Source organism: Rhinolophus ferrumequinum, chromosome 5 (assembly GCF_004115265.2).
Source record: "Rhinolophus ferrumequinum isolate MPI-CBG mRhiFer1 chromosome 5, mRhiFer1_v1.p, whole genome shotgun sequence".
In the NCBI taxonomy this organism is placed as follows: Eukaryota; Metazoa; Chordata; class Mammalia; order Chiroptera; family Rhinolophidae; genus Rhinolophus; species Rhinolophus ferrumequinum.
In genome coordinates, this window is record NC_046288.1 from 30814135 (window position 1) to 30886223 (window position 72089).

The window sequence follows — 72089 nt, forward strand, 5'->3', positions numbered from 1 at the left end:
TGACCCCTCCTACACCTGCTAGTCTTGACAAGACCACATAGAGATGATGGGGCATCTTTTAATCTACCTTTCTTCTTGCATCAGAGCCCTTAAATGAATACATAATATTTGAAAGAGAGGGAGGCCGAGTTTGTGTGGGAACTGTCCAAGAAGGCAAGGGAGGAGGATCCCTAGGAACTAACCTATAAGTCACTACCTATATTCACAAAATTGTAAAAACATACCAATAATAAGAAGCCCGTGCTTATTCTTAGTTTTCTTGGCAGATTTCTCTAAAGTTTGGGTATAGTTCAGGCCAAAGACCAATGACTGGATGGGTATTAATGTTTTTTGAGTTTATTTGCTTTTTAAAAAAATATTTTTATTTTTTCTATTACAGTTGACATTCAGTATTACGTTACCCTCTTTCTCCAAAAATAAGACCTAGCCGGACCATCAGCTCTAATGTGTCTTTTGGAGCAAAAATTAATATAAGACCCAGTCTTATATTATATTATATAAGACGTGGTCTTATAATAAAATAAAACTGGGTCTTATTTTAATTTTTGCTCCAAAGGGACGCATTGGAGCTGATAGTCTGGCTAGGTCTTATTCTCGGGGAAACAGGGTAGTTTCAGGTATATAGCACAATGGATAGACACTTGTATAACCTGTAAATTGATCCTCCCAATAAAGTTAGTACCCTCCTGATACCATACTTAGTTATTCCAATATTAGCTATATTCTCTATGTTGTACTGTACAGCTCCATGACTATTTTGTAACTGCCAATTTATACTTCTTAACTCTTTTACCTTTTTCACCAGAACCCTAAAACCTCTCCCATCTGGCAACCATCAGTATGTTCTCGGTTTCTATGCGTTTGTTTCTATTTTGTTCTTTAAATTCCACATATAAGTGAAATCATATGGTATTTGCCTTTCTCTATCTGACTTATTTCACTTAGCATAATACTGTCTAGGTTCACCCATGTTGTTTCAAAAGATTTCATTTTTAATGACCTAGTAGTATTCCACTGTATATGTGTACCACTTCTTTATTCAAGAGTCTACTAAAGGATATTTAGGTTACTTACATATCTTGGCTATTGTAAATAATGCTGCAATGAACATAAGGGTGCATATATCTTTTTGAATTCGTGTTTTGGATTTCTTTGGAAAAATACCCAGAAGTGAAATTGCTGGGTCATAAGGTTGTTCTATATTTAATTTTTTGAGGAAACTCCATATTGTTTTCCATAATGGCTGTACCAATTTGCAATGCCACCAACAGGACATGAGGGTTCCCTTTACTCCACATACTTGCCAACACTTGTTGTTTATTGATGTATTGATGATAGCCATTCTGACAGGTGTGAGGTAATATCTCACTGTGGTTTTAATTTGCATTTCTCTGATAATTAGTGACGTTGAGCATCTTTTCATATGTCTATTGGCCATCTGTGTATCTTCTTTTGAGAAATGTCTATTTAGGTCTTCTATCTATTTTTTAAATTGGATTGTTTGTCTTTTCAATGTTAAGTTGTATGAGTTCTTTATATATTTTGGATATTAACTTCTAATTGTATATATCACTGGCAAATATCTTCTCCCATTCAGTAGTTTGTCTTTTTGTTTTGTTGATTATTTCCTTTGCTGTGCAAAGCTTTTTAGTTTTCTATAGTCTCATTTGCTTTTTTTTTCTTTTGTTTCCCTTGGCAGAGGAGGTATATCCAAAAAATATATATTACTAGGAGTAATGTCAGAGAGTTTGCTTCTAGGACTTTTATGATTTCAGGTCTTACATTTAAGTTTTAATCCATTTTGAGTTTATTTTTATCAATTATATAAGAACGTGGTCTAATTTCATTTTTTTTGCATGTATCTATCCCATTTTTCCCAACACTATTTATTGATGAAACTGTCTTTACCCCATTGTATATTGTTGCCTCTTTTGTCATGGATTATTTGGGATAGGTCTTACTGTTCTTGACTGAATCCCTTATGTATCAAAAACTCTGGTTGTAATTACAGGACTACATCTTTTTGGTAGGAGGTTAAATTATCCTAGAGAAATATAGCAGAAATAATCTGTTAAAAGAAGAGACTGATAAAGACCTATTGACAAGAGTCTAGAGGCTGTTAAATGACCAAAGGTTTATCAATACCTCTAAGACTGTGGCCTAACTATTAAAGGCTATTGGATGGATATTTGGAATACAGAGAAGAGAGGAAAGGGAAGGGAAGGGAAAGGAAATGAATGGAAGAGAAGTGATACTATATATGTTAATTCCTTTAATATCCGCCATAATGCAGGGAGAAACAGAAACTTCTTTATTTTTTTTGATTAGTTTCAGGTGTACAAAACAATGTAATAGAAATTTACATCCCTCACAAAGTGATAATCCTCTCGCCTCCAATCTACTACCCCTCTGACATCATCATATACAGCTGTTACAATTCCATTGACTCTATTCCCTATGCTGTACTCCACATCCTGTGACCACATATATATTGAATTATAGTTGACACTCATCATTATTCAGCTTCAGCTTCAGTTGTACACCACTGTGGTCAGGCATCTACACCATCCATGAACTTCTTATGTGCTGATGCTGAAAAAGCTATTTCTGAGAAGAGTTGAGAGAGGAGCATAAAGCTGATTCTGGCAGATTAAGTTCACCAGAAAACATGAGAACAGATACTACATGCAGCTAAATGCTTCTGTGGAGACTTAGAATAACCAAGAATTCCTAGTGACCATCCGATCACCCTAACTTCCAGTGGCAGTAATTAGACTTTGGAAGAAGCAGGAGAGGGAAGTGGTAGTAGAGGCTTATAACAGGGACAAAAGGAGAAGACCACAGTCATTCCTGTGACCTCAGCTCACTCCGTGGTCATAGGCACTGATGTCATGTCAACATGTTGAAGTCATGCCTTCCGTATTAAAAGCTTTGGGGTTGTGGATAACCAGGATTTCTTCCCTAAGTAGAGTCTACATATCCTCAATCCTTGAAAGACAAAGATCCCAGTGACATGCTTGTGTCTGTGCTACCACCATGAGGCAACTTAGTTACCCACCAGAGGAACCACTGTTTGGATCTAAAACATGGTCTCTCAGGACCAGTCACAATAAGGCCCTAGGGATAGATGTAGTAAAGAAATATAGTCTCTTAACGAGACAAACTGGATTCTGAAGTTCTAAAGTCTATTCTCTAACTGATAAGTCTCTATCAGTTAGAGAATAAACTGAGGGTAGAAGGAAGGACAATTTTAAACACCTTTTTCTGATTATCATCTGCTCCTCCTATGGCTTAATATTCTGGGAGAAAAGTTTTGGCCCTTATACAAAGTCAGTGATCAATAATGCCTGTGGAATAAACACACTGATAAATTAATTAACAAAAATAGGCCTTTGTTGTTTGAGTCCTGGGGCTTTTTTAACCTAGAGTACATTATAAAGAGGTTGAGATTCTCTGAAGAGATTGTAACATTAAAGAAATGGATGAACATGGCTGCTATATTGCATGGGGATCCAACATCAACTATAGTAGTAGTGACATTGACAGAACTATTTTCATCATCTTTAAGATTCTGGAACATAATTACGAAAGTAATCTAGTAAAATTGAATCAACTTGACTACTATAAACTAGAGGTGGGGAGGAAAGAAAATAATTGATTATTTCCTTTTTCTCTTGAGTATCTTTTTAGAAAACCCTATGAATTGAATTCAAATAGCTTTTTGAATTTTTTTTTCCAGTTACAGTTGACGTTCAATATTATTTTATATAAACCTCAGGTTTAGAGCATAGTGGTGAGACGTTTATATAATTTATGCAGTGATCCCCCGATTAGTCTAGTATCCACCTGGCACTATACATAGAGACTGTTTTCTGTGCTGTACTTTACATCCCCATGACTATTTCGTAACTACCAATTTTTATTTCTTAATCCTTTCACCCTTTTCACCCAGCTCCTCCCTTCTGGCAATCAACCCTCCTCCCTTCTGGCAAGCGTCAGTTTGCTCTCTGTATCTATGAGTCTGTTTCTGTCTTGTTTGTTCATTTATTTTGTTATTTAGATTCCCCATAAATGAAATCACATGGTATTTGTCTTTCTCTGTCTGACTTATTTCACTTAGCATAATACCCTCTAGGTCTATCCATATCGTCGCAAATGGTAAGGTTTTTTATGGCCGAGGATATGGAGAAAAGGAAACCCTCTTGCATATTGGTGTAATTGCACATTGGTGCAGCCACTATGGAAAACAGTATGGAGCTTCCTCAGTAAATTAATAGAACTACCTTATGACCCAGCAATTCCACTTCTGGGTATTTACTTGAAGAAATCAAAAACATTAATTCAGAAAGATATATGCTCCCTATGTTCATTGCAGCACTATTTACAATAGCAAAGGTATGGAAGAAACTCAATTGCCCACAGTCAATGATTGGAAATATATGTGATGCATATATACAAATAGCTTTTAATTGAGGAAAGCTTCGTTATCTGCAGATAGTAGAATACATCGAATAGGAATTCGTGGCTCGGGTTATTGTATTTTGATACATGAAATGAATGTTGGCTATTTCCAAGTTAAACAAGACATCAAAATGTTACATGACCATGGAATTGTTAGAATAAATCTTGGATAATTGATTTACTAGAGATTAGTGATCTAATCATAGCTTTATATAAACTATCTGTTGTAGACTTTTTGGCTGACAGTTGAGCAGAGAATTTTTATAGGATATCGAATGCAAATGCCTCACCAATTGAAAAAGAAATCTGGAACAAAAGCATATGAATGTCTGTTGAATATGATATTCTTAATTGCCTATTTAACGTTGGTCAAAGAGCTGTTCCCCATGCCAGGCAAGATGAATTTTTTGGCTTGCTACAAAATTGGTAGTTATAATTGGCATGCTAGTACCTGGTACCAACAGATAACTAGTAATAGCAATGGGGTTTCTCATGCATTTAAATAGATGCCTCAGGAGACGTTGTTAGAAACCCCTGATTTCATCATTTAATGAAGATGGTCTGTAGTGAGACCTACTTAAAGGAAGGAGGGTAACTCCAGCAGTGGCTAATGGCAATGGTGGTGGATATATCTTGTTTCAGCTGCAGCAGTTCTCATGAATGCATTTACTGCCCACCATCGCAAGTGTATGTCAGTGATGCAAATTGTGGTATCTATCATCATCATTGGGAGAGGCGTCTGTTGTCTGCACCAGCCTGGTTCTGCTGATTTTGGATATTGTTCTTGATGTGCATCTTCTGAAACTGGATCTCTGGCACTGCTGAAAATTCTGTGAATCTCCCAGTATTTTATTCATACATTTATTTTGTGTTTAAATTGTTATTTGTAACTAATGAAATCATTGTCTTTAACAAGATATTAGCATCACATGAGAACGTGCATGGATTCTATTTGAGTATATCTCTGGAAAGGGCCAGTTTTGTGAAGTTTTTATACACAATATGGAGCAGATTCTAGCCCAGTAGGGAGTGAACAGCAACAAGAAGTGGTAGCTGATATCACCCCCTAACCACATCCCACCAAATATAGCATAAAGATTCTCTTTGGGAAGCAATGTGGCAGAGTGAAAAGATCTTGGGCCTTGGAATCAGAAACTCTACCATTTATGAGACCTGTAACAAGTTCATTAACCTCTCTGGAATTTTTTTGTTCTTGTATGTCTACAAAGCATAATAGTATTTGTTTTGTTATAAGAATGATAGAAAATCAACATAAAAGTACTTAGCCAGATTCTGGAGAAGTTGAGAAGGGATTGAGAATCCAAAAAGAAGGAAAGGACTGGAACATGAGGACAAATACTCAGAGACTGGAAACCACTCAATATTGGAGTCCTCAAGGCACTGTTCTGGGCCATGATTTGTTTCTAGCTCTCTCACTAGGTGGATTCCATAAGTAATTCTCAGTGCTGATGTCTCTCATGTAATAGCTACAGCACAGACTACTTCCTTGAGTTCATATACAACTTCCTTGACATTTCTACTTGGATATTTCACAAACATTTAAACTTATATGTGTAAACAAGAATTCTTAATTCCACTACCATCTACACGTGTTCCTTCCCCAGTTTTTTACATCTCAGCAAATGGCATTGCTGTACTCTCAGTTGTTTCCATCAAACAACTAGGAATAATTCTTCAATTTTTCATTGCCTGCAGCCAACCCATCAGCACATCCTGAAGGCTGCATCTATAAAGTTTATTCATCATCTTCCAATATCTCTACATCTCCATTTGCTATCATCCTAGTCCACCCATCATATTTCTCATCTAGAAAAGGGGTTGAAAAACTTTTTTCTGTAAAGGACCAGAGAGTAAATATTTCCACTTTGCAGCTTATGGGATCCCTGTCACAATTATTCAATACTGCCACTGTAGCATGAGAGCAGCCATAGATAATTTTTGTTGGCTGTGTTTCAATAAAACTTTATTTGCAAAAACTAGTGGCAGGCCCATAGATAATAGTTTGCCTACTCTTCACCTAAACTGTTAGACTTGCCTTCTGACTTGTGTTTCTGTTTCCAAATTGTACACTACTACAATTCCATGCAGAAGTCAAAGGTTTTTTTTAAAACATAAAACAGATCATCTTTCCTTGCAACTTAAAATCCCTGAAAAAGTTTCCATTACAAGTAAATAAAATATGAACTCTATGCCATGGCCTAGAAATTTCTGTATGACCTGGCTCTTGTGTGTCATGTGATGCTGAGCAGGGGCAGTGGGCGGCAACTCCCAGTCGGGCACGTGATTATGAGGATAGACAACAGACAATCTACTGCGTACTGTGTTGCCAGTGCTTTTTGGATATTGTATTTTGTGTTGCACGTCCGATTATGTCTACAAAATACCCATCTTTATCTCCTGCTTCTGGTGAAAAGAAGAAGAGGAAGTCAATTATGCTTGAGATGAAAACCAGGATCCCAATTGTCAGCTAAAGTAAGTGCTCTGAGCACATTTAAGGTGGGCTAGGCTAAGCTATGATGTGCAGTAGCTTAGGTGTGTTGAATGCATTTTTGACTTACAGTATTTTAAACTTACAATGGGTGTATCATACATTGAGGAAAATCTATAAGTTTCAGCCATCATCAGCCTTCTTTTAGTTATTAAAACACAATAAGCTCTTTCCTCCTTCTGCCCTTATGGTTCTTATTGCTTGGAGACCTCTTCTCTAGGCTCTTTACAGGGCTGTGTCATTTTTATGCTTCTCTTCAATGACCATTATTCTAATGTAAGCATTCCCAGCCCATGTGACTTTTTATCAAATTATGAAATTATTCTGCTTCCTTCATAGCACCTATCTCAATCTCTACCTTGTTTCTTTGTCTGTTTTATTTTTATCTCTCCCACTAGATTATAAATTCATGATCCTGTTCATCACTGAATCTTGAGCTCCTAACACAATGGACACTGACAAAACAAGGCACAGATACAGAAATCTGAAGACAGGGAGACATAAACTGAGTAAATTTCTACCAGAGAGAGAAATAGAAAAAAAAAAAATAATAAATAAATAAATAAATAAAAAAAAATAAACACTTGAAGAGACCAGATCAGAGAAAGTTCAAACTATTGCTGAAGGGAATAAGAGAAAGAGATGATCAAGAAAAAATAAAAGCCTTTATGTGACACCGAGTCAGCAAGAAGAATTTGGACAACATGTGGAGCTGTAATCTGAATAACCATATGATTTTTAAAAATCTGCTTGGCACATATGGTAGCCATTATTACTATTATTATTATTATAGATTTTTTGGAAGAAAATATGTTATTATTATGAAGCTCTATAAAGGGATGTGCTGAACCCTTGATGAGAGAAAGAGGTCAGAAAGGCCACTCTAAGCCCTAGTCAGCTAGTCTTTTTTTTATTGTTTAATGTTTTATAAAAGCACTTCTCAAACATAGTGTGCACAAGAATCTTGTGGCGAGCTTGTTAAAACATAGATTCTTAGCAACCCCTCACTCCCAATTCTGATTTAATAGTTCTAGGGAAGGGCCCAAGAATTTCTTTTATTTTTTTTCCACTGGGATATACATCACATGCCATATAATTCACCTTTTTAAAGAGTATAATTCAGTGGTTTTTAGTACGTTCATAAAGTTGTGCAACCACCACCACCAATTCCAGAATATTTTCATCATCACCAAAAGGAGCTCCATGCCTGTTAGCAGTCCCTCTTATTTTTTCCTTTTGCATAGGCCCTGGAAACCACTAATGTTTCTGTCCCTATGGATTTGCCTATTCTGGACATTTTGTATAAATGGAATCATACAATATGTAGCTTTTTGTGTCTGGCGTCTTTCACTTAGCATGTTTCCCAAGTTCATCCACATTGAAGCAGAAATTGGTGTTTTTATGGCTGAATAATATTCCAATGTACAGATATACTACATTTTGTGTATCTATTTGTAAGTTGGTGGACATTTAGGTTGTTTCTATATTTTCACTGTTATGAATAATACTGCTATAAATATTCATGGACAATTTTGTATGTGGGCATATATTTTGAATTATCTTGGTTATATACCTAAGAGTGAGACTGTTGGGTCAGATAGTTACTGTATATTTAACATTTTAAGGAACTGTTAAACTCTTTTACAAAGGTGCTGCACTATTTATATTCCTACAAGCAATATATAAGGATTCCACTTTCTCCACATTCTTACAACACTCCATTGAGGGCGTAAAGTGGTATCTCATTATGGTTTTTTATTTGCATTTTTCTAAAGCAGTAATGATGTTGATCATTTTTTCATGTGCTTATTGGGCACTGTATATCTTCTTTGAAGAAATGTATATTATAATACTTTAACCCATTTTTTACTGGATTATTTGTCCTTTTATGATTGAGTTAGAATTATTCATATATTCTGGATACCAGATGCTTATCTAATATTTGATTTGCAAATATTTTCTTGTCTTTTTACTTTGTCTGTGCTTTCTTCTAACAGTTACATAATTTTAGCTCTTATGTTTAGTCTTTGATTCATTCTGAGTTAATTTTTATATATGATGTGAAGTAAAGGTCCAGTATCATTCTTTTGCACTTGCATATCCAGCTGTTTGCCACCATTTGTGGAGAAGATTATTCTTTCCCCCATTTAATTGTCTTGGCACCTTTGTTGAAAATCAATTGACCATAAATGTATGGGTTTATTTGGACTCTCAATTCTATCGCATTGATGTGTTTGTCTATCTTCATGCCAGTAGTACATAGCCTTAATTGCTGTGACTTTGTAGTTTTGAAAATCAGGAAGTATGAGTCGTCTAACTTGATTTTCTTATTCAAGATTATTTTGGCTATTCTGTGTCTCTTGTATTTCTACATAAATTTCAAGATTAGCTTGTCAATTAAATAGAGGGTTTTTTTTAACTCTTTAATTTGTAGATGTTCCTTGATGTATGATAAAACCATTGTAAGTTTAAAATATTGTAAGTAAAAAATGCACTTAACCTACTGAACATCATAGCTTGTAGCCTAGCCAAACTTAAATGTGCATAGTGGATGGATGCTTCTGTTTAGACTATTAAGGTTTTAATGCATATGTGATAAGGATCCTGGGCTCTCATTGGCTGATCCTAAACAATTCCTTTAGTTTAAATACTAATTGTAATTTTGAGGCTCTAGAAATATATCAGGATGACGTAGACTGAAAGTTTACAGATTTTTTTAAAATGTATCAGCTCAACATGACAGAATTTCTTGCTCTGAGAAAAGAAACAACAAATGCATTCTGGGAGAATATGTCCACTATGTCAAGTATGAACTGACAACAACTTCCTGTCTTACTAGTGTCTTTAATGGAGCTGAGCTAAACACAATTAGACAAAGGTATTTGGTAATCTTACTGATTGTTAAATTTAGTATGTATGTACTGTAAATCACATACGGCAAAAAGGATGCCAAAGAACTTTTTCAATAAAAGAATATTCTCAAAGAAATTCGCAATGAAAGAATTTGAGCCCAAACAGGACAGGAAAGGACTGGAGAAAAAGTACTTGAGAAAAATAAAAACTTAGTCATTTTAGAAAAGAATAAAATTTTAGGTAGATGAAACACAACTAATTTTGCCTGCAGAAGTATTACCTTTTAGTCTAACAATATTATGTTGCTGTTTAATAATCCAGGAAGGCAAAGCAATCTAAAACTGGTATGAGTCCAAATTTGATTGGTTGATTGATTGATTGATCCCAAATGGCAGAAGACATCCAATGCAAATGTGAGATATACCCATTGAATATAAACCAAGGAGATTTAATTAGATCTTGTTAAATATGTTACACAACATAGTCAAATTGGAAGGATTATTTGAATCAGGTATGTAATTTGGGGACAGGTTTATGCAATGGGATATTCTGAAACATTAACTACTGCCTTTGCCTCCAGTCTTCTCACATCAGCAGAGTCAGAGCCACACGAGACCTAACCTAAAACCATCCATCCCCATTCAAATGAGCATTACATATTATCTTTGTTGAAAAAGTGTATGATTTCTTCTGGTTGCCACCATTGAAGACCTACCCTTAGAATCATTCAGCATGTCATTCATTGAACATCAAGAAATAATTACGACTGCCTATCCATCTAAATTTTGCTCAGCCTCTTTATAAAATATGCCATATAGACAACCCATTTTTCAAGGTCCTATCTATGTGTAACAGGTTAGTATATATGTGCTTGTAGTGGTGTCAGCACTCTTCTGGCTTGGGATGAGGGGAGAAATCCAGCTGGTTTCTATTTGTTTCCACTGTAGTATATGTTCAGGCTTTCCTTTTTACGCTACCATTGACCCTTTAGGAGGATTTCACTTTCTATTTTGAGAAGATTGTATGTACTCATATAACAAAATTTTCTTGCCAGTGACAGACTAAAATTAACAAATTTTAAGGCAAGGAAATAATACATTCCTCCTAGAAGCTAGGGTACAGTCTTGAGAAACAAAAAAGGCTACACTGGACCAAAAAAGAAATAGTTAATGTTTAGGTACACCCCAGATGAATGAATGAAATTAACTTTCTGACCCCATAAAGTTACTCTGTTTCAAGACTCTCCCTGAAACCTAATTTTATATAACTTTACTAAGACACAGTAATATTACCAGTAATATTTTACACTATTTAGCTTTCTACTCTTTATAAAAAGTTTTCCTACTCTTTCTTTCCTGGCTATGATGGAGAAATTTACCTTTCTGCCAAAAACAGTTAAAAACTAAACAAAATTTATTAGGTAATGGCTTTCAGGTATTGCACAATAGGCAGTGGAAAACCTTAATCATTGGTGTTGTCATTGTAGTGGATTTTTGTCATTCTAATAGGCATGTAAGATATCCCATTGTTGTTTTAATTTGCATTTTCCTGAAGACATATGATGTGGAGCACTTTTTCATATGCTTATTTGCCATCTGTACATCTATGCTGAGGTGTCTGTTTTATTCTTTGTCCTATTTTTTAATCAGGTTATTTATGTTCTTATTGAGTTTTAAACATTCTTTGTATATTTTGGAGTAGCAGTCCTTTATCAGATATGTCTTTTGCAAATATTTTCTCGCAGTCTGTGGCTTGACTTTTCATTCTCTTGGCAATGTCTTTTACAGTACAGAACTCTTTTTTTTAATTTTTAATGTTTTTTATTTAAAATATAGCTAACATACAATATTATGTTAGTTTCAGGGGCACACCATAGTTATTCAACATTTATATGCCTAAGGAGGTAATCACCGTGGTAAGTCCAGCAACCATCTGACACTGTACCATGCTATCACAGTATTACTGACTATATTCCCTATGCTGTACATTACATCCCCATGACTTATTTGTTTCATACCTGGAAATTTGAACCTCTTATTCCCCTTCACCTTTCACCCTCTTTTTTTTTCAATTACAGTTGACATTAAATATTATTTTATATTAATTTTAGGTGTGCAGCACAGTGTTTAGACATTTATATAAGTTAAGAAGTGACCTCCCCCAACTAGCCTACTCCCCACGTGGTACTATACATTGTATTACCATATCATTCACCTATATTCCCTATGCTTTACATCACCATGACAATTTTGTAACTATTAATACGTACTTCTTAATCCCTTCAACCTTTTTCACTCTACCCTCAACCCCCTCCCATTTATCACCCCAACAGATCTTGCACCCATCTGACATCATACATAGTTATTACAATATTGTTGACTATATTCCTTATGCTATACCCTACATCCCCATGACTACTTTTTAACAACCAATTTGTACTTCTTAATCCCTTCCCCTTTTTTTACTCACACCACAAAACCCCTCCCATCTGGCAACCATCAAAATGTTTTCTATATCTTTGACTTTGTTTCTGTTTTGTTGATTTTATTCGTTAGATTCCACATGTAAGCAAAATTACATTGCATTTGTCTTTGTCTGACACTCCACTCAGCACAATATCCTCCAGGTCCATCCATGCCTCAGCAGATCGCAAGAACACATTCCCTTCCTTGGCTGAGCAATATTCCATCGTATACATGCACCACCTGCTCTTTATCCATTTTTCCATCAATGGACACCCAGGCTGCCTCCACATCTTGGCCATTGTAAACAATATAGCAATAAACATATGGATGCACACATCCCCTTGAAGTAGTATTTTGGATTTCTTCAGATAATACCCAGAAGTGGGATTACTGGGTCCTTCTTTGCCTCTTGTTATAGCCTTTGTTTTAAAGTCTATTTTGTCTGGTATAAGTATTTCTACCCCAGCTTTTTTTTTTCGTTACTGTTTTCATGAAATATCTTTGTTCACCTTCTACTTTTCATCTGTGTATGTTTTTCAATCCAAAGTGAGTCTCTTGTAGGCAGCATATGTAAGTGTTTTGTTTTCTTATTTGGCCCTCCTATATCTTTTGAATGGGTCATTTAATCCATTTACATTGAAAGTGAATGTTGATAGATATGTAGCTACTGCCGTTTTATTATAATAATTTTGGTCTTTTTTTTTCTCCATCTTAAAGAAGTCCCTCTAATCTTCCTTGTGATACTGGTTTGGTGATGAAGAACTCCTTTAGCTTTTTACTGTCTGGGATGCTCTTTATCTGTCCTTCAATTTTAAATGATAGCTTTGCTGGGTAGAGTAGTCTTGGATGTAGGTCCTAACTTTTCATTATATTGAATATTTCCTGCCAATCCCTTCAGGCCTGCAAAGTTTCTGTTGAGAAATCAACTGACAATCTTATGGGAGCTCTCTCATAAGTTACTAGTTGCCTTTCTCTTGCTGCTTTTAAGATTCTCTCTTTCTCTTTAACCTTTACCATTTTATTTATAATGTGTCTTGGTGTGGGCCTGTTTGGGTTCATCTTGTTTGGGAGTTTCCATGCTTCCTGGACTTGCATACCTATTTCCTGCACCAGGTTAGGAAAGTTTTCACTCATTATTACATTATTTCTTCAAATAGGTTCTCAATCCCTTGCTTCCTCTCTTCTCCTTCTGGTGCCCCTATCATGTGAATGTTACACTTGAGTTGTCCCAGAGGGCTCTTTTTTTGGGGGGGATTCTTTTTTCTTTTTGCTGATTGGGTGTTTTTTGCTACTTTGTTTTCCAAATTGTTGATTTTATCTTCTGCTTCAGCTAGTCTGCTGGTGATTCCTTCTAGTGCATTCTTCATTTTAGTTATTGTATTGTTCACTTCTGACTGGTTCTTTTTTATGGTTTCAATATCTTTTTTTTATGCTTTCTAGCTCTTTGTTGATGTTCTTATTAAGTTCCTTGGGCATCCTTATAACAATTGTTTTGAACTCTGTATCTGGTAGGTTGCTTGCCTTCATTTTATTTAGTTGTTTTTCTGAAGTTTTCTCTTGTTTTTTTCATTTGGGACATATTTCTTTATTCCCTCATTTTGGGTGCCTCTCTGTGTTTGTTCCTATGTATTTGGTCTTGGCCAGGTGGCCTTATATTGTAGGTGCCCTGTGAGTTCCTGGCACAGTCTCCCTGGTCACCTGCTCTGTATGCTCCAGGAGTTTCCCTTGTGTGGATCATGTGTGTCCTCCTATTATAGTTGAGTCTTGATTGCTATTGGCACATCAGTATGTAGGATTGACCCTCAGGCTGATTGGCTGTGGAGTTTGGCCACATCCACTGCTTACAGGCTACTGTGTGGTGGGGCGTGCCACACTGAATAGGATTGGTGTGCCTGCTGAGACCACCTTTGTGTGTGCCACTTGTGGGGCTAATTGGGCAGTGCTCTGCTGTGGTCTAAAGCCAACCTCCAAATATATTATTTTGGGGGCCTCTTGGGAGAGGCTGTGATGCATGTCCATGTCACCCACTGCCTGTGACTGGCCAGGGACTCCATGGTAGGAGCTACAGTGATCTGCAGTTGTTTGCTGTCTGTGATAAACCCGGAGGTGCATGTGAGAGGACTCGCTGTGAACTGAGAACGGCTGCCATGTATATTGGGCCTGGGGTAGCTCTGCAAAAAGCCAGGACACCCAGAAGCCTGCTGCCACCTGCTGGCTCCCCTAAGGTTCAGCCACTGATAAAACCTTGTGTGGTACACAAGTTGAGTGAGGCAGTGTCTCAGGGAGTCACTAGAATGGGAAGAGTTGTGGTCACCAGGTTAATGTAGATTCTGGGTTGGTGCCAGTGCTAAGCCTGAAGTTACTCAGCAAAAGTCTCAGAGCACACTGAGGCCAGTGGCTGCCTGCCTGAGGCCTGCAGACTCTTGATAGTTTTTCAAGAAAGAGTGTAATGTGGACAGGGCTGAATGGTGGCCCCAATGCCTCTGTCATTGGGCCAGTTGCGTGGGACAGGGTCTCAGAGGAACTCACCAGACCAATTCAGATTCAGATTTGGCCATGGGTGTGGTGGGAGTTATCAACACAGGAAAGTTGGTGCCTGCCTACATGCAGCATGGAAGAACCCACACAGGGAAAACAGCAACTGTCCTCCAGCTCTTGCCCTGAGACCACACACCTCAGTCTTCTCCCTGTATGCCTCCAATGTCCCCTGAGTCACTGTCCCTCTGCTGGAGCCCAGGGTGAGTGGCTGCGAGTGAGTGAGTCTGTGTGGGGGCTATTAAAGAGGACGTTTGAGTTTCCCACAGCTTTCTGTCTCACCCAGATGGTCAGAATCCTCACTGTTTTTCACAGCCAGATGTTGTGGGGGCTCCTCTTCCTGGCACCAGTACTCTGGGCTGGGGGGCCTGGTGTGGGGCTGGGATCCTTGCTCCTCCAGCAGGAATCCTCCACGGCCGAGATATCCTTCCTGATTCTCAATCGCCACGCAGAGGTTTGGAGCCAGCCTGTTTCAAATCTCCATCCCTCCTACAAGTCTTGACATGGCTTCTTTTTATATCCTTAGTTATAAATCTTCTGTTGAGCTAGACTTCAGATGGTTCTCCAGGTTGACTGTTCTATAATTTAGTTGTAATCTTAATGTGTTCACAGAAGAAAGCAGGCACAGTGTTTATTTACTCTGCCATCTTAGATCTCTCTCTCTCTGCAGTACAGAAATTTTAATAAAGTTCAGCCTATAAATTATTTCCTTTATGGATTGTACTGCCTCAACTTAAATTATGATTTCATTTTCAAACCATCATGGAAAGCTAATTGGATATACTTCATATATAGTTCTCATAACTTTCATTTATTACAAAGAATGAACTTTTGCAAAATCACACTGTGAGAGATACCAGCTTTGGTCTACCTCTAGTACATTAGTCAACAAGATTTTTCCCTTTTCTATGACACAATCCTTGGTCATAGCTTTTACCAATCTGGTTTGCAAATTTAAACCAGGGAAAAATAAAAGCTGTACCCAAGGAACATTTTGTTCCAAAGAAAATTACTTCTAGTCTAATTTACTAGTGCTGATTTTATTCAAAACCAAAATTATTCAAAGTAAAACATGTTATTGAAACAGTTTGGTTAATTTATTCTCCAGAGGAAGCCATGTTTTAAAATTCCAACTGGTTAGCAAGGTAGTCATGGTCCAACGTTAGCCAGAATTTCTAGGATTTTGTGGCTTTTAGTTTAGCATTACAACACCTCTTATGTCAGTGGGCCCAGTTTACTAATTCCCAATTCTTGTGGAAATAATATTTCAAAAATGCATAAAAGTAGTTATTCAGTGGGAATTCATGATCAGATTTATGAAAAAAATTCATGGCAAGAAATCAACACTAAAACTATAACCTATTCTTATTTTTTTCTTTCCATCTTTGTTTAGTTAATGTTATTGCTGTTTGAATTAGTTCATTCAGGCTGCTATAACGAAATACCATAGACCAAGTGGCTTATAAGCAACAGAAATTTATATCTCACAGTTCTGGACACGGGGAAGTCCAATATCAAGGGGCTGGCAGATTAAGTGTCCCGTGAGAGCCTGCTTCCTAGTTCATAGGTGGTGCCTTCCCACTGTGCCTTCACATGCTAAAAGGGGTGGGGGAGCTCTGTGGGGCCTTTTTTATAAAGGCACTAATACCATTTGTGAGACATTTGCCTTCATGATCTAATTATCTCCCAGAGGATTTATCTGCCAACTAGGGATTAGGGGTTAGGGTTTCACATTAGGGGTTAGAGTTTCAACAAGTAAATTTTTTTTTTTAGGTGAGACACAAAGGATCATACCATAGCATTATTGTTATTGTTGTTGTTTTTGGTGTTGTTTATGTGTACATCGTGTGTGTTTGGCCTTTAAGTACATGGACATTGGCTTGGATATTTGTCAAATGTTAAGTGTGCTATTTGTGCAACAGCAGACTATAGTAACAAGAGTGGTAAACAAAGGATTTTAATTATCTAGAAAGTATATAAATCACACAGATGGAAACACATCACAATTTTTCCTACAAAAACAACAATCGATGAGGTCTTAATATATATGCAGAAGTGGATAGTATCCTTTAAAAAATGGTATGAAGGTTAATGGTGGTCAAAAACAGTATAGTAAATGTCCATTACAAAGCATAGTCTTAGAAGTCAGATTTCCATAAAGGACCCCTGCAGTATCAGACAAAGGACTTCCCAAAAATGTTATTCAAAATAGCTAACCCTTAAAATAATTTTGTTTTTGTTTTGTTTTTCGCTTAGCTCAGACCAAATTTCTGAAGACAGCAATGAGTGCTTCCTATTTCTGAGAAGCCCAAGACTTTTGGAAACATTTAAAACTTTAGTCCTCATCTTTTTTTTTTTTTTTTTTTTTTTTCCCCCTATATATCATCTCTTCTCAACAAGAACTTTTTGCAGGCTTGCATAGCTGAACAAGAGTTAGCTAGCTACCCCCTACCCAGGAAGTGACAAGGAAAAACCCATCTATGGTTACTCGGAGCCTACCTCAGTTTGTACTCAATCAAGTTTCATCCATTGACTTCATTTTGAAGCAGACTTATTCTGAAATGAGCAGAAAGACAAACAGATAATGGACAAAAGTAGGGAATATGTTCCTGACACGTCACAGTAAAGCTGGGCAATTTTGAAGCAAAATTACTACCTAATGATGCTGTTTCTTTATTTGACTGCCAAGTCCAGTGTTGAAGGAAATAGACTGCATTGATATTACAAAGTTAACCCAAGAGTAACTGGCTTTGTGTGTGTGTGTGTGTGTGTGTGTGTGCGCGCGCGCATATAAGCAAGTAACTCTATCCTCCATTTAAACTCCTATTGACTGATAAACTCGTGTATTGATATTCTTGATAACCTGATAATGATATGTCTACATCTTTAATTACTGTAATCATGTAGCGTTTCTTAAAGGTAATATAAAGAGTAGTGGATATAAAGATAAATAGAAACTTAGAAAAATATTTGAAAAGGCAGAGATCATATATTGAACACATAATTAAAGGTCTTTTATTTGTTAGAGGAGATCAGTTTAGCATAACATTTCCACACTGTTAACATTCAACACAGTATAACTTAATTGGAATTTCCCCTTGTCATTTATCTTCACCAATCTCGAAATCATAGAACGTATGTAATTTGGTTGATACTTTAGTTGTATAATTTTCTTTGTTTTAATATCAAATATCCTGCTGGTTTCTGAACATTCTTTTGACTAGTTCAGATTCTAAAGACTTAAAATATCATTTAAACTGGTCCTAAGAATAATCAAGAAACAATTTCCAACAGAAGAAAGACAATTCAAAATAGAGGAGTTGAAATTATTATTGACAGTAAACAGCCCTATTCTTTCCTCCTTAACTTTAAGATCTGCTTGTAGTTTAAAGAACACTGCAGAATAAAAAGTTATCATTATCTATTAGCAAATGTTTATAGACTGTTTGCCATTAAACTTAAAACTTACCGGAGGTTATGTGAGAAGTATAAGACGTTACCACTGACTTTAAAGAGTTTATAGTTGACTTGAGGGAAACAAAAGCAAATTAAGTAATAACTGAACTCTGTCTCATGAGATAGTTATTGCAAGTACATTCCTGTTCCAAGACCAAAGGCAGAAGGAATACATTTCAACTGACTTTGTCAGAATAAACCCTTTCAGAGATAGGACTTTGCACTGGTCTTGAAGAGAAGGATTTAAGAAGCAGGTGATAGTTTCAGGCTGGTTAAGCTGGAAGTCTCTCAGATTTGACATCATTGTGGCCTCAAAGGCTAATAGATAGACTGAGGATTTCAACAGCTTAAAGTATGGCTGTTGGGCAATACAAGTAAAGTGGTTAACCAGATGTGGAGAGCCATGGGGCGTTTGCCAGTGATTGTGAAGAAAGTGGTTTGTAACCTGGAAACCATTAAAATTTTCTTGTGGCAGATTCTTTAGTGCTTGAGTTACAATCCTGGATTTTCTACTTCTTAACCCTTTCTCAGGCCTTACTTTCCCTAGCTGAAAAATGAGGATAGGAGATTTTTTCTTTTTAATCTTAAATTTTTCTTTTGAGCCTCAAAGAATCAATATGAGGCTCAAAAGAAAATGCACATGAAAGTGTCTTGGAAGCTGCAAACCAGTAAGAATATTTTAATTCATATGATGTTACTCTATGGTATTATGACTAAAATTTGATGCTTTTGACAAACAGCAAACCTTTCAGACTATCCGACTGTCAGTGTCATTTGTGGATTGTTTTATTACAGCTTAAGAGAAAAATAACACCATGCTTTTTTTTTTTTTCCCACTACTTGGACACAATGCAGGTAAGGCAAATGGCTTTCCTTTAAATTAGTGATAAAGAATGCTTTTAAAGAGCTCTGACTCCTATAGCACTTGGTGCTATCATTCTCAATTGCAGGGAGTCTTGGACCATCCACATTCCTATCTGTCTTTGCACAAGGCCCATACCAGAGGTACCTAGACAGGAGCCAGACATGGGCCAAGAGCCAGAATGATTTCTATAAGAACCCAGGTTAAGTTACACATTGCTTCCTAAGTAGGTTGGGCAACCCAACAGCCCACTTCTAGTGGGGACTTTCTGTTACCTGCTTGCCAGCTGGAGAAATATTTTGTTTCTTTGTATTCTATTAGCAATGCATGGTAAGTTGGTTTAGAGTGCAAACGAGGTGAAGGATACACATCTTTAAGAGTGACAGGAAGAACTTGAGAAATGACCCTTCTCTGATCCTAACATTTAGTGCCAAGACTAATCCATATGTTCACTTATATTTAAAATAGGTTATTTGGAACACACACACACACACACACACACCAAAAAAATTCAATAACTTATGTTAAACTTTTTTCTCACAAAGTCTTATTATACTGTCATTTGTTCCCTATGGTTAAGTTGAATTTAATTGTCCAAGATTTTTAATCACATTTTTGAAGTTTTGTCTTACCCACATTCGTGAGGTTTATCTTTTGTCTTTAGATACATTCTAATCTCTAAAAAGTCAATATAATAAATCTGCAGGCTGTTTTTCCAGATTGCCCCTCCCCAGAAGGATGAAGGATTGCGTTAGCTGAGTCAGATGTGATGCTTATGGTATCGGGAAGCTGTGCAGAGACAGCACTTCCCATTTAGCTTCCCACAAAGTGAGGCCAGACCTCTCAGCCTCCTCAACTGCAGAATTTCTTATTTCCTTCCAGGCTAATTGTTCTAAAGGTCTAGGACACCTCTTCCTTGTTCAACAATGGTGGGGATGTCCTACCAAGGAAGATGAGTGGAGGAGTTAATGAAATTCCCCAGAGTCACGGGGACAAGGAAATGAATTTTGTTCCATGACTGGTTTCCGATTGCCATCATGTTTACTAATCGTCTTTGCTGAACCAGCATGAGGGCAGAGTCTTTAGAACAATCCAAAAGAGTATGTAGTTAGATTTTCATGAAAGAAAGCCAATGTGCCATTCCAATGTCGTAGTTATACATGCTATGGATTTAGACATGTGAAAGACCTGGCCATTAAAACTTCAGTGTTCTAACTTCTTCCAAAGATAATGGAGAGAGGAGTGACAGGGAAAGGAGGCTGGAAGCTACCTCAGCCCTTCAGTTGAAGGGGCAGCTCTGGACTTACTTCAGACCAGAAATGGCCTGCTGAAACAGCCACTAATAACGAAGTTGGATGGTTCCAGAAGCTTCCCTCTCTTCCCTCCCTTGCAGTTGTTTGAGTGAAGCCAGAGTGGGTGCTGTCTTACTGTCAAATTGATTCAAATCTCTAGACCAAATTTCTTGATGAGCCCCTGAAACCCATCAGCCTTCTATGGCTTCACCAAATTGGGTCAATGACACACCTGCCCGAAGAGCCATAGCTAAAGCAGGCTGGGGCTCTCTGGCATTGTTTTAATCTGCACTCACCCCACCCCATCCCACCCCCAATAAATTGGGGGACTATACCCCTTTCAACTCAATAGTATATTGAACTGCAGAAAACAAGGTACCATCTTCCAGGGCAATTTGCTGGGTGATTTTTTTGAAGACTTTTGTTAAGCCACCTAGACACACATATGCTTGCTAAACTACAAGTACAGAATTTCCAGTAAGCAGGTTTGATTTTGGAGCCTGTTTCTGCCACTGACTTCAAGTGGGAGTACAGCCACTTTCCTCATATTACCTTGGCTTCTAAAGTTGGATACACTTATCTGAGGAACCTAGAATGGTCTGCCTGCAAGGAGAAGAGGTGGGGCTTTCAGGTTAGTGCAGTTCTAATCACAGCTTACAGTTCCTGAATAATAAGGATAAATAAAATATTAGGGTTAAGGATGTTCATAAACTTTATTCTAAAGTCAAGTCTCCCGCTTGCTGCTTTGGTTCCAGTCTCCCTCTTTAGATGGAGATGAAGGACCCCTCCCAGAGGGCTCTGCCCCCTGGGAGAAGCTGGCCCTTGCTAGCCCTGGTTGGCTCAGAGATGAAATCTCCGCAGGATTGCCCCTCACCTCCAACAGGAACAGCAGCTCCATCCACCGCCCGCGGGGCCAGGTTATCACGTCCTCCGAGAATCGGCTGCAGGCAGCTAACCTCTTCCACTTCTAAGGCTCACTCGCTCCTCCCATCCTCTCGTCCCCCTTCCTCCCTCCCCCCAGTCCAGGGTATTTCCCAAGCATCCCAAGTTTGAGTTTCCTGCCTGAGGGAAGGAGCAAGTGCCGATATAAGGGATGCAGAGGACTTGGGGAAGGCACAGTGCTCTGAAGCTTCAAATCCCCGCGCCTCCTTCATCCTCTCGCCGCCCTCTCTTCGCCGCAATGAGTCTCCAGCCCAGCCGCGCCGCCCTCATCTCCAGGTCGCTGTGCGCTCTGCTCGCTCTGCTGCTACTGACGCCGCCGGGCTCCCTCGTCAGCGGTGAGAGCGAACTGCCCGCGGGAGGCACCCGGGCACAGTGGCGCGCCGCAGACTCGGCCGCGGCCTCCGAATCCCGAGAGCGGGAAAGTGTCCCGGGCCAGGCTTGCTGGAGAAGAGCTCCTCCAGCAACCTGCCCTATAACGGTGTCTCTCTTTCTGCCACAGCTGGTCCTGAAGCGATCGTACAGAGAGAGCTGCGTTGCGTGTGTTTAGGCTTCACATCCTCGATGTCTCCCAAAATGATCACTAATCTGCAGGTGATCCCCACAGGACCGCATTGCCCCAGAGTAGAAGTGATGTAAGTCCTCGTGCTCGGTGGTGTACACTGGGGCCTTGGCAAGAGGGAAGCCCCCCTGCCTGGGTCTTCAGCCCCTGCGCTCATGGGCGAATCCCCTTTTTCTTTCTGCAGAGCCACCTTGAAGAACAAGAAGGAAATCTGTTTGGACCCAGAAGCCCCTAAGTTCAAGAAAATCGTCCGGAAAATTTTGAACAGGTACTTGTCACTTTTATCTTCGTGGTTTTCAAATCCCTCTTGAGGTGCAGACTTCTCACGCAAGGTCCTTATCCTCTGCATGGGATTTGGCTGCCACATCCTAGCCCATTCTTGAAATAAAAAGATTGTTCAGGAGAAAAGGGGAAAGTTGTTCTGGAATGTCCAGGGAAAACTTTTATCACTAATGTTGCACAGAATTGCCTAACAGGTTACACAGAACTCATGACTAATCATGTATTTTTTGTTAGTATAGTCCTTGAGTCCACCTTTGATTTTTAAAATTTTTAAATTAAATTTATTAGAGTGACATTGGTTAGTAAAATATATAGAAATGTACAAGTGTACATTTCTATAATACATCACGTATATATTGCATCGTGTGTTCACCACCTATACTTTTTATTGATCTTAAGATCTGTGTTTTGAAAACAAGTTGGCATAGAGGAGTGTGGAAATTTGGTTAAACTGATAGAATTCTTTTCTCAACAGTGGAAACAAGAAAAATTAAAAGAAAGAAACATGCGTTGGAAAAACTGCCCAGTTCTTCAGCAGAAGAGTTTTCTGGAGCTCTCAGGACCCAATGAAGATAAAAAGCAAATGCTGATTTCTCCAGGGAGTTCTGTTTCTTCATGAATTCCCTACTTTGAGAGAGGGATGGGATGTGGGACCTAGGTTTGTCTCCGCAGCTTTCTGCTCAGTTTATGAAGTAATTTACATAGTAGTTCCTGCTATTTATTTGCTGTTATTTTATCTGCTATGCTATTGAAATCTTTGGCGATTGACTAAATAGTAAACCAAGAATCACTGGTTGTTAATCTTTCAAGGTGACTAATGCATTTCTAGAATATATTTCCTAGAGTGTTACTGAAAAGCCTGTGGATTTAATTTGTAAATGGTATTTCTTTAGAATGCTACATATGAAGATAAACTGCTACTCACTCTTCTCATGAAACCGGAACTATTTTAGTATTGTTTTTTGGGGAATATGTTAAAGAGTTTCCTTACTCTTTACCCTGGTATCCTATTTAAGTTACATTGCATTAGAAAGCTAGGTGCATCATACAGTTTTCTGTGTAGAATGTATTTCCTTATTTAGAATTTTTAAATATTTAAATTCTATAAGGAGTAATATATTCTTTTCCTATACACTTCAGACATTTAATGTCTTCTTAGTATGGCATAATGTCATGACTTACTCATTAAACTTTGATTTTGTATTGTATTTATTAACTATTTTATTAGGAGTACCATAATTTTACTCACTAAATATATGTTTTGGATACACGAAGCAGCTAGGAAATAGGTAAATTCCAATTCCTTATGGATAATTTTTACAGAAATGCATTCCTATAGGTTTCCTTTTTTTTTTTAGAATAAAGCAAACTTAACAGTGATCTGTACTCTAAAAGTTTTGAAAATATATTTGAGCTATTTGAATATAAATACATCATTTAGTTTTTTAAAAAATACACAACACTGCTAAGATTGGTAGATGCTTATAATAGATCTTTAAAAGTATTTGACCATTTTGTTATAAAGAATTCTATATCCATCACATTTACTATGTTAAAATTGCATGTTTTATTTGTGCGTCTCATTGGTTTATAGTACTTCTTTTATTCTTTGAAAAAAAATAAAATATTTGTAAAATTTACTCATGTTGTTTCTTTCTTCTTATACTGTTAAAAATTGTATGTTTCTTTAATCCTACCTTATTTTGAAAATTAACTGCTCCTCTCTGCCTAGCAGAGAGGATCCCCATTTCCCAATGCCATTGCATGAGTTCAGCCTTTCTCCAAGCTCGTGCCCCTCCCAGTTACTCCTTCTCAGCACTGACATCCTCTGGGTTCTGTAGAAAACACAAATAGGTAAGACTTCCTTACCTTAAATCCTTAACTGGCATGCTATTTCCTAGACATGAAATAAAAGTGTGGAAACGTGACAAATTAGGTTCAGTTTCATTCAACTCCTGCATACTCCTTCAACTTCACTTTTTTCCCTCCCATCTCTGCAGTCAGGTGTTTAGTTCTTTCGTGGATCCACGCCTGTGCCTTTGCTAGGGCTTCTACCTGGAAGGGGCTTTCCTCTTCTGCCATTAGGAGGAAGCTTATTCATCCTTCTGAACTCAGCTCAAATAATGCCCGCTTCACGATACACTCCCCACAGAATTTGTGGTTTCCGTTTTGATGTTCCCATAGCTACTTGAATTTATTTGAACAGCAAATATGGCATCGCTTTTATTTGTTTACAGGTTTCTTTTCCCTACTCTAATAAGAGCTCTCCCAGAGCATCAACCATATTTCATTTCCCTCTGGATCCCCCATACCTGACAGAGATTGTCTTAAGGAATTAATAAGTTATCTTGAACCTCAGATTGTCAGATAGTGTCCTAAAACCAATAACTTGGCTCATGGTAGGTGTTGAATTCCTTTATCTTTTTTTCTTTTCTCCTTCTTGTCTAGGATTAATCCAACAAGAGCTTTGGCGTATGCCATTCCCTCAACCTATAACACTTACCCCTCACTTTCATCTGGCTGAGTCACATCCTTCCTTTGGGTCAGTTTGCCTGTCATTTAGGGCCTCTGTGACCCTTTCTCATATTAAGGCTCCTTTTATATTCTTTCATAGAATTCGTACTTTTCCTTTATAACATTTTGTTACTCGTAGAGTCTAGAGAGACTATATATATGTGGTCATTTATTTAGCGTATAATTCCCACTTCGCCGTAAGCTCCATCAGGGCCGGACAGCGTTCATCATGGCCATCTCAGGTGCCTAGCGCATAGCAGGTGCTTAAACTGCTGAGTGAGGTGGGCCAAACAAGTCCCAATAGCAATTTCATGTAAATAGTTCATTCTTAGGAAAAGTGAGAAAACAAAAAGAAGGAGATTAATCCAATCAGTATATATAGACACACCCCCCAATTAGATTAATATATTACAAATGCTTATATTGGCATGTATTTGTATATATTCATGTGTACTAATACATCATTAGCATATCTATATCTAACCTGTTATTCTACATCTTTTCATCTCTCTCCTTATATATAAAATATCAATTAGATTAATATATTAGTATATCTATATAACAGAAAGGGAGAGAGAGAGAAAAAAAAACAAAACAGGGACATACAAAGATATGGAAAAACCTCGAGTTAAAAAGATGGGTTTGCTGATGATTTTTTCAGCAATATAGAAAAGCCTAAAATACCTCTAGTTTTAAAGAAATACATAAACTTCTGAGGTCTCCTTTTGCTCTTTCAAATAGTATTTTTTTTCTTTGAACATATGAATTAAACACTAATCCTGGGGAAACACCAAAAATGAACGCCAATTATCATAAATGTTTTAACTATAAATTCCAGTGTTTTAGACAATGCCTGATTTTTCATATCAACCCCAAAATACTCATGCCTGATAATAATAAATGAAAGCATATTAAATGCCCTCTGGATAGGTGAAATGTGTCTTGTGAAGAAATAAACATTACCGTCTTGTTTTTCTTTATCATCATTTAAGATCTTTGTTTTTCCCAAAAATCAAGATTTATAAATTTAGTCTGTTCATAAACCATAGAATAGGACCTGTTTGTATTATCCTTACAATTCTGTTTGAATCTGTCCTTCTATAAAGAAAATAGATTATAGTGTATTACCAGAAGTATAACCTATACAAAAAAACCCTCAATTCTTGATCCTGTCACTAACAAACTCAAGAACTAAATTAACTTAATGTATGTATGCTAGGGATATGTCTTATATTTTTCTCATGCAAACCCCTAAATACTATTTTCACTCTGTTATCCACTTAGAATTCTCTCATACATGAAATCATTAGCAAGTTTCCGCTAAAATCTACTCTGTTATTGCCCCAATCCAGACAATTTGCAAGATGTAGTTAATTCTTTTTATTCTACCAGACTTTCCTGTTTGCCTCTAGTGTGACACATTCATGTAATCCATCAATTCGTAAAGGTATGACAAAATCTATGATAAAATATGACTAGTGGCTTTGTTTTTCTATCATATTGCATAAGGAAAAAAATTGCTGTTGGTAACTCATGTTGTACCTAACTTCAAAAGTCCTTCCTGGATGTTACCAATTGAGAAATTTACCCAACAGAGCACTTGGGGTTTGATTTGCCTCCCTGATTAAAGCATGGAAGACAAGAAAAGTGCACATGATTCTGATATTGGCTGATGATAACCGGTGGTTTATAGACAGCAAAATTAATATTCTACTCCCGAGAAGAATTGTTCATACTTCAAATATCTAGAGTGAAATAGTAATAGTAACATAGAAAGACCTAGAGTTTAGATGTGAAATTTTATTTCTACAAAGTGTAGTCCTGTTTCTTAAATATTGAGAAATTTCAAAATCACCCCCACCACTAAAAGATCCACGTTCTTAACGGATGTGTTTCCACTGTCACAGTAAGTGTGTGACAATTGTTTCTGACCCACCTCTAGGGTTGGACAGAAAGAAAAATTGCTGATTCATTTCCAGCAAGAGAGGCCAGTGATACTTCTTTGCAGTTTGTGGTGCAGTAGTAAGTCAGAGCAATTGTGTTTCAAATCTAGTTTTGAGTATTTTTAGTATTGTGACCTTGGCAATTTATTTAACATCTCCATTCCTCAGTTTTTTCATCTGTAAAACCAGCACAATAATATCAATCTCTCAGGCACAAAGAGCTATCCTGGAACAAAGTAGATGCTTGATAAATATAGTTCCTTCCAAGTCTCCTAATTCACATTCCTTTTTACAAATGGGAAGAGCTCGATAGTTTAAGTATGCTTATTTATTTTTTTCAGATTTATCCATATTCTTTTTACCTATGTGTCATGCGGGGTCTCAGCTCTCACTCCCCACATAAAAACGCAGGATATGGTGAGGCCCAAAAGGAACACCCCCAGAGCCATAGATCGGGGAGTCAGACCACTATATTCTCTCTGGCGGCTGGGTTGGAGATATAGGAGGCAGGAGCCACATGATCTGATCTGCAACCTGCCGTCTGCTTTTCTGTCAACCAACCTCACTTGCTAACTGAAATCCACTTGCTAGCTTAGCCACAGCAGTTATATCAGTGGCTAATGGCTGACCAGTAACAGCTGATGGCCAACTAGTCACAGTTGATGGCCATCTACTACCCCAACCAGCACCTTTCCACGTGAGGCCGAGAGCCTGGAAACTGCTCTCTGGGACTCTGTTCTCACACTATCCATGAATGATTAATTTTTGGTGCTTCTAAAAATGTTTCCACCAGCCTTTTGGGGGGAGCTTCTGGAAACAATGCATTCATACGCTCTCTATATTTGTAGTCAATTATGTGGTAATATTATCAGAATGTGTGATGTATTTCCTTCTTATAAACATTGATCCTTCAAATACCAATATATTTGATATCATTTATTGATAATCCTGTTACATACTGGACCCTGCGCAGGATCCTTAGGATATATGAGTGGAGACTACAAAGATAAGAAGCTTTCAGCCTAAGTTAAGATCTTTTGGCAGAAATACACTTAGTTTTTCTGACAAAGCTTTTCTTGAAAGCTGAATGAAAAAGGACTAGATTTTTTAAAAGAGAGAGAGAAAATGTCTTAAGTAGGAGTCCCTAGACTCAAATTCTGAGTTTGAATGCAGGAAGTTTATTGAGGAATGCTCTAAAAAGTAATAACTTTCAGGCAATAAGGAAACAGCTCTGAGCAGAGGAAAAGTTGCTGTTACGACAAAAGATTCAGGTAGTCCTACGAGTAGCTCTGGAGGTGGGATGGCCTTTCAGAGATTTTCTGAATTGTGGCATGGGAGGCAAATCTCTGTATCCTCCCATTGTCCAGCCATTAGATGTGGGCTACCAGTGGTGAGTGAGTATAGCTTTGGGTGAGAGAGTTCCCTTAGGCCACGGGCTATGCTCAGAGAGGGCCTCAGTTGTGAGCTACCTGTGGCCATCATTCCCAGAGGCTGAAGAAAGCTGTGGTGCTGAAAGGGCATCTAGGTGATGCATCATGGTTTCAGGGGCAGAAGGGAGGGAAGAGGAGAAGGAAGGGGAGGTGAGGAGAGAAGGGGAGAGGAAAGATTAGAAGAGAGGAGGGAAGGAGAGGGGAAGCAAGGAGAGTGGAGGGCTCTTCTTTTCTTTTCTTTTTCTCTTTTTCCTTCCTTCCTTTCCGTTCCCTACCCTCCTCTCTCCCCCTCCTTCCCTTCCTTCTTTCTTCCTCCCATTCATTCTTCATTTATTCCTGAGAAATAAAATGATGCTACTTAAAAGAGGAGGAGGAGCAGGGGGGCCACGGTGTCCCAGCAGAAATCTTAGCCAGCAGCCAGCACTAACCACCTCCTGTGTGAATGAGGCCATTTTGGACTTTTCAGCCATTCCAGTTGCCCTCTGACTACATCTCCTTAGGTGAGCTCAGGCAAGATGACAGCAGAACTGCTCATTAGCATACAGAATTATCAGAAATAATAAACTGTTGTTGTAAGCCACTAAGTTTGGATTGGATTGTTACACAGCAAAAGAGGCTGTGGGGACAGAGTCCCAGAGAGCAGTTTCCAGGCTCTCGGTCTCACATGGAAGGGTAGTAGATGGCCATCAGCTGTAACCAGTTAGCCAATTAGCCACTGATATAAATGCCGTGACTACTTGGTTGGTTGATTGGTTGGCAGGCAGAGAAGTGGACAGTGGATTGCAAATTGTGTGGATCCTACTTGGTGTGTTTCAGCCGGCTGCCCACAAGAATATAGTGGTATGACTCCCCTATCTATGGCTCCATGGGTGTTCCTTTTAGGCCTCACCATATCTTGCGTTCTTATGTGGGGAGCAGGACCAGAGTTCCCGCATGAGACCCCGCTTGATAGAGGCTCGAAAGAGGATCATCATGCATCTAATGTTAAACAAATGATGTTAATCAACATAAAATAAAAATAAAAATTCTCAAGCTGGCAAAATATTGCAGTGATCCTGTATAACAGCACCCAGGAAGACATTTCCTCCTCAGCTCCTTCACCCTCCGTATTTTCCCTTCACCCCTACCCCAAGCTTCACCTCTGTGCAGTATACATCCACAACTGAATGGGTGCCAGAGTAATGGAGGCCTGGATCTTTCTTGTCAACTCAAAGTTATACAGAAAACCATTTGAGTTCAGCACTTACAAGGAATCACTTTTTGGCTAGTATTTCAATCTATTAATTAAAGTGCTTTAACAAACTGACCCAAAATTTTATTCTCTCCGGGATCTTCACCAATTGTTTTTATGACTAGTTCTCAAGTGATAACTTATTTCCTTCCTACTTGGGAGATGTCGATTCAAATTTTTCTGTGTCAGGCAGAGTTAATATATGTCTTAATTTTAATGGATAATGGTCCTCCAATGGCTCTAGATAGTTTTTTTAAAAAAATAGTGAACAGACAAGTGTTTGGGGGGGTTTAAAAAATTTGCGCGTTTCCTGAATGACTCTGCCATTTATACAATGACTTGAAGGAAAAAGAGATAAAGGAATAAACCACCAAAAAAAAAAAAACCACGGTGACAATGTAAGATTCACAAAAATGCTGTCAAGTTATTTTTAAACCCAAGAACCTCTGACACTAATTTTCTAAGCATTGAAGTTATTAAAATAATTTTTTAAAAGTTAACTTCTTTTGATTGAATAACAGATTTTAAAATTTTGTACAGTTTATCAGTTTCTATATTGTGTTTCTCTTCATAGAAATCAAAGAAAATTATAAAAATGAGAGTAATCCCATTTAGCAGTGGTAGTAGCAATAGTAGATTAATACTTAAATTCCACTGCTTTGTGCAAATACTTGATGTTTCACTTTTTAAAAAGAAATAGTTAAATGACTAAGTCACACAACAAAGAGAATTTTGTATGCCTGGAACATAGTAAATACTTGATCCAAATTTATTAAATAAATGAAAACTAGCAGAGTTATTTACCTCAAATGCTGACTAATAGGCTTGCAAAATTTTAGTGACTCAAGAAATTTGTTAATACTTCTTCATGAACCTTGCTGACAAATGTGTCTTTTGTGAAAAACACACTTGTTGACTAATACAATGACTTGATTCTGTACTACATGCCTGCATCTTTCCTGGTACTGACCACTCAAACAGCATCATTAGTTCAGAAGACATTCAATATAGTTTGCACAAAAGGATTAGGAACTTTTGAGTAATCTTACTAAATGAACCAGGCAAGAAATTTGGATTGTGTCTGTGCCCAGTGAAGCCGATAAATATTATAAACCATATGTGTTAGGGGTTGTAATGGAAGAAGAAGAAGGATACTATAAATAATGCTAAAAACCTTTATATTTTGCTCTGGAAATGGTTTTGAGTTTATGTTTGAATAAAAAAAAATCTGATTTGAAAATTTATAATATTTCAATCACAATGATGGGGAAAGATTATAAAATCATTACTCAGAAAGAACTAGAAAGAAGTTTACTCGCCATATTCTGTTTCCTGTTGAGATTCTCTACAATTCATTCCGTATCTCAGCTCTTAGAAGAACACTAATTATTCAGCTTAAGCTTTTCCTTAAGCTTGTTTCTGGTTTGGGAGAGGAGGAAAATCTTTTCAATTTATATATTTCAATTTATGTATAAAGCATTTCAATATTTTCTACTACAAGACTGTAAGTTATAAGAAGAAAATAAATGGAATGGAGAAAAATAAGTAATACATTGAAAAACAGGAAGTAAGAACTTAAGTAGGCATAGTCAGTAATTGGTAACTGGAAAAATTGGCTGAAAAGTTTTTTTTAAAGGTTGGAAAAATTATTTACTGTAATAATCTTTTGATAAAAAGTAATGTTTTACATTTAATATTTTAAGAGTTTCTTCTAGAAATTTTAAAGGTTTAAAAAAATAAGTAAAAAAAGAAAACGGGAAGTTTAAATATTGTATAAGATTTTTTATGTAATTGTAAGAGGAAGATAACTTGTGGCCAGGGCCTCACCCTTTATTCTCAGCCCTCCAAATCATCTTTTTATACCATAGATACTTAGAGCCATGTGGACTTTGGTTTGAGAATTGTAGCTGATTAGACAGGAAAGATAGGGGCAGCCGCTTAACTCAGTTGGTTAGAGCTTGTGCTCTTAACAACAAGGTTGCTGGTTCGATTCCCACATGGGGTGGTGTGCTGGGCCCCTGCAACTAAAGACTGAAAATGGCAATTGGACTTGGAGCTGAGCTCCAAGATCCACTAATAGATTGAAGGACAATGACTTGACTTGGAGCTGATGGGTCCTGGAAAAAAAAAAAAAGGAATGAGAAACTTGCCTTCCTATGATACAGATTCATTGAATCATTGATTTATTCACTGGCATTGTTTAGGACCCAGTGTATATTGCATTATCAAAGAAACCTCAGACATTCTTCTGCCTTCAAAAGTGTGCAGTTCAGTTGAGGAAGTAAGTCTTATGGATGGGACAGAGATCCAGATAATAACATATACAGCCCGCATGTGATGTGTAGGGCCACTTCTATATCTCTGTGGGGATTTGCCTATATCAAGTAGGATTTGAGATCAAGACCCTTAATTAGCATCTGAAAATTGAGGAATAAACATCTTACTGCAATTTGTATAGTGCAAAACTGGAAAGGGTAGAGAACTCTCTTTTTTAAGGGATTCGTAAAGTATGCATAACGCCTATAACATGTATTATAGGAAAGGCAGGGCATATTACGTAGTTATACAAAGAAAATACATGCAATATTTCAGTCTCATTCCTAACCTAACTGGAGTGTCAAATATGTGTAAGGGAGATTGGTGCTGAGAAAGGTAAAGTGGGAGTGTGAGGTAATATGTAAAATGACATTTAGCAGGAAATTTGACTTTCTTAGTGTTTATCTAGGTTGGGCATAACCATGCTTCTAAATTTATAACCACATACTCTCAGTCCCCACCCCCCATCCCTATCCTTTTTCTCCTTACTGGCCTTGAGGGAGTGTGTATAAAAGACATCAGGAGAGAGTGAAAAGCCGCTTAGCTGGAGACTGCTTGATGGCAATTCACCCTCACACTGAGGTCTTCTGGCTCTAGGAACAAGTCTAGCTCAGTTCTCTCCACCATGAGCCTCAGAGCAAGTAGCACCTCCTCCTATACCAGCCCACTTCATGTCTTACAGATGCTGCTGCCACTGTCACTACTCCTGACCATGCTGGTTCTCTCTACGATCGGAAAAAGTAAGAGAAACTTAGGGAAAGATGAGGGTGGAGTCCCTTTTTCCCTGTAGCAATGGCTGCTTCTGCTTCAGCTGTGTTGGGTGCAGGACTAGGGGTGACTGTCGTGTGTTCCTGAAGTTGGAGCACTCTAAATGGAGGAGCTAGGCTTAGCGGGCACTTCATATGTTCCAGGCATTTGGCTAGGGTATTTTACTAAAGGTTTCACATCATATTAACAACGGCTTTGTGAGAGAGCTACAATTCACAAAGAAGGGGACTGAGGAAACAAGTTAATACACAAGATCCTTAAGGTAATCATGACTGCTAATAGAGTCACAGTTTCTATTCTAGCTGAAAGCGTGGACCATGAGCGGTATGCTGAACTTCGCTGCCTGTGTATACACACCATCTCTGGCATTCATCCCAGTAAAATCCAAAATTTGGAGGTGATCAGGGCAGGACCTCATTGCCCCAAAGTCCAAGTGATGTAAGTCCCTGCTTCTATATTATTGACTCATTAGTGAAACCCTATGCCTCTATCCCCACGGACACTATTTTGTACAGCCCCATAGATACCTTCTGATAATCCAGGACACACAGATAATTCTATTCTGTCTTGCAGAGCCACGCTGAAGAATGGGAAGGAACTCTGTCTGAACCCAGAAGCTTCCAGAATCAAGAAAATAATCCAGAAATTTTTGGAAGGTGATGAATCAGCTTCTTAATCTGTTTACTTTCTGTCAAAACTTTTTATCTCCCAGCAAGAGTAAGAGTTTGAAGTCTTGACTTTCTGGAGTTTTTAATTTATCCAGGATACCTGTTCATACTGTATTACACTTTGGATATTTGTTCTATTCTCTTTCAAAATGTCACATTTTATTCTGAAAAGACTGGTTAATAGATGACAGAGAGAAGATGAAAGTAAGCAAGGCTAGTCTTAAAATATATTATGTGGTTTATTCCCTGACTCTTGGGTAAATGTGGTACTGTGCTTTTCATTTGTTTAAAGTTTTCTTTCTAAATAAATATGTGTTAACTTATCTTGCTCTACTTGACTGTCAGACTACACATGCCCATGATAATTAATAGATTCCATAATGGTCAATGATATTAGGAATCACATAGAGCCCAGCATACAGAACTTGCTCAATTAATGTTTGTTAATGTATTTAGGGACGTAATAGAGTTCTTCATTGTCTTAGTCCTAGGAGTCTTGTTTCAAAGCATTCTCTGAAAGATTTTTCTAATGTTTATTTTGGCCTTCAAACCCTAAAATTAATAAAGTTATAGAATGTGAGTCTTGTAAGCAGTGGTTATTTAAAGTGAATATATTTAATACCAATAGAGCAAAAATTATATGATGAAAAACATTAACATGCTCTATAAAAAAAGAGAAGAAAAAAAACCTTCAGTATTTCCTACAACAATAATAACAATACTACAGATTCTACATGGTACTAAATGTTTTACCTTTGCATGTTTGTGCATATTTGCATTTATTTAATATCTGCATGGTTACAATTTTAGTATTAGAATCAGCCTTGCAAATAAATACAATAGAGCATTTAAACTTTACCAGACTACTAATTATTATTTTATAATCAATAAAAATGTCATTCATTTCTTAATCTTTTAAATTTATACTCACACTACTCTTATAGAGCTAGTAACATAAAATCAAAATTTGTTATGGTGTTGTCATATATTATTAATTTTAACAGAATTGTTGAAGGGAAAAAGCCTTAATTATCTTTTTATTCTTTTTCACACTTTGGTATTCACAATAGACCAACAAAAGTCACTAGTTGATGATATGTACCAATTTTAAGGTACTAACTATAATAATAGCTAAACTTTATTAGTAACTTTTAATATGTCAGGTATTTTAAGTGTTTTGCATGCATAAATTAAATATTTCTTACAAGATAGCTATGATTTGCTTAAGAGCACTTCCTTTGAAGAGAAAATAACTGGGTACCAGTGAGAGAGAAAAACTCAGCTCTACCACTTGCTAGCTGTGTAACTTTGGACAGGTTGTAAAACCTCTCTGTACCTAAGTTTTTCATCTCTAAAATGGGATAATAATATTGCTTATCTTATAGAGTTGATGTGAAAAATAAAAATTAATAAATTCAAAGTGCTGAACATAATACATGTGACACAATAACCCATATATAAATGTTAGTGATTATTTGTTATTATTACTATTATATAAGCATCCCCAGTACTACAAAGAAGAAAACTGAAGTTCAAAGAGATCATGTAGTATGCTCTAAGAGCAGATAACTCAGTAGGTAACAATGTGGGGATTTGAAATTATGCTCTTAACCACACCACATGACTTTATTTGATTCTTCTTTCTCTAATGAATAAATTATGTTATATGTCACATAGTGTTATTGACACGCAAAATAGGACTTGATACAGAAATAGCATGCTGCATATACTATGATAGTTACAGGAGAATAAATAAGTTCACCAACCCCAACTTGTGCATAGGCTTTGGGAAGCATTCATGTAGTAAACATTTAGTTTACAAACTTTGCATTATTAAGGTCACCTTTTATTATCTCCTCACCATTATAGATTTAATGCTCTGTCTACAAAATAAATGCATTTATTAAGTAGGAGTCATTTCTCCAGTGTTTTCCTACTGGAATCCCATAGGGCCAGTTCCTGAGATATGACATAGTTTTTACATTATGCTATACTTCCTGAGATGGAGATATCTTTTATTTTTGTGTGCACATATAAAATTATTCCATTTAGATTCAGAGAAAGGATCATTTAATTGTCACTTACTACTCCCTGGATACCTTTACACTGCAAATATTGAATCTGCGCATAAGGTTGTACAAATCCAAAATGCTACCCATCCATCTCCAAGACCAGTCCTGCTATCCATTTCCTCTGCCACAAACCCAATTTGGGATTTAAGTTTCAGCTTGATAAGCATATTCTATTACCAGCCATTGTGTTTGGATGTTGGATATTCAAGAACACATACGTTACAGAGAATTGCTTTTGAAGAGGTCACTCTCTAGTGGGAGAGGCAGGCACATTGACAAATAATCAAAACCACATGTGACACTTATTAATATAGAGGTATGCTCCAACTACACTAAGAAACAGACACATGAACAAGTCAAAACCTCATCATCATTTTCAACATTTATTATCTTTCCTAATGTAGTAACTCTATGTTGCGTCCCTCTCTATGTCTAGTCCACCAGTGTACTAGAATAGTGGTAAACATTATGATCTCTCATCTCATAGAGCTTCCCATTTAGGAAGAGAAACAACTTTAAAAACTTTTAAACACACAAGCACACAGGTGTAAGTGTATCTGAGTGTATAGTGTGTGCGTGTGCGTGTGTGTGTTTGTGCGTGTGTGTGTGGTCTGTGACAAATAGGAAAACCAAAGGTTGCTACAAGACAACAGCAGGGAACACAATTAGATTTTCAGCTGTCACGGAAGGCCCACTGAGGAAGTAATATTTAAGCTGACACCAGAAATACGAATAGGACTTAGTCAGATGAAAGGTCAGGTGGTGGGAGAATAAGAGAAATTAAATGGCATAGCCCTGCAGAAGTCTGGTCCCGCTGAGCAGTAAGAGCTCAGCTAGTTCTACGCAGTGGGCTCCTGGTGCCCTTTACCACTGTTAATCAGTGTGACAGAGAGCCTCTGGCTTTGGGATGAGGGCACACTTTGCCCTGATCAAGAGCCAAAGTCATTCTTTTTCAGGGAAAGGACAATGGTCCATGTTGATCTCTCCGTTTCCTGTGCAGGATTCTGTTGCGTACCCTCCACCGTCTCTTCCATGTCTTTTCTACACAACTCCCAGATGTTCTGTGTCCTCTGGAGAGCATCAAGCTCCTGCCCACAGTGCAGCCCATCTCACCCTGTCACTGGTGCTGGCCCAGGTCGCAGCAGGCACTCGGAAATGCGGCCTGGAAGTTCTCCTTTGTGACCTCCTTCTTGGCTGAGCAGAATGAACAAACATCCAGGCACCAAGTTTTGAGAAAGAGTGCATGCTAATACTAATTACAGTTTTGTTTTTTTTAAAATACTTTTACAGTTTTTCTCAGAGAAAGAGGATCAATGAGGCAAATAGAGCTTGCTTCCTAGAGTATATTGGTGATGGTTGGTCGAGCTGGTGGATCCATTCAAGAGACTGAGGCAGCCTTCCACATTCAGGTGAAATTCAGAACCCAGTCACTGCCTAGAGACCAAATTCAACTTTCTGTAGCAGCAAACAATCACAAACTACACATCTTGAATACACACAGCCACCAAACTCAACTCAACAGTAATTGACAAGAAGGGCAGGAGCAAATGAGCAGTTCTTGATAGAGCAGCTGGGAGATGGGCAGGAAACAGAAACTGTCTCAGTCTTGAAGGTACATGCTTTGTAAATGGCAACGTGGCTGCAAAGAACTCATTACACATTACAAAGAACACACACATTTTATAAGGTTGAAGTACCGTTTCTAACTCCACAACTGCATATATGTGAATTTGGCGTGTGGATCCTGCTACCAGCTCGCAGCCAAGACAGCTGACTCAGGCTTTTAAGTTTTATTTTTTCCTAATCTTGGCTGGCCAGAGCCCAACTCTTCTCAGCCCTCGCACCACAGCGCCTCACCCAGCAGCCCAGGCTTCCGGACCGCGGGGATAAAACACGCCTGGAGAGTGTCCGCCCCGCTGGTCTGCAGAGCTCAGCCCTGCCTGCCCTTGCACTCCCGCACCTAGGAGTCATGAGCCTCGGAGCAGACTCCCGCGCCTCCCGCTCCCGGCCCAGCCCCGGCCTGCTGCTCCTGGGGCTGCTGCTGCTGCCAGCTGTGGTCGCCCGCATCATAGGTGAGAACAGAAGCCAGACTGGGAGGACCGGGGGTGGGGGGAGCGGGGAGCGGCGGGGAGAGATGCCGGGAACTCCCGGGGCTGCGGCGGAGTCCTTAACGGGGATCCCTGCTGCGCGTTACCGAGCACCTGTTAAATGTGCAGGCTCTGTGCCAAGTGCTGCTCTGTGCAATAGTACTTATTTACGGAGGTAGGTATGGATTGTCGACGAGGAAATGAAGGCCAAATGCAGTGAGAAAGATCCCTAAGGAACGTTTGGCAATTCTTGGAGTCCCCCATCCCTACCCCACTCTCATGCACCCCGCCCATCCAACCCCATTCCCCAGCTGCCCCTGAAGAAGGAGATGGGGACCTGCAATGCATGTGTGTGAAGACCACCTCCCAAGTTCACCCCAAGCACATCATGAGCCTGGAGGTGATCCGGGCCGGACTGCACTGCCCCACCTCCCAACTGATGTGAGTCCTCGCACGTGCACTGCTTCCTCCCCCATCCTCTGTTTCCTCTCCCCTTTCCTATGGCCGCTCCACACCCCACTCCACCCAGAGTCTACTCCCTTGTTCAGAGCTATCCGCTGACAGGCTCCTCTCTTCTTTCCCTGGCAGAGCCACGCTGAAGAATGGGAGGAAAATTTGCCTGGACCCACAAGTCCCCACGTATAAGAAAATAGTCAGGAAACTTATAGAGAGTAAGCTACTAGCTGTCTAAATCTGCACATTTACTATATAATGTGTTTTGGTTTTTTTCATTTTCAATCTAACTGTGGAAAAATCTAATGTTTTTATTATCCTTCAAATTTTAAATAAAGAAAATAAATCAAGTTGTGGCTTATTCAAAATATTTCTTAATAGATCAAAGAAATTGTGTTAACACATCACAATTTCTTATAAGAAAAAAATCTCCAGAATTTTAAGCAAAAATATATTTTGAAAAAAGGTTGGTTTAATAAAAACTGGTTTTGTTTGGTGTTACATGTTGGCTGAGACATATTTTCATATTTACATGATTGTATTACTTAATAGCTACTTATTTACATATTGATGTTATAATTAGCTTTGTCAATAAATATTAATAGCACTTAAGATTTACTGGGCTGCTTTAAAAAACAAATAAATCAGACGTTGCTCTTATTCCCTTAAGATTCTACCCCAGCATTACAAAATCAATAAAAATAAAACCAGAATCTCTACTACTTATTGGAAACATACTGATATTTTCCAGAGAAGGACATTAAAATAGTTTACTCTTTATTGGTCCTTAATGTTGCCATTTCACAAAAATTAAATGTTAAGAACAGTTTTTGTACCCATATTACTGCCTGTAATGAATCCTGCATTTGGCAAACCTACAGAATTGGTTCATATTACATTCCATTAAATACCATGAGTATTGCTCTAAACATGCAAATGTCTTGAATAGATTATTTTTCTCAGTATTTTCATGTTTAGTGAAGCCTCATGTTCAGTTGACCACTGTTCCATGAATCCCTTCCCATTAAAGATATTGAAATCACATGTTAAACAACTGTAGAAACCAGGACAGGTGCTAGATTGTATTAATATTTTCATTCATGCTTTAGGAAGACAGTACTACTATACTTTGGGGAGACAGGAAGTTGTTGAAAGATGGATGTGTTAGCTATTGTTTCTATAATAAATTACCACAATCTCAATGGCTTAAACAACACAAACGTATTATCATACAGTTCTGGAAGTCCCAAGTTCAAACTGGGACTTACAGGTTAAACTCAAAGTGTCTTCAGAGCTGCATTCCTTCTGGAGGCTCTAGGGGAGAATCCATTTCCGTGTCTTTCTCAGCTTCTAGAGGCCACATACAGCTTTCGGCTCATGGCCCCTTCCTCCACTTTCAAACCACATCACTACAACCTCTGCTTCTGTTGTTGCCTCCAATCCCTCTACTTCTTATACCCTGCCTATCTCTTAAAAAGACTCGGGTGATTATGTTGGGCCCACTTGAATAATCCAGGATAATATTCCCATCCTTAACACATCTTCGAAATCTTTTTTGCCGTATAAGGTAACGTTTTCACAGGTTCCAAGCACTACAACATGGAAATTTCAGGGGGCGTGTCACATTGTTCAGCTTACCATATTGGGCAAGAAGGCAGAATCTAGTTGTGGCAGGAGAAAACTATAGAGCTAATGTAATTTCAACCTAATATGGCAATGTTTGTGTGGAAGGAGGAACTGGACTGCTAAGAAAAAATGGAGAATGGTACAATTCAGTTTCCATGGAGGGTGCGGATGGGAAGAGGTTTTGACAAACTACTTAAATAGACACTGTTTATAGAGACTTCTGACTTACCACAGTATCATCTGAATTTCCACACCCACTTTGCCTGTTAGGTAATATTATTTGCATTATAGAGTTGAGACAACAATCTCAGAACAGTTAAGGAATCTCCCAAGGCCATAGTTTGTTACAGGCTGCTGAGCAGTTCAATCTGACTCCCAACTCCCAGCTCTTGGCGTTCACACTAAGCTGCCTTTCACACAGGCCAGTAATATGTCAGCTAATTCTTCATAGAGGTAGTGTCCCATAAACCAGCTCTTGAAGGTGAAGTAGGAATTTCCCAGGAGGCAAAGGGAAGAACGGGACTACTGCAAGATGAAAAGTAAGTAGATAGTCACCAGATCATTAAGTCCTCAGCACCTTTATTGTTCTGCTGAGTAGGAGTGTCTCTGCGGACAGTGAATTACGGTCTCCCAACTTGTTTTCATCCATTTGGTGTTTTTCACCGTCAGGCCACCTTATACACAGTCATTTGAATTATCTTTTGAAAATACAGACACTTCCCTGCAGAAAACCTTCAAGGTCAAAAGTCCTGAGCATGGCACCCAAAGCTGTGCCACACTCACTTCCCCTCTGTGCCTTACTTTCCTCGTCTGTGAAATGGAGATTATAAATGTCTACTTCATAAATTATTGTGAGGACTGAATAGATGATGTATGCAGAACATCTGGCATAGTTCCTCATACGTAGTCTGTGCTTAATGATTAGCAACTATTAATTATTGTTATGACTCTCAATATTGCTCTTAATGCACCACCCTAGTCAGTTTGAAATGTTGAATAAGACATTTAACAGAGTGATTCTTGGAAGTAGCAAAAAATGGTTGCAATAGAAATAAAAGTTCCTCAAATCAAATGAACTTTGGGAGAGAAAGCATTGAAAATGAGGTGTAGGTGGTACAATATATATATATTTTTTGCTTATTTTCTTTGTACTACCTGCCTCAAACAACACACTTAGTTGGAAGTAATAATTAGTAGATGTGACTCAAAGGGCCAAAGGACCAAAACAAAGTTGCAAAGTCAATCAATGCTGTTGCCTTGTAAATACTCCCTTCAGAATTAGCTTGGCTAAAGAACACTTTCAAGCTGCCGCCTTTATCAGCAATGGTATCCAGAGAGGGACTTCCTGCCTGGAAATGTCCAAGTCCAGCCACAGTTTACTGTAGTTCCCTGCTGTGTTAAACATTTATGGAGTGATAAAGATTAAATGTACTGAAATTTTTTTTTTTTTTTTTTTTTTTTTGGCTGACTGAAGGCAGCCTGCAGAAAATGTTCACAAACTAGGCATTTACTGCATACTCACCAATCCTATCAACAAAACAAAACCACGAAAGAGTATTTTGCTCTTAGTTGTTCTGCATTTCTCTAATTTTTGTTTTTATCCCCTTCTAAGGCCTTTGTGGCAAGAACAGTTTCCTCTTCAATGCCTAGAGCATTGAGGTTTTACTTGGTTTTAAAGATATATCTGTATTTTTTCTCATTATAAAAGACAGTGAATGCATGCTCGTTATAGATATGGAAAATAAAGAGGAAATAAGGAGGAAACTTTAAAAACTAATTACACTCTACTCAAAAATGTTCCTTTCCTTTTTTAAAACATAGTCATTTGATATTGTTGGGGAGTGTGAGAGAGCTCCCCCACTCTACCCTTCTTTAGTTCTTATGGCTGAACTAATTATAAAATAATAAAATTGACACAAGACCAGATTAACAGGAGGAAAAAAACAATTTAATATGTGAACATGTGAGAATCACAATATGACACTCAGATCATGAAATAAAGCTCAAAGAAGTGATCAAACCAGGCATCTTTTTATACTTTTTAGACAAAGAAACAATACATTTGTAAGAAATTGACAGGGTAAAGAAAGTTACTGCTCATCAGAAAGGAATCTAAGCAGGGTTGGGTATTCGTTAATGAGGAATTTAAACAAAGTTTGGGCTTGGGTAGTAAATTAATAAATTAGTAACGCTGTTCCAAGGTTCGTTTATACACACTTTTTCAACCCTGGATTTTATTACTCTTGTGCTAAGGTTGCTTCTGTCAGTCCTTCAGGAGCTGGGAGGGAACTTATGAAGATTTATTTCTGCTTTGGGAGACAGAGGAGAATCAGAGAGTTCTTCGTGCTTTTGCTGCTTCTTAGGTGATTTTCGTTCAAAATAATCAATATGCCATTGTGAGCTATCTTGGGGCAGTCTGCCCTAGGCCCCCACGATATGGTTACCAGATGAACTGCTAATTTTCAATAAAATACCATTGTGCACAATCATAAAGAAAACACTTAATAATGACTTCATTGCATTAATACTATTTAAGGAGCATTCCTTGTCCCAATTTTGGGTAATAGAATAAGTTTTTACTTAGCCAGAGAAAGGATGTGGAGCCCATTTGATCTAGCATTCACTTATATAATTTTGTTTTGTTTTGTTTTTTAAGTAACCTAGATCTTAAGACCACATTTCTAGTAATTATGCATAAAGGATTCTTCTATTTTTCAATTTTTTTCAATTTTTTTTCAGTTATAGTTGATATTCAATATTATTTTATATAAGCTTCAGGTATACAGTATAGTGCTTAGACATTGAATAATTTATGCAGTGGTCCCCCAATTAGTTTAGTACTGACCTGGCACTATACATAGTTGTTGCAATATTATTGACTATATTCTCTACACTGTTCTTTACATCTCTGTGATTATTTTGTAACTACCAATTTGTATTTCTTAATCCACTCACCTTTTTCACCCAGCTCCCACCCCTATCCCTTCCCGCAACCATCAGTCAGTTCTCTGTATCTATGAGTCTGTTTCTGTTTTGTTTGTTCATTTATTTTGTTCTTTACATTCCACATAGAAGTGAAGTCATATGGTATTTGACTTTCTCTGTCTGACTTATTTCACTTAGCATAATACCCTCTAGGTCCTTCCATGTTTTTGCAAATGGTCAGATTTCATTCTTTTTTATGGCCTAGCAATATCCCATTGTATATATGTACCATATCTTCTTTGTCCAATTGTCTATTGATGGACACTTTAGTTGTTTCCATATCTTAGCAATTGTAAATAGTGCTGCAGTGAACATAGAGGCGCATATATCTTTTTGAATTAGTGTTTTGGATTTCTTTGGCTAAACACCCAGAAGGAGAATTGGCTAAATACCCAGTGGGTCATAAGATAGTTTTATTTTTCATTTTTTGAGGAACCTCCAAACTGTTCTCCATAATGACCACACCAGTTTGCAATCCCACCAAGAATGCACAAGGGTTTCCTTTTCTCCACATCACCACCAACACTTGTTTTTTGTTGATTTATTGATGATAGCCATTTTGACAGGTGTGAGGTAATATCTCATGGTGGTTTTTATTTGTATTTATCTGATGATTAGTGATGCTGAGCATCTTTTAATATGTCTATTAGTCATCTGTATGTCTTCTTTGGAGAAACGTCTATTCAGGTCCTCTGCCTGTTTTTTAATTGAATTTTTTTTTTTTTTTTTTTGGTGTTGAGTTGTATAAGTTCTTTATTACTTGTGGATATTGACCCTCTATCAGATGTATCATTGGTGAATATTTTCTGCCATTCAGTATGATCTTTTCATTTTGCTGGTGGTTTCCTTTGCTGTTCAAAAACTTCTTAGTTTGATGTAGTTCCATTTGTTTATTTTTTCTTTTGTTTCCCTTGCCCGAGGAGATATATCAGAAAAAATATTACTAAGAGCAATGTTAGAGAGTTCACTGCCTATGTTTTCTTCCAGTTTTATAGTCTCACATTTAAGATTTTAAACCATTTTGACTTTATTCTTGTATACGATGTAAGAAGGTAGTCCAGTTTCAGTTTTTTGCATGTATCTGTCCAGTTTTCCCAACACCATTTATTGAATAGATTGTCTTTACCCCACTGTATATTCTTGCCTCCTATGTGACAGATTAAATGGCCATATAGATGTTGATCTATTTCTGGGCTCTCTGTGTTTGTCCATTGATCTATGTGTCTGTTTCTATAGCAGTACCATGATGTTTTGATTACTATAACCTTGTAATATAGTTTGTATCAGGTAGCATGATGCCTCCAATTTTGTTCTTCCTCAAGACTGCTTTGTCTATATAGGGTCTCTTGTGGTTCCATATAAATTTTAGGATTATTTATTCTAGTTCTGTGAAAAATGTCATTGATATTTTGAAATGGATTGCACAGAATGTATAGATCAAATCATCAATTCGGAAGACAAGTTAGCAGAAAACCAGCCCTGAATTACCTGGTAGGAGCTACAAAGTGATCTGCAGTTGGTCGTTGCCTGTGCTGGATCTAGAGGTGCATGGGAGAGGCCACATTCTTAACTGAGGCTGGCTGCTACCAGTACCAGGCCTGGGGTAGCTCTTCTTTAAGCCCAGGGCACCCCAAGTTTTGCTACCTTCTGCCAGCTGCCAGTAAGGCTCAGCCACTGATAGCCACAGATAGCCACTGGTATGTCAGTTGGGTTCTCAGGGAGTCACCAGGGTGGGGCAAGTGGTGTTGACCAGGTTAATGCAGATTCTGTTTTGGTGCCATTACTGAGCCTAGAGCTACTCAATGAAAGGCTCAGAGCACATTGAGACCAGCCACCATCCGCCTGGGACTGGCTGAGCCCCCCAGAGTTCTCTAAGAAAGATCCAAGTTGTCCAAGTTGTATCAAAGGCCAGGGCTGGCTGCTGACTGTGAAAGTGCCTCTGGTGGTGTGTGAGTTGAGGCCAGCTGTTTGCTGCATAAAGAACCTCCTGCAGTGGGCAGGGGCGGAGCTGGTTGCAGGTTATGGAAAGTGCCACCAGCAGTGCATGAGTTGAGTGGGGCAGAGTCCCAGGGTTACTAGGGTGGAGTGAGAATCATTCACCAGGTCAATGCAGATTCAGATTTGACCATGTGAGGAGAGGGCTCAACACAGAAAAGATAGAGTCTGCCTGCTGCACAGTATGAGGGTTCTATACAAAGAAAATGGTGACTGTGTCTCCCGTTTTTGCCCTGAAGCCACACAACTCAGTCTTTCCCTGTATGCCTCTGGTGCCTCTAGAGTCACCTTCCCTTCACCGGAGCCCAGGGTGAGTGAGTCTGTGTGGAGACCCTTTAAGAGGATGCCTGCGTTTTCAGCAGCCTTTCTGGGTCTCCCAGATGGTTGGAATCCCCACTGCTTTTTATAGCTAGTTGTTGTGGGGGCTCCTCCTCTCAGCACCAGTGGTAGTCTGGGCTGGGCAGCAGGGAGTGGGGGGAAACCTCTGCAGCTGAGCTGTCATTTCCAATTCTCAACAGGCACATACAGGTGTCTCACTTACACGTATAAATGTACTATGCATACATATAGTCACTGTGTGTTTATTTGTGTATGAATATATACTCATATATATGTACATATGAATTTACATGCACACACCCTAAAATAAGTTCACAATATAGTACTTATACTTGCTTTTTACGATGTGTTCTGGTATTTTATGTTCTATAGTATCCTACTTTATCCACTTTTTAAAAAATGTTAGCCACAAGCCTATGATCCATTATAACCCATTGATGGATCACTATTTGTAGTTTGAAAACATTGTTCTAGTTCTTTGACTAAAGAGTCAAATGTTAACATTCTATGTTGAAGTCCACACTCCAATTAGTGCTTCCCAAGATACTTAGGAAGTCAGTAGGGACAGTATGTTCAGGACCAGCAGGATAGTTAAATCTCTTAACTGTGGTCCACCTTCAATCTCAATCTCCAGGTCCAACCTGGGATTGGAGTCTTTGGGAACCTCATAAGGAGCAGCTTTTGAGGGGACGGTGTAACACCAAGTAGGATGTGGTCTGGATTGTTGAAGTTCTGCACCCTTTACAGCTGGGGGCTCTTACTTATACTCAGTGCCGATTCTGCTTCAACCATGCACATCCCAGTTTGAGGTCTTATGCAAACAGAATTGAGGATAGAAAATATATTGCTTTCTGGGAGGGCTTAGAGAAAGCAAATACACTCGTTGAATTTAATTCGTGGTTTTATACTTATTCCTTCTTCCATGATAGCTCCTTCCTTATCCCTGTAGTTGTTGGCTTTGGCCCAGTGGGTTTTTGAATGAGTCTTGGGTTATCTCAATTTTGACTCTTTGTGACCCCAAGTCTCCACAGTTTCCTCATCTGACAAACAAGGACAGTACTGTCCAACTCACAGGGCTCTGGAAAGGAGTAAATTTCACACATAATAGGACCCAGCATGGGTCTGACTCAGAGTTAAAACTGAATAAATAAAAGTTACTTTTTTCTTTCCATTCTTTGGTGTTTTACCCCCGAGCACATATAATTTATAAACAGCAATGGCCACAATCCTTGAGCTAATAATCAAGACATTAAGAACACAGCCAACAAGCCAGAATATCCCCCTGTGAAGAACCACAACCCAAAGCTTTGGGTGCTGATAACTACTTAAGAAAAAAGTTTAACATGATAGACACAAGCTGTATTTTCCATTCATGGTAACAACTAAAAGAAAGTTAAATAACAAAACCACAATATTTATCAACCAGTATATCTATAAGATTTTAAAATATACAGGACATCTGGTGATTGGGAGCCTGGCTTAACTATCTATCTAGTGAAGACAACAAGGAAAACAAATAAACTTTGGATGTAATCTTGTCAAATATTTATTTCTTTGCTGAGGCAGACACAATATGGGGATTATGTTATTAGCAGCCATCCTTGTGGTGAGAGGTAGTAAAAGTTGAAAGCAGAGCAATCATCAAGCAGAGTTGGAATAAACAACTCTTACTTACCAGCTGTGTTGGTTATTCAGTCTTCATTTTCCAGTAATTGTAGGGATGATAATAGAATCTATTTGGGAAAAAGCAATAAAGCAATTTACACATATCTTCACAGAATAATGATTAAATTGACCTGTAATTATTTGTTTATATGTTTTCCTCCTTTAGATCAGGGAACAAAGGTCATGACTATTAACCTCTCTTCATTCCCACTTCCAGAAAAATGCCTGACAGAGTAGGTGCTAAATAAATGTTTGTCAAATATAAACTACATGGAAGGAAATAATAATGCAGTTAGCACTATGATATAGTTAGGTGCTGGGTAAGGCACCCAGCTAACAGAAAGTAGATTAAAGGCTGTTTTCCCAATTCCTGACCTTGTTAGTCTGAGAGATTGCACCAAATTATTCATAAACATCATAACACACTCAAGCCATTTGCCCCATCAGCAATTTGTATGATATTTTAGTTAGAGGCACTTCTGTAACTATTAAGGAATCTGCTAAGAGTTTTTCTCATCTATCAATTAACCCCTTCAACCACACACAGATGCTATAATATGTGCTCATTAAATGTTATGTGGTTGTAGATATTCACATTCAATGTAAAACATACACATATGTAAAATACATACAACCAAACCATCCTTTCTCCATTTTGACCACAATTCCCACGATATCTAATTGGATCTCATATTTCTTTAATGTCCTCAACCACTTTAGAAATGCCAACCAAGGGACTAGGTAGCACAGTCATACACTAGCAGAGCCACCCCTTTGAAATAAATATTCAGAATTCTCTGCCTCCAAGTTTACCTGAGTACAAGGAAAAAGCCTGGAAGGAAAAAATATAAACAAAAATATTACTGGCTAAAATAATGGGGGGGAATGAACATTGGGAAATACAATTTACATTATGCTCAATATGAAGCTTTTATGATTATTCATACTTTTCCTAGTTGAAATCAGTAACTTTATGCTGTGCATGCTATTTTCTTCTGCATTTTACACATTCATGTTTCAACTTCCTAAATTTTGTTTCCATAATATCATAATGTCATAATGATGTTTTCATCTCCAAAACAAATTTCTCAAGTGATTATTTCTAAGAAAAGTTTTTTTCACTTCCTTATTCTTTTGCAATTTTAGCAATCCTGAATTTCTTCTTGTTACACTATATGATTATGGTGTCATTTGTTTACTGAGTACTGATTCCAGAAAATTCAGGAAACAATTTTAAGAAAATAGAGATGAAGACTCATTTATAAAAATATTTTTAAAAACAGAAACATAAAAAAGACCTGCAAAAAGCTAGTATATAAAATGGTTCTCAGTGTTAAGTGAATAATTTCAAATATTTGTAGGCTGATTATATCATCAGATTATCAGGTCAGAAACAGAAAAATAAACAATCTAGCATTGCAGAAGAAAGTAGACAGGCTAAAAGTAGAATTTTATGTTAGAACTTGGACTTTATCCAACTTTACCTCTCCTAGTGCACCTATCATTTTGCCCTACACACATAAATGAATTTTAAAAATGTATGGGATGAATAGCTACAATCCACTCACTTCCTGCCCAGACCTTGTACCTTTAATTAGCTGGACCCTCCCATCTACCATAAGGCAGATGGTCCATTAAGGCCAAACATACTCCAGTTCCATTTGTTGCAGTCAACCAGACCTCCCTTGTTTTGTTTCTGACATTGCTCCCATTATGTTCTAGACCTGGGCAGCTCAGGCCCTCTGGCTTTGAATATATTTCCTCCTCATGTTCTTTGGTCTTGCTGACAGACCTTGGACTTAGAACTTTCTAGTAACTTTGGTTCAGACTCACTTCCCTGGCAGCCCCGGGTAGGACAGTCTTCCCCAGCTCTTACACTACAATTAAAATGCTGGCTCATCTGGGTTCACTTATGTCTGCTGAGAGGTTTCACACAGATGCTGAGTGGTCAAAATAGGCTAAAGAAAGTAAAGACATTTTAGGCTGTTGCCATCCTTCAAGGACAGTTTCCTGAGGTCCTGACCTCAGGACACATTGGTTACAGGAAACAGTGGCCTGAAACAATTTGTCCATGTGTTATTTCAACAAATATTTGTTGAATGCTTGGTATGAATCAGACTCATATTAGAGATGGGAAATGCAAAGGGAAATGAGCTATGTTATCTTCCAGAGTACATAATCCAACATAGGAATGTGTAAACCAATAATGCCCACAATGTGACCTGTATCCAAGGTCCAAGGTAACCCCTGGGATGGAGTTATGAGCTTTCTGATGGAGGTGGCATTTGAAGGGGCTCCTGGATGACAAGCAGGAGCCTCTGGTGACTGGGCCACGCCTGACCTCCTGCTCTATCTCTCTGCACTCCCTGCCTTGATGTGAAACTCCAGGTTCAAAATAATAAACTACTTACTTTTGTTCTCAGGTCGTACCACACTGCTTCCAGTGTCCATGTCTTTGTTCATTTGGTCCTCTTTTCCTGGAATGGTCCCCTACCAACTCACTTTAGGTAGCACCCTCCTCTGGGAAGTTTTCTCTGATAGCTCCGACCCTTCCAAGAAAGAAAGTCAGATGCTCGCTTCCTCAGAGTGCCTACAAAGCTCTACACATCGCTGAATATCATGGCCCTCCAGACAACTCCGTACGTTTCTGTCCTACCCCCATAAACGGTGAATTCAGTAGTGACAGAGTCTATCTCTTCCCTCTTTGTAGCCTAATTTACAACCTAACTTAGCTCCTAGCTTATAAGTGATAGATAAACGTTGAAGGGATGAATGGATAGAGGGATTAAAAATAGAGTATATAGAGCAGCTTGTGTTTGAAAGTTATCTACAGCAGAAGTTTGAAAGATGGATGGTGTTAAACAAGACTGTTTAGTTGGCAAAAGCCAGATATCCAATTTAAATAGGAGAGAGAGAGAGAGAGAGAGAGATCTGTTGGTCTACATAACTTAAAAGTCCATGAATAAATCAGAGCCAACTGGAGGACATACGTGCCCAAACAAGGTCCTTACTAATTTGTCCCATTTTATTTGCTTTCCTCTGGGCCAACTTCATTCTCAGGCAGGCTCTCCCTCAGCCCCATTTTACTAGTTCAGCAAAAACCAGGAAGAATTAAGAATCTTTTCTTCAATTGTTTCAACAAAAACTCTAGGAACTGTTTCTCATTTTACCAGGCTTCGGTCTCTTGCCCATCTCTGAATCAATCAGCAGGGTTGGGGGCTGGGCCTCTATAGGAAGGAAGTGAGAAATGGGTCATCCCACCTGAACCCCATGGACTGAATGCAGGTAAATCTAGAAGAAGGAGAAAGAGGAGCCAGACAGGCAGTTTCTGGGGAGACTTGAATAGAAAGGTTGACCCTGTTCCTGGTACACACTCATGTACGTGGCCTGTGGGGGTGGATTGATCTAGGAATTTCATGTCATGTTCAGACATCTTCACTCTTCTCCCCGCAGAGCCAGTCGTTAGATAATTTTAGGGACACAGAAATGGAAATTGTGTGGAATAAGTTATTAAGGCAAGCTAGGGGTAGAACAGAGTTCCACTGCCCATTCTTGCCTGCCAGTCAGCATGGTTCATCCTCAGGATGGAGCAGAGTCTTAGCCTAACCCTCCCTTCAAAAAAAAAAAAAAAAAAAGAGCAGAGCCATCAATCTGCCATTGCAGATTTATTTGGGGAAATGTTCCCAATGTCCCAATGTACAGGACTGAGCAACTGGGAGAGTGAAATAGGAAAAGAGGCAATGGGGGTTTAACCCTACTGGGGACCCTCTGAGAAGTCATGTAGACTATCTACCTAAAACATGAAAGAGGAGGAAACATTTATTGACTGCCTCTTGTTCCTTTTTGGATGAGAGCTTTGTCATGGAAGTGACAGAGAACTTTGGGGGCATAAAGACACCTGATACAGCTGAGGTGAGGAGCTATAACTTCACACCAGCATACAGCTTGTGGCTGCAGCAATGACTCGGGTAAAGCGGTGGACCTGGATTTTACTAAATGTCAATTCTGAGAGATTCATAATGGATTCATAATGGTGGGCAAAAGGAATTTAACCACCAAAGCTTCCATTTTAAAGATTCAGCCATTTCTTTGAGTCACCGTTTGCATTGGTTTAAAGATTCTGCATAAAAACCTGGCATTCAACTCTTGCAAAAGTAATTGGCTTGGAGAGACACTTACTCAAACAAGAGAATGAATTTGTTTATTGTACTAGACTACAGCATTTCTGTTCTTATAAATATTTCTACATTTTTGGATGATGGAGAGCTCATGGATTCAAATGACATGTTTAGGAGAAAATAAGAACAACTGAAAAGAAAAATTTCCTGTTTACTTCATTTCCAAAAACAATAAGTTTGACTAAGCTATTCCCAGGAGTCATATTCTTTACAATCTACAAATGTTGGCTGCTTCTTAGCACGCTTCATTTGCTTCACTTTTTTTGCAGCTCCTATAGATAAATTGGAGTTCTAATTTCCCTGAATACTCTTATTTACATCAGCTATGATTTGGGTCTTGACACCGTTACAGCGAACCCTTTGTTTTTCTTTAGTTACAAGAAATAGATGAGAGATTTAGACATACTGATTAATGCTGAAGACAAACTATTAAGTCTATGAAACATGATGAAGTATCTAAACTGGGGCAGCAGATAAATAGGATTTTCATATTTGAGCAAATATGAACTCAACAAAAATTAAATTACCATTCTAGGAAGCTACCAGGTAAAGCATTCATGTCCACTGATTTTATTTTGGTGTACGTTAAATTGATTGAGAAAGAGAAACTATTTTTAAAACAAACTTTTTAGAATTGAAATGATTTTAAATTCACAAAAGTTGCAAAGATAGTACAGTTTCTGTGTACCCTTCACCAAGCTCCCCCTTGTGAACACTGTACATTACTATGGTACATTTGCCAATGCAAAGAAAGCAACAATGCCATATTACTATTAACAAAACTCCAGAGTTCATTTTTATTTCACCAGTTTTTAAATTTTCTTTCCTCTTTCTGTTTCAGGATGCAATCCAAGTTACAACATTGCAGTTAGTTGTTATGTCTCCATACTTTCCTCTGAACTATGGGTTTCTTAGTCTTTCTCTATTTTTCATGACCTTGACAGTTTTGAAGAGTACTAGTCAGCTACTTAATATTCCTCAGTTTAGGTCTGAAGAATGTTGTGCTCATGGTTAGACTGGGCTTATAAACTTTTGGAAATGTTACCAAAGAGGTGATATGTCCTTCTCACCACATCATATTAGGGGGTACATGATATCCACTTGACAACACATTGATGCTTCACCTTCATCATTTAAAGGAATAAATGTTTACAGATTTCTCCATGGTAGAGTAACTATTACTCAGAATTGGACACTTTAAGAAAATATAACAAGCTACATTAATGCCACAGGAAAGAGTTGTGCTGTTAGTGAAACAAAATGATGGAGATGTACGAGGTCTGACAATTAAGTTTGAGAACTTGCCGCCGTGCACTTACATTGGCAACACTGTACAAACAGTTCAGTAAAGTTTCATAACCTTGGTATATCAGTGTCTCACAGCTGTGTTCATGTCAACGTGTGGTGGTGTCTTGCTGAGTGGCGTTCATTATTGTTGTTTCGTGTTTTTGTGTGCCATCACAAGAATGTCTGAGCTTGAATTAGAGCAGCGAATAAACATTAAATTTCTTGTTAAACTGGGCAAGAGTGGAAGTGAAATCAGGGACATGTTAGTCCAAGTTTATGTGGATAATGCCATGAAGAAAACGGCAGTGTATAAATGGATTAAGTGTTTTTCTGAGGGGAGAGAACACATCACTGATGAAGAGAGGTCAGGTGGCCCAGTAATGAGCAGAATTGACGAAAACATTGCAAAACTTTGCCGAATTGTGCATCAAAATCGTTGGCTGACGGGGAGAAGCATAGCAGACCAAGTAAACCTTGATAGAGAAACAGGAAAATTTTAACTGAAAATCTTGGCATGAGAAAGGTGTGTACAAAAATGGTGCCGAAGGACCTCATGGATGAACAAAAGCAAAACAAAGTCGAAGTTTCCCAAGACCTTTTGGAGAGGCAAGATGAATATTTTGGGCCATGTTATCACTGGTGATGAGACATGGGTGTACCAATATGACCCTGAAACAAAGCCTCAAAGTGCACAATGAAAGTCAGCCCATTCTCCATGACCAAGAAATTTCCATCAGTCAAAATCAAGAGTCGAAGCGATGTTGCTAAACTTTTTTGACATCAGAGGGATTATTCATTATGAATTTGTACCAACTGGACAGTTAACCAAGTTTATTATTTGGAAGTGCTGAAAAAGCTACATGGAAAAGTTAGACGATCTGAACCTTTTGCCAACAATTCATGGCTCTCGCATCACGACAATGCACCAGCTCACATGGCACTGTCTGTGAGGGAGTGTTTAGCCAGTAAACAAATAGCTGTATTGGAACACCCTCCCTATTCACTTGATCTGGCCCTCAATGACTTATTTCTTTACCAGAAGACAAAGGAAATATTGAAAGGAAGACATTTTGATGATATTCAGGACATGAGGGTAATACGACGACAGCTCTGATGGCCATTCCAGAAAGAGTTCCAAAACTGCTTTGAAGGGTGGACTAGGCACTGGCATCAATGCATAGCTTCCCAAGGGGAGTACTTCAAAGGTGACCGTAGTGATATTCAGCAATGAGGTATATAGCACTTTGTCTAGGATGAGTTCATGAACTTAATTGTCAGAACTGGTATGACCGTTTTGCTGTGTTTGCATTTTAGAATAAGTAAACTTGAACCATTCAACTAAGGGAATAACAAACAGATTTTTAAAAATCACTCCTATGGAAGTTCTTAACTTGATATCACAGAGCGTTTTTATTGTAGCATAATGATTAAAAGCCATTCTCTCTGGGTTTGAGAAGCAGGCTCAGAATACTGTGAACTTGGGGAAGTTACTTAACCTTCATTTCTAATGAACTACCGTAAGTTACTTAACCTCTTTGCACCTCAGTTTCTTTATCTGTAATCTTAAAGTCCCATAAAGATAACAGTATCTACTTCATGGGGATGTTTGAAAGATTGAATGAGTCAATGTTTGTAAAACTCTTAGAATATCATCTGGAATTTAGCACAAAACAAATGTGCTGCACCTTGGGGTGTGTGTAGAAGTTAAGTAACTTGCTCATGGTCTGTGGAAGTAAATAAAGGAAGTGGCCTGTTTCATATCTATGCAGAATCCTGTGAGCTCTTTATAATTTGTCAGCTACTATGTTTGTTGAAGAAAAAACACGAATTTTCAGTGACCTGTTTAAGTTTGTTCCATAAACAATAGTTAAGAGAGATTAGAAAAAACAAAAAACAAAAAAAACCTCTGCATGCCTTTTTGACTTTTATAAACTTCATAAAATGAGCCTGTGTTACATTTACAATTAGAAAACAAAACAATACATCTTTCAAGTTTTAAAGAATAGCTTTTGTAGTTCCTGGCCAGTTTCCCACTAAATCACAGAGAATGACTGATGACAGGAGTGACTATACAAACTTTCAATAACACATAAAGTAGTCACATATTTGATAAGCTTTAGATTATATCTCGTTTCTTACTGCATAACACAAATTGTAATGTTCTTTTAATTTCCCTGGTTTTCCTCTCAGGACCATACTGATAAACACTAGAGTATTTTTAAAGACGGTCATTCGTTTTGTTAATCATTCCCAATAAAGAAGATGGACAGTCTTTAATTCAAACTCCCTTTTTTACAGATGAAGTGATTGAAAAAAGGACTATAAAATAAATCAATGATTGGTTCAACAGTAAAAACAAAAATAAGAACTCAGTTAAGTGCATCTCCTGGTAGAGTATAGACCGATACAGAGAAATTTAAATGTGAAAAGAAAAATGAGGCGTGAATCTTTCCATTACAATTTTTTTTCTTATAGAATGATTCACATACACGTAGGTTGAGTTTTCATTTAGGCAATGTTGGAAAGAGCTGTTTCCATTTTATTTATTTAACAAAAATTTATAAGGCCGTTAATCCATGTTGGCTCTCACAAATGTTGACTTATTTTTCCTAACTACATTGGGGTAGGCAAAGAAATCTTGAACAACTTCTAGGTGACAGGTACCAACTAAATGCAGGCAGCTTCACTGCTCACCAAGTGTCTGCCTATGGGGTGCAGGCTCTTCACCACTGAGCTGGGCTGCCTGGAGCTCTGTCTCCAAACACCCATTCCTAGGCCAGAGGCCATTCCTTTCTCCTCTCCCGCCTCCCATCATATTTCCAAGAGGTCTGGATCCAACCTGGAGAATTACACTTTAAACCTTCTATACCTAATGTTGAATCAATCAATGTTTTACTATTTGAAAAAATATTAATAGTACTCGCGTCAGGTTCAAAGACTGAAATTCTCCAGTCAGAAAACAGATACATCAATGTTTGTTTCTAGAGTAAGGGAGACCAACACTGGAGGTCCTACTGCGAATGAAACGGGGTTTGATGAACGGTGCAGCGTTTCACATTTCAAACACACACAACCGGAGGACGGCTGCTACACAGCAGGTCCCTACTTTCTAGTGTCCAAGCGCTGTTTTGTCCAAGGATAGACCAGAAGAGGTGATTCCTGTAAGTAAGCCTGCAGAACGAGCCCTTTGGCAGCTTCAGGGTGACCGCTGGTCCAATATTTCCTAGATCAAATCCGAACCCCTCATACATGGAAAAGTTCCAACATTATAGAGGGAAGAGGGAAGTTCAGAGAGACACAGAAGAAGAGGTCCTGTTACACAGACCACGACGTTCACTGAAATTAACACTCACTGGATTCAACTTTTGACACTGATCCCTGTTACCAGCAAATGGAAAAGAAGACCAAGATAGAATTGTAAGTGTGATTTGAGAATATACAACAAGGGAACAGGTCCAACATTCTCTAGAATCCGAGATGAAGACGGTATTTTTAACACAGCATTCACTTCAGGTGTATGAAATACGCAAAATTGAAAGTTACAGAGAGGCATAGAATACATATTAATAGAAGATAGATAGATAGATAGATAGATAGATAGATAGATAGATAGATAGATAGATAAAGTAAAATTTTCCCCTTCACCCCTCCTTGATTTATTCCCCCAGGTCTGTTAACTAAAGAGACACTAACTCTTTCCCTCTAAATATGTGCCACCCTTGTCGGGGGGTCTCACGGATTCGCCCCCAGCGTTTTCCCACCTCCCCGCCCTGCGCACTGGGGTCACAGGGCGCCCACGGTCCACCCCCTCAGAGGCCGTAGCTCGTGCATGGCAGCGACTCGCTCACTGCCCCTTTGCGGATCTGGGCGGAAACAATATCACGGAGTCAGCGGAGTTATGCGGCAGGTCCCGCAAGGCCACACCGGCAGGTCCAGCCTCCAACTCCCCCCAGGGGCGGAGCCGCGCCTCCGGGGCCCGGAAAAGACCTGAAGGTCTGGGAATTTCCCTGGCCCGGGGGCTGCGCGCTTTCCGCTTCGACCATGGATAAAAGGGGTTCGCTCACTTCGGGGAGCCACAGGAGCCTCTCCGCCAGCTCTCCCGCCAGCTCTTGTACTCCAGGCACCGCCGACCCGAACCTCCGAGCTCAGCCCCATGGCCCGCACCGCGACCGCCGCCACCCCCTGCGCCCCTCGGCTCCTCCGGGCCGCGCTGCTGCTCCTGCTCCTGGTCGCCGCCTGCCGGCGCGCAGCAGGTGAGATTGGTGCTCTGGCTTCCCTAGGGCGGGACAAGGGACGGGTGGGCGCCCATCGGGGGACAGCCCCGCTAACCAAGTCTGTTGTCCCCGCAGGAGCGCCCGTGGTCACCGAACTGCGCTGCCAGTGCCTAAAGACATTGCAGGGAATTCACATCAAGAACATCCAGAGTGTGAAGGTGACATCCCCGGGACCCCACTGCGACCGAACCGAAGTCATGTAAGTGCTGCCTCTCGCGCTGCTGCTGCTAACAGAGTCCTGTCACTTCCACCGCCCCGATGCCCGCACCTTGATCCCCCAGCCCGACCTCCTGTCTCACATGGATTCTCTCTTCTCTCTGCAGAGCCACTCTCAAGGATGGGCAGGAAGTTTGTCTCAATCCCGCAGCCCCCCTAGTTAAGAAAATCATCGCTAAGATGCTAAAGAAGTGAGTTACGTGACCAGAGTCGTTGGCTACAATGACTGTTTCCTGAAAATCATATCAGGGAAACCCAGGGTGTAGCTGAAGGAGTGAAAAGTGATTATTTCACAATTAACTTTGTCTTTAAGATCATTAATCTGCTCTGGTGCAGAAGGGTGTTTCCAGTACCCTCCATCCCCAATACCCCTCTTCGTCCCCATTCATGTGAATGTGGGTGAAGCTGCCTTTATTAAAATTCTCAATGGTGTGCCAGTTACTCTGAAAACGCTTTTCACTTGTTAAAAAAACACTGGCATTTTACCCCCAGTTCCTTCTGTGCTTCATACCTTAAAAGCAGATCCCTTGTTTCTCTGCAACCTGGGCCCTAAAGCTTAGTTAGTGGTGAAGAGCAGGGATTTTGCAGTGACTGCCCTGAGTGCAAATCTGGATCCCACCACCTCTTAGTCATGTGACTCAAGGACAATTGTTTGGCTAGGGAAAACAGTAGTAACCACTACCCAGGGTTGCTATGAAGCTGAAGTGAGACCCAGTGGGACAGGTAATCAGCTGTCACTCCCCTTGGTTCTCATCTACCCAAAAGGTTCTGGTTGTTTGTAGGCAATAATTCAGTAGCGACCACAGACACCACGCCGCTATCCCCCCTTTCCTGAATAAGAGCATGCAATAGCCTAGAGGTCTCTGCCACAAAGTCTAGAAGTAACCACTTGGTGCCAGGCTAGGAAAACTAGATTCAGAAAATTCTGGAACCTAGAGGGCTGATCAGAAGAGTGCTGTGAAACCAGCTTTCCTGAGCAGCTACTAAAGACAACTGTTTTCTCATTTAAAGGGCAGCTCCAACTGACCAGAGGAAGCAGGAAGCTGATCCATGGCTATACTTGAAGCAGACCCTATCCTTAGAGAAATCAAAGGAAAAAGAGGAATCTTCAACTCCCAAGATTGGACAAAACATGTCTCAGCCCTATGTTTTGAGCATCTCTTAGGAGAATTCTTCTACTTATTTATTTATTGGCTGGTTTTCTAAGATTCTGTGTTAATATTTTACATGTAAAATCCTTAACTATGTGATTAATTCTACTTGTGTACTATACTTTTATTTTATGTCAAACCCGTTAGTTCACTTTTGATTATTTAATTTGAAGGTAAAATGTTTGCAGATATTCTCTAGTTACTAAATTAATATTTCTGAGGAGCCCACAGCATGCCAGCCAGCTGCTATGACAGAGGCTTGGGGATCCAAGCAAATAATGAGGTCATTGTTAGAGTAGGGGAATGCATGTGTACATTTATTTTTGTAACTGTTTAAAAGAATGTTGGTTGTTATTTATTGGAACAATTTCACAGTATGTGATCAACATTTCTCATGTTGAAGCTTTAAGAACTACAATGTTCTAACTATCCTTTAGACATTTTATGTCTTTCTTGTAAGGCATAATGCCTTGTTTAGTGTTAATTATGCAGTGTTTGTGTCTTTTAACAGAGAGTTTTAAATATTTATTGACGTTTTTGCAAAAAACATGAAAATAAACTATTTCAAAATAGACAATGGTTTTTTTTGTTTGTTTATTTGTTTCATTTTCTGGGAAAAAAGTGACTACCTTTACTGGATAATCTGATGAGTTACATCAATGTTTCTCGACACATTTTTTTTTCTCTTGGGCGTTAAATTGGCTATACATATAAGTCAAATTATAAATTATGCTTAACTTCATGTGGTGAGACCTGTCACTCCCCTTGGCTCTCACCTCCCCAAGAATGCTCTTTTCCAAACTGTGGGCTGTCCCTTTTCCCTTCAGTGGGAGAGTCACTGATACATACTGTTTTTTTGTTGATTTTTTTTGTTTGTTTGTTTTAAGGAACTCCTTGCTACCTTGCTACTTGAGTTTATCTCCTTAAAAACGTTTACATTTTTATGGTTATCTTAACAAGGACTCTCATTTAACAAGGACTTTCATTTCATTATTTTTGCTAAATGATTTTTCAAATAATTGTTGACAGTTTAATGAAACAGGCAGTGAAGTAGTGGTAAAATAGATTTTTTTTCTTCACAATTCAAATAATTTGTATCATCAATAGAAGCAAAAAAAGTGAATGGTTGAGTACTTCACCTGTGAAAAGATACCATGTATTTTAGGTTGAATTTTCTAACTTTCATTTCTAAGGAACTAACTTAAGTTTAATGTTATCCCAATCCTTTATATCAATTCATCAAAGATAATGGCTTTAAGATTTGAGTGCATTAGTTCCCACTTTCCCTAGTGCAATTTTGATGGAATCTGATAGGTTGTTTAGTTTGAGAAAGTCTTCTGAACTTGATACTCAACGCTGTCCCAGGATGACAGCAGCACTCCAGGTTTCCAACACAAACAGAATTGGTATGTCAAGGAAGGAAAGATCCCTATAATCTAAAAGAAACCATACTCCAAAGCTGAAAAGAAAGATTGTTGGTGGATGTGTGGGGTGTGTGCTTGTTTCTGACTCAGGACTCATTTAGGAAATCCTGAGCCTTAGGTAAAAGCCTTCTGCAAAGGCAAGAAGGTGGGACTGGCAGCTTAAGTACAGGAGATCAAGTCCTAGCTTGGCCTAAGTAGCTGGGTAAATAAGGGCTCTAAGTAGCAAGAAACAACCTCTGTGAGTTTTGTTTTTTTACTTAAAAGTTAAAAATAATAATCTCTTCATAACTCCAATGTTACTAGTTATAAATTAGATGAGAAGGAAGAAAATCTGTGAACTGTACAGAAGTAAATAAATAAAAACCATTCTAGAAGCTCCACAAATGCTAGCATTCATTCCCCAACCCCAAGTCAAAGGACATTGGAAAATATTTACAAGTAGGACCCCAAGGAATCAATAAAGCCCTCACTCCTAAGACCAGTCCTTACACTCAAACACTGTCTTGAGCTTGCTGGACTGGCCGCTTAGCTCTTGTCAATATGGAACACAGAGCATAAAAAGTAGAAAAATGTGTCTGTTCATATGGTGGTTAAAGACATAGGTTTCAAAAAATCAGACAAACTTTGTATTAAATTCCAGCTCTATCACTTGTTGACTGTGTGATCTTGTGCAAGTTTCTTGACTTCACCTAACCTCATTTCCCCTTCTATAGAATACAGATAATAGCCGAATATATTTTCTGAAGTTGTTGCAAGGATGGCTTCAGAAATATTCCTCTGGTCCTCAGGCCAACTCCCTGGATATTTTCTCAGTGTCGGTCCTGGATCAAGTGGATAGATAGTGCAGTTTTCACACCAAATTGCCCTGAGACTTTGCAAATACAAAGCAGACTCTCATTGAGAGTGTAATGGCAGGAAATGGGACACAGGATATGTGAGGTGCTTGTCATGGGGTAAAGGAAGTAAGAGAAGAATATTATGTGGCATATCAAAACATTGGAGATCATTAGCAGGAAAGAGAAATGGCAACAATGACTGAGGTTTCTTGAACAGTGTTACCAAAGGAGCTAGAGTCAGAAAGGAGGAAATATGGCTGATCCTATTCTGTCCTTGTGAATCTACTTTTGTGTTCTACTATGATGGTCACTCAGGACTTCCAGAACTAACTGCAGAGATATTAGAGGATGGCAAAGGTGGCAGACCTGCAATAGCATAATGGGGGGCAATCCAGAGTAACAGATGATGCCGTTTCTCTTCTTTCTGAATACCCACACAAATAATAGAAAGGTCTAGTCCTATCTTCACCATAGGTGCCTCGATCCATATCCCCTCTGCTTACCAATGGGTTCCACAGTTGCAATGAGCAACACCCATTCCTGCTGACAGCTACCCAACTCAAGCTCCTCTATCCTTTTGATTCTCTTCCTGATAGCTCTCTCCATTTGGATGCAGGGAGAGGCATATGTCAGAAAGAGTTTCCTCAGATCACAGGCAGAATGGCTTGCCATTTAATTCTCTCAGAGGCAACACTCATTGAGCGGCAGGAGATAGTGAATGAATTTTCTATTTTCCACTCCCCCTTAGTTGGACAGTTAGAGAAGTTACACTATATATCTATATTTATCTACATCTATGTCATCTATATCTGTATCTATATATCTATGTCTATTCTATATGAGTATCTCTACACACTTTCTACTTCTCTATTATGTTCACACTGTCTTTAAAAACCTTTGAACATATTTATAATAGCTATTTAAAAACCCTTGTCTACTAATTCTGCCATCCTGTCATTTCTACCATCCTGTGATCCTGTCAATAGAAATAGAGTCTATTTCTATTGACTGAATTTTCCCCTCTGGTTCTGGGTCACAATTTTCTGCTTCTTAGTATGTGTTGTAATTTTTTATTGGGTGCAGGAAATTTTGAATCTTGTTTTGGGATTTTGTTGTCTTCTTTTAGAGTCTTGATTTCTGTTCTGGCAGTCAATTAAGTTACTGGAGCATCAGCCTGATATTTTTGAAGCTTGTTTTTACGCTTTGTTAGGGTGGTCTAGAGAGAGTGTTATGCCTTAGGGCTGAATTGCTCTGTCCCTTCTATATCTTTCCTGAACGCTCTGAGTGATCACAAGTTCTCTCCATTCTAACAAGTCAGGCCTCAACTATTTCCCCATCTCGTATGAGGACTGAGAATTTCTCAGCTTGCAGATCCCTAGCCACTCTCTGCCTGACCTTACAGAGTTTCACCCTGTGCATGTGTGACTTCATGTTGATCAAAGAGACCCGATGGAAACTTGATGCAGACTTGTGGAGCTCTATTTTCCTGCATAGATGTCTCCTTTCTGCAACTCTACTCCAAAACTTCTAGTCATGTCGGTTTTCCTGAATTCAAATCTGTGTCTCCTCAACTCAGCAAGACAACTGTACTCTGTTTGGGGTCACTTTCCCTGCACAGTGATCCAGAACTGCTCCGGCAAAAAGCAGGGGTGACTATGGACCTAACCTTGTTTGTTTACTTTTTATCACAGACACTAGTTACCTACGGTGATATCACATTTATTACATAGACTTTAGTAGCTTTTTTCTCTTCCCTACCCCACTTCCCTACTCCCCGGCTTCCCAACTTGTTCTTCCTATAATCATCTCCAAGATAAATTACTGCACACAAGTCTCTGTATCAGAAACTGCTTTTGGAGGAACCCAAACTTGGTCACTTGGATTCCCCAGAAATTAAATCTCAGGGCTAAGATTCGAGTACTACTGTTCTATTAAGAAGTATAATACCAGAGAATCTGAGGGGAGAAAAATGTGAAGTGGGGCAGGAGAAATTGATAACTAACAGGAGAGTGCACAACCACAACCACAACCACCCTGGCCATCACTAAGTACAAGTGAGTCTTCACTTCCCAAGAGGCTCTTGTGAGTGTTTGCTTTTTCATTTTGAAGAAACTATAAAACCAACTCAAATGAAGACGTTAGAGTTGCTGGGTTTACTTTAGAGTCATAAATCACCCAAATAGCAGGGCATCAGCCTCTGATTTTTCTTTCTTGGCTGAACCGGAAGTCAAAACCTTGCAGCTGGGTCCATAAGGCCCTAAAAGTGGACGTAGGTGGGGGAAGAGTCAACCAGGACCTTATTTGCACCTGCAAAGAGAAAGATACTCCTACTGACATTTTTGTCCTCCAAATTAAAAGTGACAGATACTCTTTTTTAAAGCGAGAGATGGTTGGAATCGTGCCTTTTGCTTCCAACAATTTCCTGAAGAAGAAACTCCATAGTTTGGAGAGGAGTAAACAAGTCAAATATTAAAAACAGGAACTGATCTTTCAGCAGCCAAGCAGGAGTTTGGTTCAAAACCTGAGAGAGCACACAAAAAATTAGTTCTTTCATTTTATAGATGGGACCGTGGAGGCTCAGAGGCCACTGAGGAATTACCAAATGCCACAGAAAGTTTTTATTTAAAAGTGGACTAGAACTTACCTTTCTGCTATTTAGTGCAGGGCTATTTGCATTAACAAGGTCACTGTGATAATTGCCAAACAGGATTATTAGCTTGAACATTGGCTCCAGGATTGGCTTTCTAATACTTGTAGATCCAGTCTCAGAGTATTAACTAGTATCGAAACGCCATTCATACCATAGCAATTGTAGGCTACTCTAAAGGAAATATGATGACTGTTGTGGTCAAATAATTTGAAGTGAAAAATGGGATCAGCCACTTTGGGTGACCTGCTAAGTTACTCTGTTATGTATTATCTCCCCTAAATGTAGAAGCTTAAAACAACAAGCATTTAATTCTGGTTCATGACCCTGTACATCACCAGTTTGGGGTAGGTGATTTACAACTGGACTGGGCTCAGCTCAGTGGCTTGTCTGATGGTTTCTCCTGGTGTCACTCATGTGGCAGTAGTCATCTGGTGACAAGCAGGACTGCCTCACTGACATGTCTGCTGGTTGGTGCTAGCTGTTGGCTGGGCCTCATGTCTCTATCAGATGAGCTCTGCTCTCTCTTATGGTAGCAGCAGCATTTCAAGAGGACAAGAGTGAAAGCTCCTAGGCTATTTGCCTTTTTACCTGGAGTATCCACATCACTTCTTCCATGTAATGTTGGCCAAAGCAAGTCATAAGGTCAGCACAGAGGCAAGGGGTTTGGGAAACAGATTTGACACCTTGAGGTTAGGACCTACTAAGAATTTGTGGCTATATTTAATTTTTCACAATTACTTAATCTTTCTGGCATATCGGATTTCCTCACCTGTGAGATAGAAACATCCCTTGTAAGGTTTCCAGATAATATACAAAAAGTTCATAAAGGTGTGTTGACACAAAGCAGAACTCAATAAATGATCCTTACAACTATCACATTTTGTCATATCTCTGTTAGTGTTGATAAATATTTTGAACAATGAAACAAGATTGCAACAAAAAATTGGATTTTTTTTTTTTTAGTAACTTGCGTGTTTGCATAGATCCCAGGCTGTGTGAAATTTCAACTAATAAAATAGATGGTCTATAAAACCTTAGAGGTTGACAATCTGAGTATTTTAAACAATCTAGATCCCACTGTAAATTAATTCTGCTCCAGATCTGGCATAGATTTTAGTAGGTCTAGAATTAGACACCCATATTTGATAAGAAAGATCCATGGATCTTTTATCACCATCTGTTCAACAATCTCCTTAACAACTATCATGATGCCCTAAGCTTATCTTTAAAAGTTTTGAAAAACTAAATTATTTTGTGTCTTTCAACATTTGGTTGTCTTATCTTTGTATATGTTCTTATTATCATCATAATATCTATACATGTTGATAACACAACATTTCACGACCTCTACTTGGTACGGAAGGAAAATGATGCTAAAATAAATTAAGGTTATGTATGAATAGTGTTTCTAACTTATGTGCAGATTTCTGGTTTGTATAAGGCCAAGATCTGATCAGTCAATTGAATGCTGACAAGTTTTTAAAACTTACCTCATTTTGAGATTGAAATAACATTTTCCCCCTTCCTTAACATGCCAAGACCCTTGCCTTAGAGTGTCTGGGTTCCTCTAACATAATACCACGGATTGGGTGGCTTATAAACAACAGGTATTTATTTCTCACAGTTCTAGAGGCTGGAAGATCAGGAAGACAGCATGGTCAAATGAGAGTCTTCCTCTGGGCTGCAGACTAGTCTTGTATCCTCACATGGCAGAAGAAACCTGGGAGCTCTCCAGGGTCTCTTTTAGATGGATCTAATACCATTCATGAGGGTTCCACCCTCATGATCTAATCACCTCCAAACCTTCCCCCCAACACCAGAATATTGGGGGTTAAGATTCCAACATGTGAATTTTGGGGAGACACAAACATTCAGAACATAGCACCTCTTCACAAAACTGTGCCTCTTTGTGCATTTCTCTGTCTGGAATGCCTGTCAGCCTTTTGTTCTGATGTGCCTCCTTTCATCTTTTAACAACTCCAGTGTTAGCTCCCCTGTGAAGTCCTCGGCCACCAGATGCCTCAGGTACACATCTAGTATAACACAGATCACTTTCTAGTTTAAGCTACTTACATGTCTGTCTCTCCAAATAGGCTGTGAACATCTCAAGAGCAGAAACTCAGTTTTTATTCTTTAAATACGTAGTGTAGAGCAAAGGCCCTGGTAGGTAATAGATGCTCAGTGAGAACTGGCAAAAGAAAAGACCTACTTATCACTTAGGCTAGGTTTACCTTTGGGCTATATCAGCCCTTCAGTAATCACTGATTTCTTCAGTTAAATGCTGTTCTGGGTTGAAGTATATCCCTCTCCCAGATTCATTGGGTAAAGTCCTAACCCCCAGTACCTCATTTGGAGATAGTCTTTACAGAGGTAACCAAATTAAAGTGAAGTCATTAAGGTGGGCCCTAGTCCACTATGGCTGGTGTGCTTTTATAAAAAGGGGAAATACAGGGAAAACACAATGTGAAGATGAAGGTAACCATCTACCAGCCCAGGAGAGAGGCTTGAAGCAGCCTTAAGAAAGAAACAACCTTGCCAACTCCTTGATTTTGGACTTCAAACCTCCAGAACTGTAAGACAAAAATGTCTGTTGTTGAAGCCACCCAGTCTATGGTACTTTGTTATGGCAGTTGTAGAAAAATAGTACAAATGCTTAGTGTTTGATTTGTTAATGCAAAAAAAAAAAAAAAAGAAAGAAAGAAAGAAAATGTGGTCACTATGGGATAATTAAGGTCACTTATAAATCTTAAGGAAACAAATTGAAGTTCATAAGCTCTTGTTTCAGCTTCAAGCCCATTGTAACTGCTGCCTTCAAACCAAAGGTAAACTGGAGTTTGCTGTTCTCGACAGGACAAGCGTTACTGTAGTCTGAACTTCAGTTTCTTTGTAGGTTACCTATGCTGTAAGTGTATTTAGAGCTTGGCAGATTCTATTATGACCTTGAGTGGAATTATACAAATAGGCACAAAAGCCATAAGCAAATACTTGCTGAGGAAAACCATCTTAATTTTCTACTTTGTACAAATATGACCTTTGAAAAGACATATAGACGCTCTATGACTCCATTCCGTAAGTCATCATCAAGAGCAACTGGCACTGAATCCTTCACAATTATGAAGTTTCACCCCCCCACACCCCAAGAAAGAATAGGTTCACTTTTCTATTCAACAAATTCACCTCATCCTGTCCCAACCCCACAATTTAAAGCTTGAAAAACAAACCCAGCTTCCTTATTGGCTTATAAGTGACAGAATGCCACTTGATAAGCTGACCTTTCCTTCTTCAATGGGGAGAGAGTACAAGAAAAACAAAACTTCTCAAGGTTGCAGAGAGCGCATAAAAGAGGGCTCCAGTGTTGATTCCACCATTCAGACAAGGATCAAGGTCAAGCCACAGACATGAGTGATGAGAGCTCAGGAACATTCCTCCTGCTGGCTGTGCTTGTCCTGGGCATCTTGGGTAAATCAACTATTGCTTTTGTCTTTTACTTTTTGTCATGGTACTGGAAAAAATTTAAAAAGATTCCAAATCTAATGAGATTGTATTTGGCATTAGGTAAAATGTAGAAACTGTGAAATCAATACCTAAGCAGAACATACGAGTATATTTAGATTGTGGAGTGTCAAAAAATTTCTTCAGTTAATTTTTAAAAAGCTGTTTAACCTTCAAAAAAATATCTGATTGTAAGTGTCTATGCTTTTCTTATTAAAGATGATAGTGGGAACATGACTGCAAACAAGTTTATGGTGTTTATTGTGTTTATTTTAATGGTGGTAGGCCAATAAAAATCATCACCTTCAACGGATAGAATTCACATATAATCTTTATGTTTATAACTTTTCATAAAAGGAAATCAAGTTGACTTTACTGTTACATGAGTTATCTTATTGACCATCCATACTTTGAAGAAATGAATTATTGAGCTAGTATAATTACCAGTTTCCCAAACATAGTAAATGTTCAATAAATGTTCATTGGTCATCATAAGAGCAAATGATTAGATTTGTGTGATTGTCTCCCTAAATATTTCTATCAGTACTTATTTTGTCTGTTGACTGTCCTGCTGCACTAATTTCAGATTTTGGGTGAAGAATTGAGCATCATGGTTGTCTCTGTTCTTACTCAGGTTTCTGCTATTCTTTTCTCACACAGCTGATCCCTGTGAGAGCCAAGAGTTGCGATGTCAATGTATTGAGACATATTCTGGCTTTGTTCCTCCCAAATTCTTTACAAATGTTCAGTTGATACCAGAAGGTGCCCATTGCAGTAGAAAAGAAATTATGTAAGTAGTGAAGATATGGGGAAGAATGGAAGCTTCTAGTACTGGGCTTTTCTTTTTTAACATTTTTCCTAGTTACATTGAGATATAATTGACATGTATCATTGTATAAGGTTAAGGTGTACAGCATAATGCTTTGAAATGATATATTGTGAAATGATTATTGTGATAAGTTTAGTGTCCATCATTTCATATAGATACAATAATATATATATTATATATATTATATATGCATATATATGTATATATGTATAAGTATATATATATATCCATATATATATATTCTTTATTCATTCATCCATCGATGGACACTTAGGTTATTTCCATATCTTGGCTATTGTAAATAATGCTGCTATGAACATGAGGGCACAGATATCCTTTTGAGTTAGTGTTTTTATTTTCTTTGGATATATTCCCAGAAGTGGAATTGCTAGATTATATGGTAGTTCTATTGTTAATATTTTGAGGACCCTTCATACAGTTTTTTGTAGTGGCTGTTCCAGTTAACAATCCCACCAACAGTGCACCCGTGTTCCTTTATCTCCACATCCTCACCAGCATTTGTCATCTCTTCCTTTTTTGATGACAGCCATTCTAACAGGTGTGAGGTGATATCTCATTGTGGTTATGATTTGCATTTCCCTAATGACTAGTGGTATTGAGCACGTTTTCATGTCTGCTGGCCACTTCATTATCTCCTTTGGAAAAAAAAAATGTCTATTCAGGTCATTTTTAGTACTAGGCTTTTCAAAGCTGGCGTTTGCTTACAAAATGTACTAGATTGATAGTACAGGCAACCAGCGCTCTGAGCATTATTCCTGCACAGTGTGGGAAGATAATTGCCCAGTGTTTATGCTCTCATTTCTGAAAGCATCATGTATCCCCTTCAAAAAATAAAAAGCTCTCTAATGGGAACATGGTTAGGGTGCAAATTCTTCTGAGTGAACTTTGAAGTCAATGAACATGTACTTGTATAATAAGCAAAGATAGCCAGTCCTCTGTAAGGATGCATGAATAATTCTTGATTATCTGGAAAGCTCTGCTACACACAGGAATACACAATAAGTTCAGTATAGCTAGTGGCTCTGGAAGCTGACTTGACAACATTTCTGAAGCATCAGCGTACAAATATAGCACTTAGAGACTGTGAGGAACATTTCTGCATTTTATTGAAACTTTTTAAAATTATGAACTATAGCATGCATACTGTTTTAGTTGTTCATTGCTAAGTAACACATTATCACAACTTAGTGGCTTAAAATAAACCTATTTATTGTCTCACAGTTCTGTAGGTCAGCAGTCCAGGCAGCTGGACTGGATTCTCTGCGTAAGGTTTTCTCCTTCCTTCCTCCCTTTCTTCTTTCTTTCTTTCCTTCCTTCCTTCCTTTCAGATATAATTAACACATAATATTGTTTTAGTTTAAAGTGTACAACATGTTGGTTTGAGACATTTATATATTGCAATATCATTACCATTATAGTGTTAGCTACCATGTTTCCCCCAAAATAAGACCTAGCCGGACTATCAGCTCTAATGTGTCTTTTGGAGCAAAAATTAATTTTTTATTAATTTTTTATTATATTATACTATATTATATTATAATAGGGTCTTATTTTTATTATAATATAATTATGTGTTATTTGCACATAACACCTATATCATGTCACATTCTGTGCATAATTATGTGTGTGTGTGTGTGTGTGTGCACGCGCGCACGCTTGTGAAAATATTTAGAGTTTCATAAGGGATTAAAGTCAAGGTGTCAGATGGGCTGAAGCTGGGTCTAGAAGCTCTGGGGAGGAATCCACTACCAAGATTATTTATGTTTTTGGCTGAATTCAGTTCTTTGCAGTTACAGGACTGAGTATCCATATTCTTGCTGGCTATTGGCTGAAGGTCACTGTCAGCTCCTAAAGGTTGCTTTTGCATCTGCCTCTTTTTGAGTTAATCTCATTCTTCAAATCTCTTTGACTTCCTCTTCTGCTATCAGCCAGAGACAAGTCTCTGCTTTTAAGGACCATGCAACTACCTTAGACCCACCTGAATTATCATGTTTTGGTTTAATCTAGTCAACTGATTAGTAACTGTAACTACATCTGCAAAATCCCTCTGGCCCTGTAATGTTACATAATCATGGGTGTAATATCCCATCATGTTCACACTCTTGGGGATTAGGGAGGAAAACGTGTTGAGTCTTCTTAGGATTCTATAATACCTAGCATGTATACCAAAGTGTATGAATACATATCTGTACAATTTAAAGAGCAATAATAAAATAAATACCTGCTCATCTGCTACCCAGGCCAAAATCTAGACCATCAATAGTACATCAGAAACCTCCAATGTGAAATTCCTGCTATGGGCTGAATTGTGTCCTCCTTAAATTGATATGTTGAAGTCCTAATCTTCAATACCTCACAATGTGACTGGAGGGAGAACCTTGAAGAGGTAATTAAGGTTAAATGAGGTCATAAGGGAGGGGCCTAATCCACTATGACTGATGTCCTTCTAAGAAGAGTGAGAGACATCAGGAATGTGTGCAGACACAGAAAAGGCCCTATGAGGACATAGATAGAAGAGCACCATCTGCAAACTAAGGCAAAATGCCTCAGAAGAAACCAAATCTGCCAACACCTTGATCTTGTACTTTTAGCCTCCATAACTGTGAGACAATAAATTCCTAATTTTTTAAGACACCCAGTTTGTAGCATATTGTTATGTATAACAAACTAATACATCTCTCAAATCATATACTCACCCCCTTCCAAGAAGTAACCACCATTTTAAACTGTGTTATTTCTTGCTTTTAAAAAATAGTTTTACCACTTATATCTAAAACCTAAAACAATTATTATTTATTTTGTCTGTGTTATGGAATAAATGTGCTACCACCCCCAAAATCCATATGTTGAAATCCTAATCCCCAATGTGATATTAGGAGGTACGGCCTTTAGGAAATGATTAGATTATGAGGGTGGGACCCTCATGAATGGGATTAGTGCCCTCATACAAGAGACTCCAGTGAGCTTTCACCCTTCCATAATAGGAGAACACAGCAAGAAGATGGCCACCTATGAACCAGGAAGTGGGTCCTCACCAGGTACTGAATGTGCCAGCACTTTGATTTTGGACCTCCCAGCCTCCAGAACTGTGAGAAATAAATGTTTGTTGTTTAAGCCAACATTTTTGTTATAGCAGCTGGAGTGGCCAGGGACAGGTCAATGGAATCATATTAAATGTATTCTGTGACTTGCTTCTATTATTCAATATTACATTATGCAATACATACATTTTGATGTGTTTAGCTGTAGTTTATTCAATTTAAGTGATATTGAATATTCCATTGTAGGAATATTAATTCAATAAATACAATTTAAAAAAAAATCCAGTCCACTGTTCATGCACATTTGGGTTCTTTCCAGATTTTTACTATCATCAACATTCTTATGTCTCCTGGTTCTTGTATATGAGATTTTCTCTAGGAATGATTTGCTATATTTAGGGTGTGCACAACATCACCCTTACTAGGTAATGCCACACTGTATTACAAAGTAATTTTACCACATTACACTCCTTCCTACATTTAATCATCTGTTGCTTCACATACTGGCCACTACCTGGTGTTGTCAACTTCATGGGTATGAATTGGTATTATTATGTTTTAAATTTTCATTTTTCTATTATTAATGAGGTTGAAAATTTTTTTCACATGTTTATGAGTATTTGTGTTTCCCTCCTTTGTGAAATTACTATTAATTTCTCTGCTTCTTCTCCTATTTGTATGCTACCCTTTCCCCCATTGACTCACAGACATTTTTCACATGTTCTGGATTTTAATCCCTTGTGAGATTTATGGATAGGAAAGTTCATTTTTCAATTTGTGGCTCATATTTTCATTCTTTTTATGGTGTCTTTTGTGTTAACATTTTCATATTTTTTATTTAGTTGAGTTTAGCAATATGTTCTTTTCTGGTTAGCACTTGTAATGTCGTGTTTAAAAAAAAACCAAAAAAACCTCCCTTCAGAGAGTTTATAAAAATGTAGTTCTATATTGTCTTCTAAATTTTTTACAGTTGTTTTTCTTTTGTATTTAAGAATTTAATCCACTTGGGGATGATTTTTGTATAAGATGTGGAAGAATTATCTAATTTTATTTTATTTTTCTATATGATTCATCAATTGTTCCAGCACTATTTATTAAAATTTCATCACTTCCCCATTGATCTACAATGCTACTTCTGCTATAAATTGAGTTTGCCCAATGTGTCGGGATGGTTCTGACCTCTTTATTCTGTCCCATTAATCAATTTGTCTGTACTTGTACATCATCTTTATTATTAACATTTTATAATAATTCTTAACACCAGGAAAGGAAAATTCTCCCCTCTGCTCCTGGGTGGCTTTTCTTTTCTTGGACTTTTGCTCTTCCATATAAATCTTAGAATAAGCAGCTTGCAACTTTGCACTAATTAAATTATAAATTTGGGTGGAATTTCTTTGAAATTAGAGGTTAATTTATGAATTATCAACATCCTTATGATTCTGATTTTTCTATTTCAAGAACATAAAATAGCTTCCAATTTATTGAGGCCTTTTTAATGTCTTCAAAGTTTTACCATTTTCTCTATAAAGACCTCCTGTATCTTTTATTATTATTATTAAAAACATTTCTAGTCCCTTTAATTTTTTTGATACTATCATAAAGATTAGCTTTATAAAATTTCACATTCCAGCTGTTCTTAGAGTTCAGACAAAATTTTCCATTGCTTTACTTGTGTAGTCACATCTTCTGAGAATAACGGCAGTTTAGTTTTCCTCTTTTGAAAACACTATGCTTTCATTTGTCTTTCTAACTTTGCTGAGATGGCTGTGGTGGTAGCAGGCACCCTTGTCTTGTTTCTGCATTCAAAGGAAATACTTCCAACTTTTCACCATTATGTAGGATGTTTTGTGGCTATCTTTGTGTTGGTAATTTGCTAAGGAGTTGTTATTATTATCATTCTAGATTATTTCATAATTGGTATTTTATTGTGTTTTTTACTTAAACCCTGAAATGTGTACCCCAGCATAGACTGGTAAAATAATCTGGTCCTCGAGTAATGAACTTCAAAGGGGTGGAGCTTTGTGGTTATGTAAAGTGCAATTGAAAACTACAGAATTAATTTAAATAAGCAAGTTATGTTCTCCCTCTTCCTCCCTGTAATAAATGAGGCTTTAACAAGGGCTTAAAAACTAATAAAATTTGCACAGATATAATGATAAAGAATATATAGTACTGGTTGATAACTGGCACCCTGGAAGATACTATACTTAACGTAGATTTTCCAGAGTTTAACACTATACTTTGTACATCGTAAGACCAATAAATGTTTGCTGATTAGTTGACACCTCAAAAGTCTCTAAGAAAAGATGTTATTTTTTAGTTGATTAAAAATATGTTAATGAGACACACTGATTTGAGTAAAAGTCCTATTCTAATAATATG

At 38.3% G+C, this 72089-nt stretch overlaps 4 protein-coding genes across 7 annotated transcripts in view; all 4 read left to right on the top strand.

The window, feature by feature from the left end:
• Window positions 1-21494: 21494 nt before the first annotated feature.
• Window positions 21495-33788, top strand: LOC117021908 (alveolar macrophage chemotactic factor-like). 4 transcript variants are annotated; one of them, XM_033105299.1, is made up of 5 exons: window positions 21495-21710; window positions 21875-22007; window positions 22119-22202; window positions 32701-32856; window positions 32992-33788. In XM_033105299.1, the coding sequence occupies exons 1-5, from the start codon at window positions 21527-21529 to the stop codon at window positions 33092-33094; spliced, it is 660 nt and encodes a 219-aa protein (XP_032961190.1). In that variant the 5' UTR covers window positions 21495-21526; the 3' UTR covers window positions 33095-33788. The 4 variants fall into 4 exon arrangements, with proteins under 4 accessions (XP_032961190.1, XP_032961187.1, XP_032961188.1 ...); XM_033105296.1 differs by lacking the exons at window positions 32701-32856; window positions 32992-33788 and adding an exon at window positions 22692-23701; XM_033105297.1 differs by lacking the exons at window positions 21495-21710; window positions 21875-22007; window positions 22119-22202 and adding an exon at window positions 32164-32390 and having other exon boundaries at window positions 32709-32856; window positions 32992-33734.
• A 3197-nt stretch (window positions 33789-36985) lies between these two features.
• On the top strand, window positions 36986-38048 carry LOC117021909 (platelet factor 4). Its single transcript, XM_033105300.1, has 3 exons — window positions 36986-37230; window positions 37557-37686; window positions 37834-38048. Exons 1-3 carry the CDS (start codon window positions 37128-37130, stop codon window positions 37934-37936), a joined length of 336 nt encoding a protein of 111 aa, XP_032961191.1. The 5' UTR covers window positions 36986-37127; the 3' UTR covers window positions 37937-38048.
• Window positions 38049-55777: 17729 nt separating this feature from the next.
• On the top strand, window positions 55778-57903 carry LOC117022321 (growth-regulated protein homolog). Its single transcript, XM_033106313.1, has 3 exons — window positions 55778-56026; window positions 56123-56454; window positions 57275-57903. Exons 1-2 carry the CDS (start codon window positions 55927-55929, stop codon window positions 56248-56250), a joined length of 228 nt encoding a protein of 75 aa, XP_032962204.1. The 5' UTR covers window positions 55778-55926; the 3' UTR covers window positions 56251-56454; window positions 57275-57903.
• A 7800-nt stretch (window positions 57904-65703) lies between these two features.
• The window catches only part of LOC117022489 (C-X-C motif chemokine 15-like), an 8501-nt gene continuing 2115 nt past the window's right edge, over window positions 65704-72089 (top strand). The window contains exons 1-2 of the mRNA XM_033106583.1: window positions 65704-65783; window positions 66477-66606. Of these exons, the coding sequence (XP_032962474.1) occupies window positions 65723-65783; window positions 66477-66606 (191 nt within the window). The 5' untranslated portion in view covers window positions 65704-65722. The remainder of the gene's footprint in view (window positions 65784-66476; window positions 66607-72089) is intronic.

Bases quoted from the DNA above. Each gene is read 5' to 3' on its own strand.
- LOC117022321 (XM_033106313.1), top strand. From the start codon at position 55,927: ATGGCCCGCACCGCGACCGCCGCCACCCCCTGCGCCCCTCGGCTCCTC. The intron at 56,027-56,122 runs GTGAGATTGGTG...TTGTCCCCGCAG, and splicing joins CGCCTGCCGGCGCGCAGCAG to GAGCGCCCGTGGTCACCGAA.
- LOC117021909 (XM_033105300.1), top strand. From the start codon at position 37,128: ATGAGCCTCGGAGCAGACTCCCGCGCCTCCCGCTCCCGGCCCAGCCCC. The intron at 37,231-37,556 runs GTGAGAACAGAA...CCCATTCCCCAG, and splicing joins TGTGGTCGCCCGCATCATAG to CTGCCCCTGAAGAAGGAGAT. The intron at 37,687-37,833 runs GTGAGTCCTCGC...TTTCCCTGGCAG, and splicing joins TGCCCCACCTCCCAACTGAT to AGCCACGCTGAAGAATGGGA.
- LOC117021908 (XM_033105299.1), top strand. From the start codon at position 21,527: ATGCAGAGGACTTGGGGAAGGCACAGTGCTCTGAAGCTTCAAATCCCC. The intron at 22,008-22,118 runs GTAAGTCCTCGT...TTCTTTCTGCAG, and splicing joins TGCCCCAGAGTAGAAGTGAT to AGCCACCTTGAAGAACAAGA. The intron at 22,203-32,700 runs GTACTTGTCACT...GACTGCTAATAG, and splicing joins GTCCGGAAAATTTTGAACAG to AGTCACAGTTTCTATTCTAG.